Source organism: Ixodes scapularis, unplaced genomic scaffold (assembly GCF_016920785.2).
Source record: "Ixodes scapularis isolate PalLabHiFi unplaced genomic scaffold, ASM1692078v2 PGA_scaffold1__304_contigs__length_218370807, whole genome shotgun sequence".
In the NCBI taxonomy this organism is placed as follows: domain Eukaryota; kingdom Metazoa; phylum Arthropoda; class Arachnida; order Ixodida; family Ixodidae; genus Ixodes; species Ixodes scapularis.
Window position 1 is genome coordinate 138,877,804 of NW_024609846.1, and position 72,089 is coordinate 138,949,892.

The 72,089-nt window shown below is 48.7% G+C and overlaps 2 pseudogenes; one reads left to right on the forward strand and one right to left on the reverse strand.

Moving 5' to 3' along the window:
* The first annotated feature begins 24,661 nt into the window (after nucleotides 1-24,661).
* LOC115316173 lies at nucleotides 24,662-51,860 on the forward strand (annotated as a pseudogene).
* A 4,986-nt stretch (nucleotides 51,861-56,846) lies between these two features.
* LOC120848323 lies at nucleotides 56,847-58,208 on the reverse strand (annotated as a pseudogene).
* Nucleotides 58,209-72,089: the final 13,881 nt, after the last annotated feature.

The following is a 72,089-nucleotide window of genomic DNA, read 5'->3' on the forward strand; positions in this document are numbered from 1 at the left end:
AAACCGCATAGAAGAACCTGGGACATGGTGCGCACGTGCACACGGGGACTGCTGAAATAAGAGTCTCCGCCGCTCGCCTGTTCCCGACAGGCAGACTGGCCGCCCCTTTATCAGACCCGCCTCTGCTTATGGCGCTGAATGCCCTCTGCTTATGGCCCTATGGTGGCGACGCTTGGCCACTGCCAGGCGTCGCCACTCTACGCTTCCTGCCCAAGTATAATGTCCACCGACAATGTTACTTGATGAAGGTTTGAAATGAGCCTGTTGAAGCTATGCGGAGCGCCATTTCGTCTGGTTCTTTGGCAGGGGATGTGGGGATGTCGAAACGCCGAGCTTTGATTGGCTCTGATTGAAGGATAGTCAATAGAACTCAGGGCAGCTTGCTTTGAGGTTTACCCACTATCCGTCCGATCAGAGCCAATCTAAGATCGGTGTTCTAACGTCACCAGAACCCCTACAAAGGAAGAGGACGAAATTGCGCTCCGCGTAGCTTGTTTTGTCTCTAATACATGCATATCACTAGCTAAACCAGAGTCTCTATGTATGGTCTCTATCTGAGATGAAAAAAAGCCCAGTGCACGCCACGAGACATCGGGTCCAATCCAGCAACGAGAGAGTGTCGCGTGATATCACGGTTGGCGTTCTAAGTCACACATGGTATACCCTCCCAGCGCTGGGTTGTCCGGAATGACTCGTAGCTTCCGTTGTGGTTCACCTTGGGATGAGATGTCGCATAAGGTTCCCGGCCCAGAGTCAAACAACGCACTTGCCTATAGAATTGCGCTAATATGCCTAACATTGACTGGTCTATACCTACGCCATAACCATATAAAAACCCAGCGTTTTGCTAAAAAAATAGCAAAGACCTGCATTTGCTTTCTTTGCCCAGAAAGACACCAGTAAATGAAACGCAGTATCCACGTTTTTTTTTTCGACAGTTTTAAAGAACGCGTCTATTTTATCTACCTGGTATGCTTCTCCTTGTATTTTTTTTTTTTACTGTGAAATTTTTGAAACATTGCAGTTAGGTGATTGTTTACGCGAATGAAACTACAAAAATCGGTTAGAAATCGGGAAGATTCGTGATATTCTTAAGATTTGATGTCAGTGAAGGCACTGAAGTATCTGTCTGCACTGTTTGTATCCGTAAAGTACGAGGCTCCCGTCGTGCGCATTCATTTTAAGTAGTAACTCGAACTAAACCGCGTCCTCCCTCACTCGCGCGCTTTGATGCAGCACGTTAAACATTTATCCTAAAGCACGCGAAGTAGTAATTGTGGTCTTTGTCGCAATGTTTTCCCTGCGTGTAAAGGCTACGCCACGTACCAGAAAACAAATAATTAAGCAGTCCAAGAAATCAGACGGAAATCGTAACCTCAAATATCCGTTCCTTACAATAAACAAAAAACACAAAAAGACATCAACGAAACACGAACCACACAAGGATATGTATTGCTTAGAAAGCGCCAACACCATTTCGTTGCAAACTTATTTCTAATTTTTGTGTATAGCTAATTCCCTCGTGTAAGAATCGTATCTCAATTTTTGTACAGTACATTCACTTAAAATATGGTCTGGAACGAGGATTGTGTTTTCCTATTTTCGTCCGATTCTCAACTCGCTTATGCGGGCATGAGTTCCAGCCCTCATGGAACTATAAGAAGCAGTCTATAGAGTAACTTACAGTCTAAGACTCGTAGAAGGGCGTGGCAAGCCCCGACCATTTTATTACTGCGCTCTGCAGCATTGTAACATTTGCCAGTGTAAAAGCTGTAGAACGAGTCATGAAGCAGGATGCCTGAACGTAATTAGCCGACACTTGCCTTTCCCGAGACGTCAGTGACTGGGAAAGGGTAGAGAATAAAATCAATATGATTTAAATCATGATTTAAGTGAGACCAATATTCACTATGATTTAAATCAGTATTTCCCGCAAACAATGAATCCGTAAGTGTTAGGTATTTAACGTTTGTCGCCATAATTTAATTCTTTCTGCCTGCAGTCTTTTTTGTTGAAATGAAAGAATAATCGAGCAAAAAAAATATTTATGTAAGTCTGAATACAACCAAAAACAATTGCTTTTCAGAGCAAATCGGATAGTAAAGCTTCATTTCTTCCTTTCACTTCATTCGTCCGCTACTGCGAGGAAATCAGAACGCAACAGACAGGAGCAAAAACAAAAAATGCAATGTCTTATTGCAACAAGTCAGAGTGCGAAAAAAATGAAGTTTTTAGCTAACTAAAAATATCGAGATGTTTTTTGTTTCTATCTAGTATAGTGGGGATTACACCAATAAATAGTTGGTAATTAAACTATACTTTGAATTTGCAGTGTATTCTTTTATCTCGGATAGGTACATATCAGTAATCGGACAAATTGATCAGTCTATCTGCTATATGGATAAATACATTAATGGCCAAAAATGCTATATTTTTAGCTACAATGATATAAATTTACATAATCTGATTTCAATAAAATAAGTTTGAAATTAAATCTATCTAGTTTAATTGATTTAATTTTTTTTCCATTCTGGTGACGGCACTGCTGAGCCGATTTGCTCTGAAAAGCTATTATCATACAGAATGTGAGGTTCAAACAGCCGGATGTTGATGCCTTGTCAACTTTGCAGCCAGAGCTTCACAATTTTACAAACCCTTGAGGATGGTGCGTTTGCCGCCCTCGGCAGCACGCTCATATGACCTTATTTAATAAATCTCGGCCATGCCTTAAACGTTTCGGTGTCTACCAGTCTTTTTACGCATGCACCTACATCGCGTTCTTATAAATACATATTCAGTCGCATGTAGATAACAGCTTGAGAACACCCAATCATAAAATCTCCTTTTGAACGTATATTTAGTAAGCGCTCATATAGTTATATTACTTACATTGAAATTTCTCGGGGACGTTCATTGCTCGTTAGCAGCTGCCGAGCGTATCCCCAGGTGGAGATGATTGCTCGCGTCATAACTAATTGAGCAAAAGAGAACAAGTTTAAAAAGTCACTAAAGATTCTTCGCAACAAGAAAATTCGGCAATATGATCTCGCTGCTTCTAATACCAGTCTTTAACTTCTCTTTCTTGTCTGATAAAATACTTATTGGGGCAAGAATCGATGCATACGTAAAAACTGAGGTAAATAAATTTGTCACAACATTGACAAACACATTGTTTTTAATTTTATTTCGCCTTCTATCTGTGTGAGGTTGAATGAGTTGTACCAAAAAAAAAAAGGAGATTCGTTGTAGACACTTGATCAAGCCATGACCGGTCTCGAGCATAAAAAGCCTGGCGAGCTTCAAATCGGTTAGAAGGAAAGGTTCCATGTTCCAAATAGTTAGTCATCCAAGCCAGTTCTTGGTTTCGCCTTTACTGTTTGTCCAATTTACCAGCATGACGCAGGGCCGTCAGATTCAACTCTTGTGTGGGACCCGCTTCTTTAAAATGTATTTAGCGTTAAGGCGGTGGGACATCAACTGAAAATCACTGCCCTGTCTATTTCGTTGGCTAAAGTGATCAAGCTGCAAACTTTGGCACTACAAGTCTACTCAAGGCGTTTGCAAGGTTATCTGCTCTTCGTCGATATTTCACAATACAGTTGAAAACCCGCTGTCTCACAACTAACTGCATACCTGGCTCAATGTTTCTTTTGTTTGGAACATTCACTTTAAGAAGGCATGTTGTGTGCGGATCTCACACTGGGTGCGTTCCAGGTACGCCCTAATTTTGTCGATAGCCCAAACAACTGGCATTCTTGTGCGGCGTACTGCCGCTCTGCTTCATTTAGAGGAATTATCGCAAATAAAACAGGTGTTGGGTGATATCTTGGTCATACAGAACCATTGCAACCAAAACCATTGCACCTACATTGGTCTCGGCCGCAAATAATCTGTTCAGGCTAACCTCTGCTGCGCTGTCATCGCGCGACGCAGCAGAGACAGGTTGCACTATACTCCGTTTCACCTTCAGTCCGAGCGCAGCGGACGCTAGGAGTAATCCCAGCCAATCCAGCGTGGAGAGAGTGTCATGTGACCTTGAGCTCCCTGTGTCCCTCTGCCCAACCGGCACGTCACGCGATTTTCTCCCGGCGCTGGATCCGCTGGGATGGCCTGTGGCGTCCACTGCGCTCATACTGAAGGTGGAACGGAGTATATCTCTCCTCGGGGCGCGGTGCCGCCGGGGCCGAGGTGCGCTCCGATAGCAAACCGAAACTTAAAAACCCATCGAATTTGTGCCGTTTTTCAGAAATACGTAAAATGCCTTCGCATTCCTTCTATCGTTCTGAAGTTTGTTGATTTAGTGTTTTTCGACAATGCTGAGCAATTCTCTAATTGGAACCATGCCCTTAAACACAACATTTTTTAATTACGGAAAAATATTTAACAGCTAAATTATCCCGGACTTTAATAATTTTCCTAAATGGGCTCCTGGCCCAGGACCAAAACAGCACAAGCCTTTTTTTGTTGCGATCAGTAGTTTCCGCAGGAGCGATTTGGCCTGAGTTCTCTGAAACACCCTGTATATATGCCCTTATCGTCTTCGGCGGTTGTGTTTGCTTACACATTTGGTAACTCAGAATAATTGTTTATACAATTAGATTTTTGGTGGGACAACTGATCATTTGATCCCTGTTGTGATTACTTGGAGTTACTAGTCCCACTATTGACAAGCCTTAGTTGATATGTTGATTACTCTTCTTGTAATATTGAGTTATTGTGGAGCACTCGAATTTATTTTAGCTGAATGGACGTTTTGTTTAACCCTTCTTATTACTCGACTTAACATTGCTACAGTTCAGATGATACAGGTACAATTGCAATTATGATTACTCTTTTGATTACTTCGTCTTATTATTGCTCCAACTGATTTATCATTGAACTCAGCTGACATTATTACTCCTATTTTGGTTACTTTGAGCTTATCTTCATACAAACTTATTTATTATGAACCTAATGTATATTGCCGCGCGCGCAGCTGGTATAACGTGTCGTCGATGCGGGGGAGTGGGTAGACGTCTTTCTTCGTCACCGCGTTCAGCTGCCGGTAGTCCACGCAGAACCGAAGCGTTCCGTGCTTCTTCTTAACCAGTACGACTGGAGAGGCCCAAGGACTGCTTGAGGGCTGGATTATGTCGTCGTTCAGCATCTCTTGGACTTGCTCCTGAATCACCTCCCTTTCTTTAACGGAGACTCTGTACGGCGATCGATGCACAGGGCGCGCGTCGTCCTCGGTAACGATTCGGTGCTTCGCAACGGCAGTTTGGCGCACCTTCGACGACGTCGCAAAGCAGTCCCGGTAATCGGTGAGGAGATCACTCAGCTGCTGTCGTTTTAGGTCCGGAAGCTTAGGGTCAATGTCGAGCTGCGCTGGCGACGTAAAGTCTTGCTGAGCGTGCGATGATTCTTCAGCAATCGCGGCGACTTCGGCGGAGTTTCGGAGCTCCTCGACATGGCCCACAGCTGCACCTTGTGGGATTCGCCCTTTTGGGGGGGTTACTACTTAGCAACACAAAGGTTCCATGGGTCCGGATAAAGACGTGTTTATTGACTGCAATGCCAACACGCTTCGCTCTTGATAACGAAAAGTCTGGGCGCTGGCTCAATTGCCAGTATCACCCGGTCGGTTTCCCGCGCTGCCGCATTAGACAGAATCACGGGAAGTCGGAGGCCCACAAAGAAAAACCGAGCTCCGTAGAGCGAGGGCCTCCGCCGACGAGAGCCACTGGCCCACCTTCGGGACCAGCTTATGTAGCCTCGGAGCATGGACGCGCCCGGGGAGGCCACTAGCAGTCGCGTCCATTATAACTCTCAAGGGTGTGCCGAAGGCGCTTTCACCCAAAATGGGCAAGGGAGAGCCGGCCCCTTCGGGGAATTTGGCCTCGTGGTTCTTGTATCCGGGAGGCCGACGCCATTTGTGACGACGGCTCCCACGGCCTGCTCGAAGCTAGGCCTGGATAGGGATAGAGGGAACCCCATGGTTCCCACACTCCCCCCTTCTCAAGGCTAAGGTAGGTCAAAAAAATAAAACGGCCTACCGGCTCTCACAAACAAAATATAAAAAAAAAAAACGAAACCGAAAAAAAACTATTGCGTCCGGTATCGACCCCCACATGCTAGGGTTGACAAATGAAAAAATCTTTGGGGACGCTCCCGGTGCTGAAGTCCGAGGCTCACCATGGCGCAGGGACAGGACGATGTCTTGGCCGAAGTCCAGGAATGACGACGCCGGAGCGTACCCTGACGACGCGCCCCGTCGTTGGCGTCGGCACGAGCGCCCACCCGCAGTGCATGTGGCTTGCAAGCGGGCTCCAGGCATCGGGACTGGAATCCGCAGATTGGGGCAGCAGCAGGGTCGCCGTGACGGCGAAGTGTGTCGGGGAATGACACTCAAAGCCCAATGAATGGCAGCGAAGCCCCAGCTCCAGGTTCCCATGGTTGGAGACGGAACCAGGCAGCAGGAGGACACATGACGCCATCTTGATCACAGCGGAAGTGACCAAGTCTTTCGGGCCGGCAGGGGGACAGGCATCCTCGGCGATGATGACGTTGCCCCGGCGAATGATGACGCTGCCCCGGCATTGTTGTTCCCCTCGTGGGCCGCGCCATGACTCACACCCGCCTGGTACTGGAATGCAACCTGCGCTCTGCCCCCTCTCCCGTTTCTTTCCCCAAGAAACCTCGGAAATTCCGAGCAAGGTCGAGCCGTCCAAGTGAGGACACTCGACCAATCACTGGGTGCTCAAGGACCCAGAGATAAAAAGAGGCAGAGACAAAAGTGTCTTTTCTGCCGTGAGTCACGTGCATCGCACTGGCTCGGCTTGCGTAGTTATTGTGAAAATAGTTCCACGACTCCGCTTAATGCGAACACGGATGTCCACATACCAAGCTGACTCGCGTCACCCCGGACAATGGATTTGTTGGTGACTATTCGAAGAGGCAAAGTTCTTTGTAGCTGCTTTTGCTAACGATGCCTAATCGCTTCGATTTGCGGGCGCAATGAAATGTCAAATGCACCACCCTGTCCTTTCTTGTGATATTGAAACGATGCAGGGATGCAATCGGGCAGGCTCGCCAACATTGTTATTTTTCAAACATGTTAGCTTTTACCTTCCCTATTGGAAAAACGTACAAGAAACAAACCTGCTGCTTGTACAGTGCTGGTATGACACCAACGTAATTTATTGTTATTATACATGCAGCTAGTTTGGTTTTGCGTTCTCCATAACTGGAGATACCGGCACCGCTATGGCTCCGGGTCTGTCTATACTGGCAGCCGGTTTGCTCGCCGATATGACTCGGTACGGCTGGTATGATTTTGCGTCCGATGACGTAGGCGACCGCCATCTTTCCAACGAAACGCCTATACCACAAGACCACCGGTATAACTAAACCATACATGCAGAAAGACGACCGCCATCTTCCAACAAAAACGTCCATCGTTTACCACCGGTATCGTTACATACATCATACATGTCGAAAAATAACACAAGCCGCGTTTACATGAATGCGACTTAGTCGCATTGAATCCAGTTGCCGCATTCAATATGCGGTCATGTAAACGGCATAATGCGCAAAGCGCATCGCATTAAAGTCGCTAGACAGAGGTGGATCGAGATGGCGAGTGCGCATTCATTCAGCCCATGTAAACGAAGATCGCATCGCATTTTGGAACGGGGAGGATTATCGGAAGGCGCTCGCTGCGGGAGCGAGTGAACAGCTGAGAACATGGTGGCGGCCAACCTCGTCGGCGGCGCGGAGAGCGGTCCCGCAATTGTTTTCCCGAGAACAAACGCAAGCTTTTATTGCGATCATAAGTAAGCGGAATTTAGCGGAGCTGCTCGGTGACGGCGGCCCCGTCCAAACCTCTGCGAAGTACGACTTGCGCGTCCGAAGGGGTCACAACGGCTTCGGTGCAAGCACGCATGACACCGAGAGCTCCGATCACTGTAGAGCACTGCATGGTTGCGCAGAACGAGCAGCTCCTACCTCGCTGCCGTTCCTGGCTGCGCAAGAGCCTCTCGGACTCGGGGTCTGGTCGCGATCGGCGAGGTCTGGCGCGGCGAAACGTGGAGGCTTCCTCAAAGCGTGCACACACACGTCGCCTCTCGTTCAGAGTGGACCGGCGGCCCGGACTGGAGTCCCAAACGCCTTGGTTTTGATGCTTCTTCCGTCTCCCAACTTCTTCCACAGCACCGAAGACAGCGGGCGCGATCTTTACGTTCACTGAATGCGTCGAAAGGCCTCCACGTGCGATGCACCGGAAAACGTGGTGCGGCTGGTGCCGGAACGGAACTGACGGAACTGCATAACTTCGAGCTTTGAGTCAACGTGCACGGCAACAAACCGATCGTGACACTAAGCCGCGGATACCGCATCGCCGGTCGACAGGGGCAAATGGCCCGTTGCTCGTATCGTGGGCCGTGACTCGTACTCGGCCAACTCGGCGTCTTTTCATGGTCCCTCGCGTCGTCGCAACCAGCCGCAAACATACCAGCCCGCGACCGTGGCCGATGTCGGAGAAAAGCGAAACCGAAACGTGAAGCTTCCGCCCAGTGGCTTCCGCTGCCGCGCCTTTTCTAACTTCCCGGCCAGTCCCGGTTTACACACTTCCGGTCGTCGCGGAGATGGCGACGCAGCCAGACGTAGCGCTTTTGGCGCTGGCTCGTTCTGCGTTTTACGGGACAGATGTTTTACGGTCCGTTTCTACTGCGTCTCTGGCTCTCAACTCGACGACGCCTCTCATGGTTCAACCAGGCGTGGTCAGCCGGGGTCAGCACAGCGCGGCCGGCTCAACTCGTCCGATCGCCGGACCGCAGGCGACTTCCGATTTCGGCCGTTAGGCCTAGGATCCGAAGGACTCTGTTTCCGTGAAGCGGTAAGCGAATCTCGTCCCGTTTTCGTTCTACTTTTAAATTACGTTAGGTGCGCTACAGTGTAAGCATGCGTGCCAAGTGTTCGTGACAATTTTGAACTAGAATAATTGTGCTTCATTGCGGTTTGTCATTTACGAAAAAGTAAATCGAGCAATGAACGAGGAGCCATGCTTGAAAACGATGTATGTACGATGTTAACTTCTACCTGGGCGGCTTAAAAAAAAGTCAAGACTGGTTACGGTTGGATGCGAGGCTGGTCCCAATGCAATGGTAACCACTTAGAGCACCTTTCTGAACAGCATGTAAGCAATATAGCGATCAACGAGACGAGCGACGACGAGAAGCTACAAGTGCCGGCGCCGAGCGACGAAGATTTCTCACACTCGCTGCTTGCGCCGCTCGGTTCCTGGGCTTCTAGAAAACGTCGCTCATCACCTTGATCGCTCGCACCAATCGCTTTCATAATGTGTGTCTCGTCGCGCAGCTGACTACCGTGTTTATTCAAATATATGTCGACCTTTTTTTTTTTCTTTTATTTATTTTTTTTTTCGGAAATCGCGACTAAAGAATTTCGACCTACATTCGCGACCAAATTTTGCGACCGTACCGGAGGCATGAAGCTATCGAGTCACCGAGCCGGCGTTGCCGTAGAGCTGCGCCGCTTCTTGTTTCCAAAGGCTTTTGTTAAACAACCGAAAACAACAGCGGTGGCCGATGCCGCTATCGCGCGCACCTCTTGGGGCATTGGATTTCGCCATCGCACCTCTAGCGTTCCGCTTGCTGGGCATTGGGGAAGGAGAGGAACGCGATGCGCCATGCACTTTGTCCTCCATCCTCGCAAACGCGCACAAAAAAAAAAAAAAGATGTTACTTTTGTTAGTTGCTTGAGGCGGCTCGGCTCGCGTGTTGCTCATGGCGACACGGCGGCTTTGTTTGCGTCTTTGTAGTTTGTCTTTCGTCGCTTCGCACCTTCTTTCGTTTCTTGTCGTCATTTTACAACGGTGTCAGTGAAGTATTGTGGCGGATTTGCGAGGATGTCTACCAAGCTGTGAAGTGATGTAAATAAAGGTTTTTTGCCCAAAATTTCCCCTGTTCTTAAAAATAAAAAAAAAGTCGACCTATATTTGAATTTTTTTTTTTTTTATTCTCGGTGGGTCCAACAAACAGAGTTCGACCTATTTTCGAGTAAATACGGTAACTTTAATTTTTATTTTGGGTTACGTCGGACGTAACTCGAATGCTTGACAGTTACGTTGGGCGTAACTTTAATTTTTATTTCGGGTTCCGTCGGACGTAACGTTAGACACTGCGTTACACTTAAGAAAAATAGGGGCTGATGGTTCATCATATAAACCAACCATTTGTGTTTAATTAAAGCGAATCACTGGCCTAAAAAAAATACTGCTGTCCTATAGGAATGTAGCGCTTCAGATAAATTTGTTAATTTTTGCTTTTAGTCTCTGCCCCACCAGATACAACATCTGGCCTAAAGCAGTGTTCCGGATCTCCTTCCAAGACCTCAGGCGGGTCGTCATTCAATCCAGGAGGCGGCGGCGTCTCATGGGCGTGTTGCTGGTGCTTCTTACTGGATGGTGCTACCGAGGGAAAAGTGGTCGTGCTTGGGAAAGGCAAGTATGGCCGCCGTAAGTATAGATATTGTTTTTACCTTTGCTCGAACCCACCTTTAAGAAATGCACAGTTCGCATGTGTGCATCTCTCAATGCTTCTACAGTCGGCTGTTAATATTTGGAGTGCTCCAACTCTGTCAGCGCTAGTTTCTCTAGATTATGCAAATGGGATGCAACACTAAACCACATATGCTCTCGCAACAAACAGTGCTCTGCTGAAGCACGCACTGTGGAATCTACTCTGGCTTTATAATGCAGCACAAAATAGTTGACGCCAAATGTAGCTACTTTTGTGACTCCGTTTTACCAAAAGCTCTGCCGAAATAAACTTGCCACCTTATAGGTAGTGCAAAAGAACCTCGCGTGCCTAACCTGGAGAAGGGCATTTTTTTCATAGGTCAATTTTTTCTTAAACCAATACCTTCAGCCTCCTTGAAATGTTAACATCATGTGACACTCAGAAGAACAGTAAACCCCTTAATGTTGGCGAACCTTTAATTTTCGCGACCTTTAATTTTGCGGAATTCAGTGACTGCGATTATGTCCTCTGTGACCGATTCGAGAAGAAATAGGGGCCACCAAGATAAGGGGGTTTTACTGTCCATCAGAGGAGAGAGGAAGTCACCTTTGTTTGTATGCAAGAGTAAAACCAACAACAACAATCATGGTGCCGACACTTTGTGAGCCTATCTGTGTCTATTGAATGATATCAATTTTGTTTTTGTTCGTTAAAAATTGTTGCCTGTCCACTGTGGGATGTCGTCTTCAACACGAGCAGTGGTTTTCCTCTGAAGCAGGCAGCATGGACGCGTGCCGCAGCACAACATAGTTTATTTGCAGGTGGTACCGCAGTTTGAAGGATGGTTCGCACAATATGGGGGAATCGCAATTCAATGTTCTACCTCGGGCGTAGACAAGATTTGCTCATTCTAAATCATTTTGTCTACAAATCGGGAACTTGCAACGAATGTACCCGCATGGTTGGAAGGGCCAGACAAGCCTTGCGAGCGCTTCGTTTTCTAGCCTCTCAGTCCTGAACCTACTCACGCACCACATGTGTAGATGTTCCGGTACGTGGGAGCACTTATTTGGAAAATGGTGAATGGCAACTGTTGTTATCTTTAAGGTGGACTGCATATTTGCAGTACTTTTCCTCACTTAAAAATATGTCTTACTAAAAATATGTAGTATAGCCGATGACAAAAAGAGAATGGCTGGGCGTCCTCCAGCACATGCTTGTGCTTTTCACCCCGCTTTAGACAGATGTGCTCGCTCCAGGCTCATCAGGCGCTGAAACGTCATCGAAGGTAGCAGACGGGCTGGAGGTCGAACAACGGAGACTTCTCCCTGCCTTTCAGATGGTGTCAGTGAGCGTGTACTTCTATACTCTAACTTAGCTTAACCTGCACAGAGCTGAGTAGAATAGGCTTGGCAAGTGCCCTTATTGCAAATGCATTTGTACAGCTGAGGCACTTTCTAAATCAAGAACATTGTGTACCTTACCTTCAAAAACACATCATTTTGGGGGTGCAAAAGGAATTCTAAGGCATATTTTTGTTTGTATTGTCCTATTACGCATCGACTCCTTCAACTTAATGCGGAGTCGACCCAGCCTCTTGAAAAATTTAATGCTTGCCAGGTAATTGTTTTGCATTTAGTTGATATATCAGTATTCAGTTAGGTATCCCAAGTCATTAGTCGTTGAGGTGGAGTCTCTCTGTAAGTCAGTCATGTTTAACAGTCATAGAAATGCTTGTCAAATAATGGCACTGTCGAGGACATGTATTCAGCTCGAACAATCGCTGGGCACAAGCTGGTCGTGTGGTTACAGGCAGCAAACATCCCGGTTGGAACGTCCTATTTCGCAATGTAGCTGCAGACTAAATGAGGGCCCCACTCATAAACGTCTATACTTTTAGTCTCTTTAAGCTGGACCACTTTTGAAACTACAAGCCTTTGCAGCAAAAACAGCATGACGCATGATTATAAGCTCGACGTACCATGGCGTCCAACTAGAAGGTCACATGGCTTGCTTTGTGCACTGAATTTGCAAGGATGGCTTGAGGCTTCTGTCGTGGTTAACTTTAAGCTGAGATAGTTTAAAATAATGCTCTCAGTTTTTAGTGTTGCCCGGCATGGTTAACAAGTTGGTGATATAGCGCTGCATTGAAAAGTCTGTGCACTCATGACTGTATCACGTTATGAATGCAAGCTACCTATTAAACTCTTCGTTTTTCAGAGAAATGAAATGCACTTTGCTTCCAATTGCACCCGCTTCTGTAACTTCATGGTATGAAGCACCTTATGGCTGCAAGCTCTGACCGATCTTGTTCTGTGGTCTGCGCAGGCCCATATGAGGGAGTCGCTCCGAGAGCCTCACCAGAATTTCCTGCCCGTGGTCGTTCTAAATGTTTTTGTTGTAGGTATGCATCCTTTCTGTCTTTCCCTTAATTGTACTCAAACGTCTTCTTTTCATTGTCGCCGATTTGCCTCAAAATTGGTTAAGCACACAAATGCACGCTGTACAACTATAATGTACATATTTTTTCCAAGGTAACTTTTCTTTGCCAAAGTTAGATTTTTTTATGAAGGTTAGTCTTTTTTTTTTTTATTTTCAAATTTATGTGAGTTTCCATGGGCAACACTAAAACGTTATGCCAGAAGCAAAGACAAGTTCACTGCTCTAATTTGTTCTCAACTGATTGCAAGAAATTTCGTTAATGTCGTGAAACCTCCTTCGAGCGCTTGCTTTGCAGCATAAAAAAAAATTATACATAGGACATACTCTTAAATGAATGAGCAAGCAGTTTCTTAAACTGCTTGCTCATTCTGCAGGTCTGCCTGCCATAGATGTCGTGCTACTGGAGAGCAGGCGAATTCGAATGCTGGTTTTGCCATTGCTTTTTTTTTTTTTAGACATTGTCTTAGTAGTTCTTGTAAATTTGGAGATTTTCCTAAAAAGCAAGCCGGGAAGAATATTTAGTTTAGTTAGGAAGCTGAAAATAATGATTTAGTACCCCTTTGTCACTAAAATAGATACTGTGTGCCGCTGTTAGTGTCAAGCCGAGATCCACGCTTTTTTGGCATTTTGCTCAGAGTGGTACCCATTCTTATTCGTTAGCCTCTTGGTGTGCCAACTAAACTCTTTGTATACAGACACCTGCCCTCTGCTGGTACACTCTACCCTCATGTTCAGCGAGTGTATGAACCGGAGTTGTATCCGCTGTCGACACTCGCTGAGCACGAGGGTAGGAAAATCTTTCCATTGCAGCAGAGCCATATATGGGGAGAGTCTGGCAGTCTATGATTTCGCTGCCGTAACGTCTCCCTTCTGAGTGAGCTGATCAGCCCGCGGCACAGAGCAAGAGGCGTGAGCGCATGCGCGTGAACTCTAGGCTGCTCCCAGCTGAGCGGGGAGGGCCGCCATTTTCATTCATTCGCCCGGCATGGGATCGATATTCAAATTTCGGTTCTTTCCTTTTATTTGGCAGGCTCTGGCAATAAAATGATATAGTGTTATTCCTCGGTGGCTTAACAACCTAAAGAAAGAAGTTCCTCCATGTTTGAACGCACTTTTATTTAGGCAAAAAAAATAAATAAGCCCGTAGCAGACGACACGTAGCCTCAACAGTGCTCCGTGCAGACAGCTTTGCGTCAAAATGGTGGTCGTCTCCTCTTTGTTTCTCTGCTGCCTTCTCTCTCCCTCCTTCGGCGTTCTCCTCCCTTTCCTCCTCTCCGGCGCCTTCGTTGCCACACCCGCTGGCTAAACTCTCCCACTATACGGCTTTGCATTGCAGTAGTAGTTTTATTTGTAGTCTTTACAGTTGAATGTGAATATTTGACAGAAGTCTCAGGTTGGGGCGAAAGGGGGTTAAATGAATGCATTTGATCATTCACCTAAATTCGGTACCCATCATTTTAACGCCTACGTAGCTTTGTCCTGGGGGGTGACTATGACTAAAATAAGAGGATCTATGTGCTGATCACGAAAGAATATGCTAGCCATTCTAATGTAGCTCTGCCAAGTACTTGATTGTGATTTGTTTTTATTTTCAGCTACTTGGGTGCCTCAAGATCTGGAGATCCTAGTGGCCACAAGCTTGGACTCAATCTTTTTCTGTGGTCTGGGCAGGACCATGGGGGAGGTAATCCCAGCAACAAGAGCATCGCAGTATCTCCCTGGCTGTGACTTTCGGTCTGCGTCACGACAGGGGAGTCCTCGTGCCACCAGGTGTTAGGTATGCCACTTGAAATAAGCATTTTTCTTACCTATTAATAGAACAGCAAAAGCACTACTAAGCCTAAAATGAAAAAAAACATATTCAAATCTTGGGTTGGATGAAATTCCAATTACAAAAAGGAGTCTGCAGACATGATTAACATGTGAACTTAAAGCCCGCGGATGTAGGTTCGACGGTGTCACAGAAATAACTTCCCGCAGATCGCCTTGCTCGTGCTATACCCAAACAAATTCTTAAAATAATCATTGTGTTTCGTTGGTGTCATCAATCTTATGTCCCTACCACACTCACCAGTCGGGACATGTGAAATATAAAAAAAACAGGAACTTGCACATTGTCAGCTCTGCAAAGATTTATATAGTAAACAGAGCATAGCACGTTCAGCTTAAGAAAAATATTCAGTGCAGGCCTATATTCATGGTTCACATATGTGTAATTGCTCTTTATAATGAAGTGAAAACTGCTTAAGTTGTGGCCCACTACAGGCTTTCTATTAGTGTTAAAAAGTGCGGTAGAAAATATGATTGCGCTTGGAAGACGGGGACATAGGAAGGACAGACACAACAGAGCGCTAACTTTCAACTGATTTAATTCAAGAACCTCAGCGTAGAAACGGACTGTGTCACCGCACCACATCTCAACCAATCCGTGGCCCTGCCATGGACCGCAAGTACGCCAAATCCTTATCCGCCAAGTCAATTGACGCCACACTGACACAACTTGTGCCGGAACCATTTATAGTGTCAGCCTCCATAATCTCGCTAACAGTCCTATCTTTGTGCCTCTCAAGAACAATAGATGAAACAAATAATGGTTTGCACCCGCAGTCAGACAGTGACACGACAGATCATGACTGCGAGTGCAAACCATTATTTGCTCAGTCTACTGTTCTTGCTAGGCACAAAGATATGACTCTTAGAGAGATTATGGAGGCTGATGCTATAAATAGTTCCGGCACGTGTTGTGTCAGTGTGGCGTCAATTGACTTGGCGGATAAGGAGTTGGCGTACTTGCGGTCCGTGGCAGGGCCACGGATTGGTTGAGATGTGGTGCGGTGACGCAGTGTGTTTCTACGCCGAGGTTCTTGAATTAAATCAGTTGAAAGTTAGCACTCTGTGGTGTCTGTCCTTCCTATGTCCCCGTCTTCAAAGCACAATCATGTTTTCTAACGTACCGTACCAACTTGCCCAACAATCAGCACTTGCTAAAAAGTGCTATTGTGTTTTAAGCAGCTCGCACCAAATATTTTCTTGAAATACATAGGCTCATGGAAATTATTATGTAGATGTTGGCAGACAGTCATGGTGAGGCCAATCTTTAATGCCAAGTGGTCCACTTATTCAGAGTTAATTCAGTTTGTAAATATTGTAGGTCGCAAAATAAATTTTTATGGTACGCAATGGGCACAATCATCCGTAATGACTAGCTCTACCTAGGGGAACTTCATATGTTTACTACGGCAAGATGGTTTCGAAAAACAAAGTATTTAGTTTATTCAACTCCTGCACTAACCTTGTCTTTAGAAACTTTTTATATTCTTTGCGATGCTGAGATAAGATTCTGGAAATAGTTTTTCTAGAACTACTCTAGATATTTCCAGTTCATCATTTTTCTCGCAAAGCATTCGAGAGAGCCAAACCCTGTAATGTACGGAGGGAACTCACAGAATGATGCGACTGACAGTTTGGAACATTCGGCACTGTAACAGTAATAATGACATGTCACTTATGTAATGTTCATTATCGCAGATCAAACTGCTTTTTCCGTCTACACTCATTTTCAGTAGACTCATTCAGCGAACTCCCACCTGAGACTGCAGCGCTGGGTTCTGCAAAGTAATTTGAATGAATATAGATGCAACAGGTTTCTTTGAGCGTGCGTCTAACACATATTCTTCATATTGAATCTGCTAACTGTATTCATGTCCATGTCCATAATTCCACATTCCAGCTTATTTTTATTTTGACATTTGAGTTTTCTTCAGTACTTTTCTCAACATCTGTGCTTGCTGAGCCGTACTCAAGTCCATACATCTTGTCTTTCGCTATTACATTAATATATAAAACTGTTGATGCCGAGTGAGAATTCAAGGTACCGAATCTGTCGTGCGAGCTAAATAAGAACCAATAAAAAGCTCTACAAAGGAAATTTTGTTAAAGGATGCTGTATGGGCATTAGAATAGCACATGCCATGCTAAAAAAAAATACAAATTCTTGTTAGGTATGCGAGGATGACAGTGCTGTGCTGTTTCTGATGTGTCACCAAAAAAAAATCAGTGCCATACAGTGTTCCTTATGGAAGTACAAACTGTTGAATTCGAAGCCCAGAAGTTTTATTCAAGAATGTTCCTCAATACAAATGTATTTAGAGATCTGAGCCACTGACTCATACATGACTATGTGGCAAACATTAATTTTCATGTGGATTATAGTTTACAAGGTCTAGTCTGCATTGATTTATTGCATTCATGCTGAAACTGGGAGGGTTTCTCTGCGTATGAATAAAGAGATAAACATTTCTTGAAATCAAAACATTTGAGAACGGACAAAAGGAAGGATCTGAGAACGGTATCTTAGATTCTCTTCTTTTTCTTACAGTATCTCTAATGTTCACTTTATTTCACCTGATGCATTTAGTTTTTAGCGCAGCTCTTAGCACCCGTTTCCGCGTTTCGCGGCGTCGCTGTCGGCGTAACCACCCAACTAAACTTGGCAGGAAATTGAATTAATGTTGTGGTCATGTGACGTTAATATTTCCGCTAAGTCTAGCTGAGAAACTGAATTTTTTTATGGCTGACGTGACACGGTCATGCGACGTCATTTTCCCTGCTACTTTTAGCGGAAAAACTGCATTTGTGTTGAGGTCATGTGACATCAATTTCTGCGCTAAATTTAGTGGGAAACTTAACCAGCTAAATTTAGTGGGGAAATTTTCCCGCTAAATTCAGGGAAGTTTCCTGCTAAATGGGAGGGAGCAGAAGAGGAGGAGGGGAGGGGGAGGAGGGGCACACCTTCCCATCCTCCTCTTCAAGATCTGTGCTCTAATTTCACGTTACATAGAATTGTAAACGTCTCATATTTCATCTCATGTTTATTCAACTTTTATATTGCAGGTGCGCTCGCAGCACAAATCTGGGTTGTGCTGATCCTCTACACACAAGTTAGGAACTCCTGAGTGGCAAGAGTGGGAGTTTGGTCTGACAGCTCATGGGACACCATTGTTCAGTATTGAATTTTTAATAATCTTCTTTTAAGCAAAGTTAAGCTTTGCTGCATGCAGTTCTTGTAAAAATAAATACCTGCAACCAAATTTACCAGGTCACGACATTTCGCCTCTGCTCTTAGTGGTCCTGGTGAGCCTCGGATAAGAGCTTACTGGTGTGCAAACATCATGCTTGTTTGAAACCACTCACTGATGTAGAGACTCGCTGACATCCAGCATTCCAATGAGAAAGACTTGTGGACATCCAGCGTTAATGCTGGATGTCCACAAGTCTTTCTTGAACAATGCAAGCGGGGAAGGAACCATACAATCGTATCGTATTGGGGGACATTCTACAGAGTTTTTTTTCTATGTTTTACAGATTTTTTTTAAAAAAAGCCGTAAAAGCTACATTTACGCGGTCTGTGCACGTGAGTTATATGGCCAGGGCGGCATAGTATAAAAGGCTAATTTGTAATGATCCGTCGGCTTATTACAGAGATGTGCCAGACTTCTTTCAGAAAACTAGATGGAGGTTCATTCTAGCGTAGTTTTATCCCGCAAATCTGAATATCCCGTTCGTTTTCCTCAAAGATATAACTAAACGTGAGAAAACACAAAAAACATCCTACCAACAGTGACATCGTAAGAAGACCTTTCGGCCGCCAAGCGTGTGTCGCTTAAGGGCCGCGCGTCCAATCGCAAGTTTTCTAGGTATATTCTTCGGCACTGGCACCAGTCGTGACACATTTTTCTGCCCTTTTAAAAAATAGCATGTGCGTGCATAGCTTTGATAGGCGGTGAAGATGCGTGAACAAAGATTTTGAAAGCTGCTGTTGTGACGTCGCTCTCTAGGGAGGTGCTTTCACAGCGCTTTAAAAATGACTATGCAGCCTTGATTAATTAAATTAGCAAATAATTTTGATATTTGAGATTCTGGAGGTCGAATGAAGAAGATTTAAAAGTGTTTTCTCAAATACAAAACTGCTTCAGCCTCTCTCTAAGTATAGTATGTTCGTGAAATTTTAATCAGTGAAAATAGACCCATGGTTCCAATTAGAAACCTGCTAAGCATCATCAAAACACACTAAATCAATTTTCTTTGTAAAGATATAAGACGAGTAGCATTTTATGGCGTTATAAAAAAATGGTCAATTTGGACGCATTTCCAGACTTCGGTTTCTTACCAGAGCGCATCTTTGCACCTGCGGTCCAGCTGCCCGGTGACCGCAGTGCGAAGCCGCCCCCTCGCCTCCCTTGTAGGATGAAGGGAAGCAAGGCGCATGTGTGTTGCGTGTCTATGCCCCTGGGGAACAGGACCGTGGGCGCAGAGATGAGCTCTGATAAGAAACTGAAACCTAGAAACTCGTCCAAATAAAGCTTTTTACAGAATGCATAAAACGCTACCCCTGAATTATATCCTTCTAAAAAAAACTTGGTTTTGTGGTTTTCAATGACTCAGCAAGTTTCTAATTGAAACCATATTTTCATTTTCACTAATTAAAAAGTTGATTAACAAATTGTATTTAATTATCTGACTGATCGTTACGACTAGGTCCCTATACTACGTACGCCTGGCCGTATAACTCGCCTGCACAAACCGCATTAATATAGCTTTCACGACCTTTCTAAACATATATGTAAAGCTTAAAACTAAATCGCCCTGTACAACAGTGAAAAGGCGAAACCAACACGCTGGAGCCATATGGCTCCACCATGCTGGTATCGCCTTTTCGCTGGTATAGGATGTCCCATATTACGTTATGCATGTATGGTTCCGTCCGCCTACATGGTTCCGCCTATATCCACTACGCTGGTATAGGATGTCCCATAATACGACACGCTTGTATGGTTCCGCCCACCTGTATCATTCCGCCTTATTCCACTATACTGGAGCCGCCTTTTTCGCTTGTATAGGATGTCCCATATTACGGTTACGCTTGTATGAGCCTTTTCCGTCATCTTTCCATCATCGAGATTTTCCAACAGGGTTAGGCTAAAACACAAGTGCCCGTGGCCAGGTATAGCACAGCGACCTAACTTCGAAAAGTCTTGGAGCCGCGTGCTGCCCTGGCCAACGCGAACAAAGGAGAGCACCGAATTCCCAGCCGCGCGGGACAGCCCCCTTGAACTGCAATGTTCGTAGAGGCCAAGCGCCGTAGCACGAGTTTATCCGCATCAGCAAGAACAGAAACCGATCCCAAATAAAAAGAAACGCGTGCCAATAGCAATACCAGACTATTACGGCACCGATCGGCAACAACACGAGTTGCTCGACCCGGCGAGTACGCTGCCCGGCTGCCAAAGCCCGTCTGCAACAATACGAGTTGCTTAGCGACGTTAGTGGCGAGCGTACCGCCCGGCGGACGCACCGCCCGACTCCGCAGAGTCCGCGAAAATATTTACAACTATTCACATATTTACACCCCGGACCGTTCTGCTGAGCATCAAAAACTCATCGGTGCTACCATCGATTCCCAACGAACACTTCCGAGTGCCGTGGTTCACGATCTCGTCTAGTGACCGCGTGGCGGTCACCTTAAGGGGTGTCCAAACAGGACACTACAAAACCCGCGACTCCGGCAAATCGTGCCGCGCTCTGCCGCGATCCGCTTCCGGCCGTCGGAGGGAAATTTCCCTCCGTCAATTCTTCCCGGGGGGAAACTTCCCTCCGTCAAATCTCCCCCTCGCTTCCTCCACGGCGGCCTTGCTCTGCTTATCACGTGGGTCCGGAGAGCCACTCACACGCTCTGTTGGCTGTCGGTCAATTGCTCAAGGCCTCCGCTCACAATACGGAACCGCATCGGACGCCATCACGACGAAAGTGAATCTCGACAAAGAAAGCAGATCCGAGGCGGGCGAAACGCACCCTTCGATGCAGGAATGTCCCAAATCCACCCAAAGCCGGACCTCCTTGGCCTTCGAGCCGAGGCGACGGCGGTACGCGAGGGCGTTGGCGAGGTGAGACAGACGCAGGTGGCGTGTGACGTCAATCTGAAGAGGAGAGCAGTCGTGATCGCAAAAATTTTCACGACTCCTGCAAACATTTTCACGACTCCGACAGACCGTAAAAATAGAAGCGTCCGCTTCAATTTTCACGATTTGTCGGAGTCGCGGGTTTTGTAGTGTCCTGTTTGGACACCCCTTTAGTCGGACACGCAATCATCCCGGAACGCTGTTCAACCTGTTGCACTGTCCGGTAGCACGATTGAACCGCTCCCGGACCCCGCGGCGTTTTCATCATTAACGTCGCTCTTACGGGGTTGCAACTCGATAGGTGGCCCTGAAAGGTTCCTAACGTTATTGTTGCGTGCGACGCTCACTGAATTTTGGCCGGAGTCAATCGCGGGTAAACGGAACATACTAAATTCTAGTAGCCGAAAACCATGCTCACGCCAGTCCTCTGTCCCTTGATAGCGGGAGGGAAAGACGGAGTAAAAAGGAAATCATTTTGACTCACTCAGTTTTCCTGGGGGCCTTTGTTCCGGGGTCGCTTGGTCAACCTGATGGCCACTGGTCCGTCGACGCGGCGACGAAGGGCACCATAATTATAATGCAAATAAATGCGGTTGCGGAGACCATCGGCGGTCTCCGCAACCTCGCTAGACTGGGACCGGTGTTGCAGGCACAGCGTATTTTCTCGCTCCGAGATACGCTTTTAGTTTGTGCGCTGACGGGGTGTCCACTCTGGGTGGGCCCCGGGAGCCGTCTCGAAGGCGAAAAGCTGCACTTGCTTCCTGTTGCGTCACCGTGCTTTGTTCGAGAACGGGCTTGACCTCGAAAAGCGCAGGTGCGCCTCCCCAGCGAAGTAGGCTGGCGTCGTCCCGAAAGGGAATGCCTCGGACGTATTCCGGGCGTTTAGTCACCTCCATTTGGAAGCGAGCTCGGCTGAAAAGACACTGCATTGTGTCCGTGCGTGGCTGACGTGGCCACTAAGCCGTTGAGTGGCGTTGGGTGTCGGGCGTTCGCCTCTCCCTTTGTCCACCTGTTTGATCCTTGGCCGGAAATTGACCTGGTTCGCTATCTTAGTGAAAGGAGATGGATGCTGCTGTCATTGCAGTCCACGGTAAGCCGCACGTTGGGGCGCCAGATGTGGGATTTGCCCTTTTTGGGGGGGGGGGGGGGGGGTTACCACTTAGAAACACAAAGAGTTCTTTGGGTTCGGATAATGACGTGTTTATTGACTGCAATGCCAACACGCTTCGCTCTTAAACAAGAAAAGTCTGGGTGCTGGCTCAATTGCCAGTATCACCCGGTCGGTTTCCCGCGCTGCCGCATTAGACAGATTCACGGGAAGTCGGAGGCCCACAATGAAAAACCGAGCTCCGTAGAGCGAGGGCCTCCGCCGACGAGAGCCACTGGCCCACCTTCGGGACCAGCTTATGTAGCCTCGGAGCATGGACGCGCCCGGGGAGGCCACTAGCAGTCGCGTCCATTATAACTCTCAAGGGTGTGCCGAAGGCGCTTTCACCCGAAATGGGCAAGGGAGAGCCGGCCCCTTCGGGGAATTCGGCCTCGTGGTTCCTTGTATCCGGGAGGCCGACGCCATTTGTGACGACGGCTCCCACGGCCTGCTCGAAGCTAGGCCTGGATAGGGATAGAGGGAACCCCATGGTTCCCACAACCTTTAGTCAGGTGTTGCGTTTCTTGTCGGAAATTCGTCACGAGGACCACAGTGCGCCCATCCTGAAGTTCAGCTACTCCTCTTGCGACGCTTATTCCTCTTCCCAGGAGAAACTGAAGGTTGCCTTCCAGAAGAACTTCGCCACGGGTAGCTGCATCGGTCACGACGGGTACGACAACACTTGATCGCGGCGGCAGATTCACGTGGTCAGCAGCGACTTGGACGGCGGCTGACGCAGTTTGGAGTTTCTCTGAAGGCGGAACAGGTGTCCGCAGCGTCAATCTGTTTTCTCCAAGGTCGATGACGGCGCCATATTCACACAAAAAGTCCATGCCGAGAATGACGTCTCTGCAACAGTGTTGTAGAATGACGAATTTCACAGGATACGTCTCGCCGTAAACTTCGACGCGAGCGGTGCACCTTCCGACAGGCGTAATGAGGTGTGCTCCGGCGGTTCGTATCTGTGGTCCATCCCACGGCGTCGTGACTTTTCGAAGGTGGCGAGAGAGCCTCCCACTCAATACTGAGTAGTCTGCCCCGGTGTCCACAAGTGCCGATGCCTCGAGGCCGTCGATAACAACGTTTAGGTTGTTGGACACAGTTAGGTACAGGCATATTATTCATTCTTTTTTTTTTCGGTTTCGGTCAAAGCGCTGCTGCGGCGTCGGAAGGATCACCCCGGGCGGCAAGGAGACGGCGGCTTGGCCAGGAATGGGGGAGTGTCGCGGGAGTGTCGCTTTCAGGGGTGCGTTGAGGGGGCGCCTGCCTAATTGGGGAGCCGGGACAATGGGACGCATTCTCACGGGTGACTGCCGGATGGGGCTTCTCGGGTAGTAAACGGTGCCGAACATGTCGGCTTTGCTTTCATTGTATGAGCGGGCCGGTTTCGTGGGTGCGCCCATCTTCACGGCGCCTTCTTGTAATGACCGCCGAAGAAAACATGGGGTCTCTGTGTGTTTATTTTGGTTATCCGTTTGAGACGACAGCAGGTTGTTGTTCTGCTTATGTGCTTTTAGGACCAACCGTCGACCAGAAAGAAAATCGCGTGGGAAACAGCGTTTGGTTCGGACAATTGGGAAAGGGAACCTGACTTTGACTCTAAAGCGGAGGGGCCAGGGAGGCGACGGGGCTTTTTGAGGCGGATCGAGCTGGGTGGTGGTCGGGTTCCTCGTCGGGATTTGGAAGGACGGAAAGTGCCGGGCGGCGACGTCTGGTCGCGCCCACCAACGTACTATGTTAAATAAATCTATCTAAGTCAAAGTCTAATACCACCTGACTGAACTTCACTTCGCAACGTGTTCGCCATCAGGCCTCTTGTTACAAGTGGCCGAAAATCATCATCATCAACGACCTCTTCTTCGTAACTGGCGCAGTCGGGAAAGGATGGTGGCGACTTTCTGCGAAGTAAGGACAACCAGCCCAGAGCAAGTGGAACGAGTCCATATCTAAGTGAGAAGGCTCGTGGGTTCCGACCTAAGGATACGAAGCGGCACCTCAGCGGGAGGCTTCGGCGGCTGAGGCCCAACGTGGGAGAAAACAAGTCGACATCTCAGCGAGAGGGCTTGTGGGTTTTGACCCAAAGGTACGAAGTGGCACCTCAGCGGGAGGCTTCGGAGGCTCAGGCCTAACGGGAAAGAAAGCAAGTCGACACCTCAGCGGGAGGACTTGTGAGTTACGACCAAAAGTTCGAAGCGGCACCTCAGCGGGAGGCTTCGGGGGCTGAGGCCCAGCGTGGAAAGCAACAAGTCGACACCTCGGCGGGAGGACTTGGAAGTTCCAACTTCAACGCCACGTCGTGGAGGCAAGGCAACGGGCAAGGTCGAGCCCCAGGTGAAGACGACGGGAGTTGCGAGACCTCGTCGATAACGTCGGACTTGGTGCCCGTGCAGTGGTGCGACGTCAGCCAACTGATTCGGAAGGATATCACAGAAACCTTTGCGGACGGCAGAGGACACTGACGGTCACGAGTGACATCACTTCAACGCGACAAGCCCGGGAGAGCATTATATCAAAACAGGTGGAACCCTTTCCTGTTTCCTCCGAGGTCTTGCATGTCGGTGACGAGGTCAATGAGCAAAAGAAATAGAGAAACAATGGCTGATTCAGGCGATGAGGGCGTGGGAGAAAATCAAGCATCCGCGGTGGAGAACGCTGAAAGCGCACGCAACCTGAAAGAGAGGGAAATGGAAATTAAGAGCTTAAAACTTCAAGTAGAGCTGGAAAAGCTGAAGTTGGCGCAGATGCAGATGAGATCAAGCAGTGGAGACCGGGATCAGAGGGAGCAGAACAGGATGGGAGACTACGCGAAGGATCTGAGAGCGGTGCTAACCAAAATGCCAGACACCGAGTCCTTAGTGCCTGCTTGGTTTAAGAACGTCGATACGTTGTTGGCATCTCTCAAAATTCCCGAGGAGGTTCAGGGCGCCGCTATCCTGCCCTTTTTGAACGAAAAGATGAGAACGTTCAGTGCGAGCCAGTCGTCTGGACAAATAATGCCCTACGCGGAACTGAAGACTAAAATTCTGAGAGAGCTAAAAATGACAGCAAATGAATATCGAAGATTATTCTATGCAGCACGTAGGGAAGAGGGAGAGTCGTGGGCTCAGCTTACCACGAAGCTATACTTCGTTTCACCTTCAGTCCGAGCGCAGCGGACGCTACGAGCCATCCTAGCCAATCCAGCGCCGGGAGAGTATCACGTGACCTTGAGGTTGGGCGGAGCGACACACGGAGCTCGAGATCACGCGATACTCCCCCTGCGCTGGAATGGCTGGGACGGCGCGTAGCATCCACTGCGCTCGGACTGAAGGTGAAACTAAGTATAGAGACGTTCTCGTTATACTACTTAAGTAGTCGAGAGATTAAAACGATTGATGAGCTGAAAGAGCTGATAATAGCAGACAGAGTGAAACAGGTGATCCCCGATGACATGAGAACGCATGTGCTTCAAAATGAAACGAACGGGTGGCTCAGGCCAAAAGAGATAGCGGAGCTTGCCGAAAATTTCGAGGAAAGCTGCCGGGGCAAGAAGGCTTCTGCCAAGGATAAGCCATTTGCAAAACCGCCCAACAGGGGTAGGTACGAGAACCCGAAGGAGACTAGATGGTCCGCGTCCGGTAGCACAGGACGTGATGAGGAGCGGATAAACCAACCGAGGTGTTTTAACTGTGGCGTTGTGGGCCACTTTCAGCGAGAGTGCACGCAGGCGCGACGGCAGAGGGATCAAAGTCAGAAGGACCGCAAAAGGTCCGAGCAGGGCAAAGTGGTGGCTAACGTGACGTTGCTTCCGGAGCAGGAAGTTGAGCCAGAGGAGATACATGAGAGCCATGTAAGAGAAGCTGGTGCAGCACTTAAGTGGGTGAAGTTACTGGCAGCGAACCAGCCCGTTACGGCATGCTTAGATTCGGGATCGGAGATCACAGTACTGAGATCAGAGGTCGTGCCCGCGTCGTGCTTAGAGCAGAGTTGTGGAAAGATAAAGTTAAAGGGAGCGTTTGGACAAATGCACCCGAATTCACCAGGCACGACTAACTAGCGCTGTTTTAACGTTAGTAGCACGACTAAGTAGTCGCGGGCTAAACGAGAAATCCACGACTAACGAGCAATTATGTTCTGCGGTATTCACGAGCGCGAAGCGAGCGGGTGACTATCTAATCAGAACTAAGAAGCGGAAGTGACACAAAAAGATAGGCCACAGGCACGCGAACTTCAACGCCGCTGCGTAAATGGGTATTTTATCCTATAAAAACTAATATTTAAATGTTTATCAGGAAAAAAAAGTTACAATGAGAGACATTTTGTCTTAGACAGAGTTTTACAAAGAAAAATTTCAAAACAACGCCAGGGAGAAACACGGAAGCCGCATTGCCAGCGACATAAACGAATATGGAAGCGCCCGTAAATGCGATTCTTCGCGCCGTCCACCACCCTGCCGATATCGCTTTAGCAATGTCTCTGGGCGTTGAACATGGCTATTTACTCAATATTCGCTCCTCCGATTCTTTCTATATAAGTCCCCCAGCGTTCCGAGACAGTAAGTGCTTTGTTATAGCGCTGGCGGTCAGCGGTGATACGAGTCGGCCATGGCGCTAAGCCGCTAGTCGCCCGCTAAACACCGGCCAAACTAGCCCTACCCCATGTCTAAGATTTGTTAGTCGACTCCTTAGTCGCACGGGGCGACTAGGCCCTAAACACGACCGGTGAATACCAAGCGCTCACTTAGCGGCGACTATCGCTTGCCACGTGATCCTTTTAGTCGATGACGTCGCTAGTCAGTGGTTAAACAGGCGCAACTCGCGCCTGGTGAATACGGGTGATGGTGTCTGCAGACTTGGTCTATGTTCCTCTTAGCCTATCGGAGGAGGGCGGCAGCGTCAGCCAGCAGGTGCCGACATTGTGTGCGGTGACAAAGGAGCTGTCGAGTGCCCTTAATGTGTTGCTTAGTACGGAAGCATACGAGGAGCTGAAACGAGTTAGGCGTGTGTTGGAAGATGAGGCGAGAGAAATAGACACCACGGAAAAGCAAATTCAGAAGGATAACTCACTGACGACTGAGGTTTTAGAAAACGATGGTATGTGCCAACCTGAAATCGAGGAGGGGGAAGTCGATGAGGCTGCCGTTGGAGCCGTGGAGGTAGAAGAAATGCAGGTAGACGGTAGCGTAAGTGACCCCAACTTTACGCGAGAGCAGAGAGAAGACCCAACCTTAACGGATGCATGGGTGCAGGTTAAAGAGGGAACTCATGGAATGTTAGTCGAAAACGGACTGTTGTTCCACAAAGAGGAATGCGAGGGGAAGGTTTCCAGGCAGTTGGTACTTCCGGCCACTCGTCGTCGCGTGGTGCTGGAACTCGCTCATGATATGCCATGTGGGGGTAATTTTTCTCAGCGTAAGACAAAGCAGAGGATTAGAAGTGCGTTTTTTTGGCCCGCCATGGCAGCGGATGTTAAGAGACATTGCCAAACGTGCCATACCTTTCAGACGTTCGCACGGAAAAAGACGACTGATCGGGTTCCAATAACGCCACTCACTAGGCCCGAGCAACCATTCCATGTGGTGTATATGGATTGTATCGGTCCCCTGGAACCGGCATCGGCACGCGGATACCGATATGCTCTCAGCGTGGTGGATTTATGCACGCGCTGGGCGGAAGTGGTACCGCTGAGAGCACTAACGGCAAAGGCTACATGTCAGGCACTATTGAAGGTGTTCACAAGGTATGGGACGCCTGAGGTAATTTGTTGCGACCAGGGCACAAACTTCGCATCGAGACTGACAGGCGAACTAGCGGAGCGATTGGGAATCGGAATTCGGTTCTCAACGCCTGAACACCCACAGAGCAACGGAATTGTGGAAAGATGGAATGGAACCTTCAAGGCAATGTTGCGACATGTCATCGCCGACCATAATCGCGACTGGGATAAATACATCACGTGCATGCTTTGGGCATACCGCGAAGTACCGCATGACACTACAGGGGTTTCCCCGTTCGAGATGATGTACGGGCGATCGCCGCACGGTCCACTCAGTATTCTAAAAAAGTCATGGACGGGCGAGTGGACACCCCCAGCTGGACTGAACAAGCCGGCCGCCGAGTACCTAAAGCAACTCCGAGAGGCGATGGCCGAGGCCGCACTAGTGGTGGATAGTCGAACCAAAGTCGTACAGAGAGCTTACGCTGACAGGTACAACCTTAGGGCGAAACCGAAGGAGTTCTGCCCGGGAGATCAGGTACTAATTCTTGAAACTGGGCAGGTCGGAAAGCTGCAGCCGAAGTGGATTGGCCCAGCAAAGATAAAAGAAAGAAAACGGGAGAACAGTTACATTGTTGAAACGGCAGACAATGTGGAAAGATGGATTCACGCTAGCCGTCTGAGATCCTATCTGGCCCGAATTGGTAACGTGGGGGTAATCTTCGAAACTGACCAAGAGTTTGGGGAAGTGGAAAGCACCCCACTTGGAATAAAGAAAGATAGAAACGCGAGGAGCGAAAGTAAATCGGCCCCGGAGCTAAGTGAGCAGCGAAGGCGGGATTTAGATCAACTGCTAGGTGAATCTTCGGAAGTGTTTTCGGACACCCCAGGAAGGTGCAAAATCGGGTCTCACACTGTCACGCTCCTTCCTGACGCCAAGCTGGCAAAGAGTTATTCATACAAAGTGCCGATCGCATTGTGGAGTGAAGTGGAGCGGCAGGTGACCCAATTATTGGAGTGCGATTTCATTTACCCAATTGACAGTCCCTTCGCGCACCCTATTGTGTGTGTGGCAAAAAAGGACGGGTCGGTTCGAATGTGTATTGACTATCGAAAGCTGAATACCGTGACCGAACCAAACAGTTTTCTTATGGGAAACATGACTGAGCTGTTGTTCGATGTGGAGAAGGCAAATTTTATCTCTGTGCTGGACATGACGCGGGGGTATTGGCAGATCGCTCTGGACGATGACTCGCAGAAACTGTGCGCGTTCGCCACAACCAGGGGGCTCTACGCATGGAAGGTTATGCCTTATGGACTTCGAAATTCGGCGGCAACGTTCCAGAGAGTCATGAACGAGGTGTTAAGAAAACACAGGGGATACGCCTGCGCGTATATCGATGATGTAGCCGTCTACTCGGAATCGTGGGAGGACCACGTGAACCATTTGCGTGCAGTACATCAGACGCTCAAAAATGTGGGGCTCACCGCCAACCCCACGAAGTGCAAGTTCGCTCAATCTAGAGTTAAGTACCTCGGACATGTGGTGGGGTCGGGAACCCACTCGCCAGACCCTGAGCGGGTTAAGGCGATCGCTGAGCTAAAGCCACCAAGGACGAAGAGGGATGTGCGAAGCCTACTAGGGCTGCTTAATTATTACCGTGACTATATCCCCAGATACTCGGAAATTGTCCTTCCCTTAACAGAGCTCACGCACCGAAGGGTTCCCAATGTAGTTCCGTGGAACAAGGCTGCCGATGACGCCTTTCGTGGGGTGAAGGCTGAACTGGTGGCACTGCCTGCGCTAACAGGCACCCGATCCTGATCGCGAGTATGTTGTGACGACGGACGCCTCGGAATTTGCGGTTGGCGCGTGCCTCTCCCAAGAGGTGGTCGTAACACAAAGACCGATCGCGTTTCTGAGCAAGAAACTCAGTGAGAGCCAGGCGAAGTGGTCGGCAATTGAAAGGGAGGCGTATGCCATCGTGTGGGCGCTCGGAAAACTTGATACCTGGCTTTTTGGACCGAAAATAAAGGTCGCCACGGATCACAATCCTTTGACGTATCCCACCCGGTCGGCTTCCTCCAGTGCAGGGTTGACACGTTGGTCTCTGGCATTGCAGAGATATGACATTGAACTCATTCATATTCGGGGATCTCTTAACAAGTGTGCCGACGCTTTGTCGAGACTGGACAGGCACAACTAAGGTGTGAGGTGTGTATATAGGTAACGCTTAAATGGGTAATTTTTTGGGGGGATTGATAGGAATCTTTTGTAACGTGAACGCTGTGCATCAGCCATATTCACTGCGAATAACAAAGCAGGACGTAAATGTTTAATCACATGACCTCCGAATGTGCACGACCTTGGAATGTACAGGACTGGGTTCTACACGTGTGTGCTTATTCGGGAGAGGTCTGGACATTCTGACTTCTGAGTGGCATTGTTTTTTTAGTTTTATTGACGCGTGTCATTGTGAAGAATGTGATCAGTGCAATACGTACAGACGTATTCTAAGTGCATTGTGTATTCGGAGTCGATGCCTGGTACCTTTCGTCGCGTTTGTTGTTTTTCGTTTGAGTGTTTTACAGGAAATGTTACTACTACATCAAGTGTCTCCGCAACATTCTTGGTGGGGAGGAGTTAGGTACAGGCATATTATTCATTCTTTTTTTTTTTCAGTTTGGGTCAAAACGCAGCTGCGGCGTCGGAAGGATCACCCCGGGCAGCGGGGGAGACGGCGGCTTGGCCAGGAATGGGGGAGTGTCGCGGGAGTGTCGCTTTCAAGGGTGCGTTGAGCGGGCGCCTGCCTAACTGGGGAGCCGGGACAATGGGACGCATTCCCACGGGTGGCTGCCGGATGGGGCTTCTCAGGTAGTAAACGGTGCCGAACATGTCGGCTTTGCTTTCATTGTATGAGCGGGCCGGTTTCGTGGGCGCGCCCATCTTCACGGCGCCTTCTTGTAATGACCGCCGAAGAAAACGTGGGGTCTTTGTGTGTTTATTTTGGTTATCCGTTTGAGACGACAGCATGTTGTTGTTCTGCTTGTGTGTTTTTAGGACCAACCGTCGACCAGAAAGAAAATCGCGTGGGAAACAGCGTTTGGTTCGGACAATAGGGAGAGGGAACCTGACTTTGACTCTAAAGCGGAGGGGCCAGTGAGGCGACGGGGCTTTTTGAGGCGGATCGAGCTGGGTGGTGGTCGGGTTCCTCGTCGGGATTTGGAAGGACGGAAAGTGCCGGGCGGCGACGTCCGGTCGCGCCCACCAACGTACTATGCTAAATAAATCTATCTAAGTCAAAGTCTAATACCACCTGACTGAACTTCACTTCGCAACATGTTCGCCATCAGGCCTCTTGTTACAAGTGGCCGAAAATCATCATCATCAACGACCTCTTCTTCGTAACTGACACCGTTGCAGGGGCGTCGGTACGATGCGGGGCGTCGGGAGAGTGGGAGCGCTTCGGCGTTCTTGGAGGCTGTTTGCTTCCGTCATTTTCGGCAACATCACCTCCAGGCGTTGCCGCACTCAGTTTTCCCGGCGACGCAGGGGAGACAGGCTCTCTCGGCGGGGTCGTGGCGCTGGGGACGCTGGACGTCGTGGCGATGGGGAGCGGGCCTCACGGTGGAGAGACGACACTGGGGAGGGCGAGCGTCGGAGGTACTCCTCGATGTCGCGAGGGCGTTCGTCGTACCTTGGGGGCGGGTCGTTCGGGTGGAACCCGCGCAGCCCCAGTTGTCTGTAGGGGCATCGACGGTAAATGTGGCCGGCTTCCCCGCAGTGCTAGCACAGCGGGCGTCGGTTGGCCGTCCTCCAAACATCTGTCGTCTTCGGCGTCGGTTGCTCTGGGCTAACGTGCACCAGATCTTCCTGTCGTCGGGGGTACTGCGGCACTGGGGCGTCTTTTCGGGGTGGCGCCGTGGCTTGGCGGGGAGCTTGCGGCGGGCGTCGGACCATGGCGGCGTAGCTCAACGTCGGTTCGTCCGGTGCCACCGTGGTGACAGGAACCTCTGGTTGAAGTACCCAATGCACTTCCTCTCGGACAGCCTCCGCGATGGCAAGGGTTGGCGGACGACTGGCGGTTGGCAGCAACCTTCGCAGTTCTTCCCGGACGACCTCCCGGATAATTTCCCCGATGTCCGGCGTACCCGGAGTGTTTTCGCCGTTAAGCAGCTTGGGTGCAGCGACGCCTGGATGCCGCTGGTAGTGGGAAGCGCGCGCCTGAAGCGCGCGCTCGATATTGGTCGCCTCCGTGACGAACGCTTCGACGGTGGTCGGCGGGTTGCGGACGAGGCTTCCGAAGATGTCGTCCTTCACGCCACGCATCAAAATGCGCAGTTTCTTTCCCTCGGTGGCCTGAGGGTCGGCGCGGGAGCTCAGGCGAAGCACGTCTTCCACAAAGCTCGTGACGCCTTCGTTGGGGCCCTGGGTCCTTGATTGCAGCAGGTCTTCAGCCCTCTCCCTTCGGTGTTGATTGGCGAATGTTCGGGTGAGCTCGTTCTTGCAAAGGTCCCACGAGGTCAACAATGCTTCATGGTTTTCGAACCAGCGCCTTGCGGTTCCTTCAAGCGAGAATAGGGGTTTTGCAGGCGCTGTTCGTCACTCCACCCGTTGTGGCGAGCCACGCGTTCCTACTGCTTGATCCAGTCTTCGACGTCTTCATAGATCTCGCCGAGGAAGCGAGCAGGTGTCCGCGGAGCGACGGGCAGGACGACGACTGGCGGGGTGGTCATGGTCGTGGTCTTGTTCTTCCGTTGCTCGGGCAAGAGACCAAGTTCGGGGGACTGACCTCTGGTACGACGGCTCCTTCGGGCTTCGGCGTCTTCGACGAAGGGTGGCCTTCCAGGGCTGAGCTCGTCGCTTGGCCGGGATGTCTTCGGCGGGGTACGCCTAAGGGGCATAGAATGCACTACCCCGCACCTCCACCAAAATGACACGTATGACACGTGACGAGGCGGCGAAGGACTGAGTAAACTGAACGTTTAATGGGGCGAACTTGTGCCCAAAAATGAAAGGAGAAAGAAAGATAACAACAGAGCGTCGCGGGTGTCGAATGCGGCGAAGCAGCACGATCGAACGCTGAGGCCTTGTTGACACTTAGAGCTAATCCGCTGCCGCCGAAGCGGAATCGGCCGTGGCAATGCACAGTGGACGCTACGCCCGGCGGCCAAATTCTCGCAGATTCGCCCGCCGACTCACAAGTGTGAACCAGGCCTGAGGCGAAACTGACTTCGCTCGCCTGGCGGAATCCCATGCACCCTCGTGGGTTTTTGGATCGTTCGGCGTAGAAGGTTCGGCGCGTAGAACATTCTAACCTCGAATCAGCCCCCAACACGGTTCTCGAATTCACCAGAACATCACATTACAGTGTCAACAAAAATGCGCAGCCGCGGCCAGGATTCGAACCCTGGCCTTCTGCGTGGAAGGCAACTCGATAACCTTTGGGCCACGCGCTCGCTGCCTGCTTGACCAGCTGCGCGCGGCAATATTATGGTTAATCTTCTGATTACTTTCAGTTACCTTGACCCAATGGATTTGTCCTATTTCACGATTTGGTATTCTGATGACTTTGAGGTAACATTCAACCAATTTTTCTTTTGAGAGCTTGATTCCCACTTTGATTACTATTTTGTCCCAATTAATCCTAACGCTGCTTAATTGACATTGTAATGAGACTTGATTTTTTTCTGCTAATTTTCAACCAATCGATTTATTGTGGGCATAATTGACACGAGGACTACTTTTTTATTTACTATTAACTCAATGGGCTTTAAATCCGCCCAATTAACATTTTGGCCACAATTTTAAGTACTTGGAGTTTTTGCACCACCAATTTATCTATCATAAGCTCAATTTTCATTGTAATTACTCTTGATTATTTATTTCGAGTTACTATTGACCCTAAGGAACATTAATTCGCTTAATTGACAGTTTGATGATTCTTGATTACTTTGAGCTAATATCGAACCAATTTCGTTCTTATAAGCTAGATTTGCAGTATGATCACACCTTTAAAATGGTTTGAGCTGCTATTGACCCAGTATTTTGATTACTTTGGGTCATTATACAGCCAATTTAATCATTATTAGCTATATTGATGATTTGACTACTTTCTCGATTACTTCTAGTTACTTTTGAGTTACTTTATACTTCCCTTCATTTACCCCGGACACCAAAGGGCAGCGTCGGACCAGGTGTCTTTCCAGTGAGCCCTTCTCCTCGTCCGATGGCTCCCTTTGGTGTCCGCGATACTTCCGAGGTAAACGATCTTTGATTCCGATATTAATGGAAAAAATGTAGAGCCCTTTCACTTCACGTGAAGATGGAGGACCAGCGAAGCTATTATAACAACGTCTTAGGGCAATGCCTAGAAGACGACGTCTAGGACGATCCCAAGGACGACGTCTAGGGCGACCTCAGGGATTACTTTTAAAACAACCTGAAGGACGACGCCTAAAGGACGACGTCTAAGACGACGTCAAGAACGACCTCGAGGACGACGCCTATGACGATCTCAAGGACAACGTCTAGGACGACCTTAAGGACAACCTCGAGGACGATACCCAGGACGATTTGAAAAACGACGTCTAGGACGACCTTAAGAACAACCTTGAGGACGACGTTTAGGACAACCTCAGGGACGACGTCTAGGACGACCTCACGAACAACCTCGAGGACGACGCCTAGGACGACGTCTAAGACGACGTCTAGGACAATTTTAAGGTCGACCTCAAGGACGACGCCTAGGACAACTTCACGGAAGACGTCTAGGACGACCTCAAGGACAACGTGTAAGACGACCTCAGGAACGACCTCGAGGACGACGCCTAGGACGACATATAGGACAACCTCTAGGACGACGTCTAAGACGACCTCACGGTCAACGTCTAGGACGACGTCAATAACGACCTCGAAGACAACGCCTAGGACGAGCTCAGTGACGACGTCTAGGACGACCTCAAGAACGTCTAGGACAACTTTCAAAACAACCTTGAGGACAACACCTAGGACAACCTTAAGGACAACCTTGAGGACAACCTTAAGGACAACCTTGAGGACAATACCTCTAGGTGTCGTCCTCGAGGTTGCTTCAGAAATTGCCCTTAAAATCGTCCCAGACGTCGTCCCTGAGGTCGTACTAAAAGTCGTCCCCTAGAAGTTGTCTTTGAGGTCTTCCTGGAAGTCATTCTTGAGGTCGTCCTAGACCGTCCTAAAATCCGTCCTTTAGACGTCGTCCACGAGGTCTTTCTAGAAGTCGTCCTTGAGGTCGTCCTAAACGTCGTCCTTGAGGTCGTCCTCTAAACGTCGTTTTCGAGGTCTTCTTGGAAGTTGTCCCTGAGGTCGTCCTAGGAGTCGTTCTTAAAGCTGTTCTCTAGACGTCGTCCTCGAGGTCTTCCTAGAAGTCTTCCTTGAGGTCGCCCTAGACGTCGTCCTTGAGGTCGTCCTAAAAGTCGTTTTCTAGACGTCGTCCTCGAGGTCTTCCTTGAAGTTGTCCATAAGGTCGTCCTAGAAGTAGTTTTTGAGGTCGTCCTAAAAGTCGTCCTCTTGACGTTGTCCTCGAGGTCTTCCTTGAAGTCGTCCATGAGGTCGTCCTAAAAGTCGTCCTCTAGACATCGTCCTTGAGATCTTCCTAGAAGTCGCCCTTGAGGTCGTCCTAGACGTCGTCCTTAAGGTCGTCATAGACGTCGTCCTCCATGCGTCATCCTTGAGGTCGTTCCAGAAGACAACAAGTGCATATACATATTGTTGATTAAATTGACTGACCCTGGGATTAAATTGGGTAGCGCAAGAATTATATGATGTGGCGCTTGGATTAATTTGGGTGGCACTCGGATTTAATTTTCCGTCGCTTGGATTAAAATGAGCGGGAAAACCTGTAGTAACGCGATACTAGCCAAGAGTGTCAAAGACTCACTCTAGTTAATTAAAAAAGCGATATTTTGTTTGCTGCCGAAACCGAAAGATCGTTCTCTCTGGTTTTTTCCCCAATTTTCCCCGTCACACAAGTGTGACGTCACAGGTGGGCAGCGAGGCGCGCGGCCGGCAATCGGGTACGCTCGCGCCCGCCTTTCTCGCGTCTAACAGCGAGAAAACCTGGGCGTTTGTGGTATTTGAAGTTGATAATTATTGATATTTGCACAAAGTATGACCTTGCCCCACGTGCTAAACTATGAGAAAGTACAAAAAAAAAAAAAACACGAAGGGAAAACGAGAACAATTGGAATTACGATAAAACCGTTTTTGTAACTCGGTACGCTCAAGCCGCGGCTCGCTAGTTTCGTCATATTGCTGATAAATTCGTTTTTATTAGCAGATGGCTGGCGAAGAAAGGTCGAAGAGTCACGCGATAGATTTTTTTACAAATTGCCGAAGTACCACGGTAAATGCTCGGAATGTGGGTACCGTACAGATGCCCCACACGCTCGTATAACCTGAAAAAACGTGCCAGATTTTCTTTAGAAAAGTTACTGCTGCAGGTGCCAGCACGTGTAGTTACTATTGCGGCATGAATATCCTCCTTCGTGCTTGAGTAATTTAACAAAAGATCTATAGACCATTTCTGAAAAGCGCTTCTGGTCAATGCCATTTTCAGCGTTCGTGCGTTTGGCGCGTATATTGCTCGCCTTTCAAAGCGACAAACATGTGCGTGCTGGGCTGGAACCTGACACATCTAGACTGTAATTCTCGTAAATAAGTAAATGTCTGAAACAATAAAAGTTTCAAAAATCTTCACTGGAGAGCTTGACATTTACTGGAACGTGTTCAAATGGTTGTATCTTGAGAACGAAGAGCACTCTCCAATAATGCCGCGTGTTTTGGTGGTGCTCGGACCTCACGCTATTTGGCGGTCCCGAACTGCGTATCTAGAGTGCTACATCTGTGCCAAGCGATCGTGGTGGTATTTTGTGGCTAAGTCGAGGTGGAATCTCAATGTTGCTGCGAAAAGATTTCCTGAGGACAAGGAGCAGTGAGACTTCATTGAAAGGCGTCCCCAGAAATGGTGTATGTGAACAGTCAGCGTGTAATGATATAACAAGCAGGCTGCTCGTAGTCTAAAAGAAAAACAGCCGGTGTGTCGGCTGTCTGCTTTTGTTCGGAAGAACCTCCCAAAGGCTCAATAAACCCTCTGTTAAGAAAAAAAAAAAAAGTCTGCTGTACTTGAGAGGTAAGTGTAATCATGTCCTCGCGTGTCGAAAGTTCTGGGTTCAAATCGCATAATTGTTTTATCTGAATTTATATTTTGCGCGTGTGTCCTTTCAAATTCTCATTTTTACGAATCATTATAAATCATCTACTCACACGGCTGCGCCTTACACGTTTTCTTTTTTTGTTATTTGCTGAACCGACACACCGGAAGGAAAAAACGATTAAGCCAAGCTAATGCGCAAATACAATGGTTTCATAATGTTCATTAAAAGGAAACCAAGATGACAGCATCGCTATGTAATAGGAGGCGCCTAATTAGTACTACTACACACTGAAGTTGTGTCGATTAAAGGAATGCATTACCGGAAGTCAATTTTTGACCAGTTTCTCTCTGCTTCAGTTTTTGACAGCATACTAGCGCCAGTTGTATCTTTAGCGTACATTATAATAATTCGATGGTAAAGCCCAAGCGTGCCGCATTTCCTGTACCTATCACCCCTTTCAGGCAAACACCCAGCGATTCGGTTGCGTTGCGTCCCAACACATTGTAGAGTCAAAACAAACTCATAAAAAAAACTGAATAACACCTGCTTTGCGTTCATAATTCCGCATAAGAAATCAAATACGACAGAGTTCTTCTAGAAATCGTAACGCCTCATTGGCTGGATAATACTTACTTGAAGGTGTCGTTGTTTACAGACACTGAGTTCAAGAAGACATGTTGAACGAATATATACGTCCTGTGAATCCCGCGTATCCAGCATCGAAATGCCGTACGATTGCGTGTGTCTCAATCTACTTCTGAATGACCTTTAAAACAGCGAACAATAGCAACAGTTGCTCCGTATTTTTTCAGGCGTGGATTCCTTCCACATAATCTGTTAAACTCGGTCTAAAGATTTTCCAGTTTCCATTCTTTAATACATGGTTTGTACGTTTCGTCAGACTGCCCCTCCTATTTTCAGGAAGCGCCTCGAGAACGCAGAGGAAGCAAGCTATGTATAGGGAGGTGGGTTCTTGGAGGAATTCGTTTCTCTGATAAATATAAAGGCGTTTTCAAGAAAGCCGCGGAAGCAGCGAAATAAAGTATTGCGATAATAACTAGATTAAATTTCTTAAATTTCGATTATCAACCAAAGCGGCAATGTATGCCGGTCAAAGACATAGGATCCTAATTCAAGCAGTTTCACGATATTTTTTTTACAAAACTAGACATTTTATGTTCTTGACAAAAATGTTATTTAATATTTCGCTGATTTCTTCATATTAAAACTTTAATTTGATGCATTCAAAAACCCTACCAAACTTTCAAAATCGTCTGGAAGAGGGGAGCGAGATCTAGCACACGCTCATTGGTTTGAGACATGCGTTTTTAGAGGAGGAGGAGGACACAACTTTATTTATTGTATTCGATTTGAAGGCTCAAGCCAATGGGTGGAGAAACGGACACGTGCTGTCTAGGGCTCACCCCATATCCGCTTCTGGGATGACGCAGAAGCGAAAGCACTCACGTTTCAAAGCAGCGATCTAGCCTTCACTTCCTAGTATCTAAATGTCCGCTTGTGGCCCCAATCAACACCTAAATTAAGGCCGTAGTGCTCCGAGTGGTTACGTCACAATGCCGGAGAAGGAAGGTCATGGTGCAACTACGTGAGAAAATATCTGCTATCCACATAGTAAACGTTTCTACGATGGTCCTCGGCGTCTTCCGTTGGTGACGTCAGATCCAGGAGAAGTTAGAAGTTGACGTTTTTAAGGTGTTTATTAGTCTGAATAATTACTGACTCTGTACGTTCGTTACAAAGGCGGACTGACGCCTCGGCGTCAACGACAGATGTCACGCGGCGAACCGCGGGAGAGAACTATAGTACACTGGGTCACCCGGGTCCGTACAAACTCCCCTGCTCACACGCTCGGTCAGGGCTTAAAGGGATACTGAACCCAAATTTGGATTTCGCAAAGTAAGGCTGCATAAGTGTTGAACCGGACGCTACGAACTCCAAAACATCACTCGTTCATTGATATCTCAAACAGATAGCCGTACTTTTGGAAAAGAAGGGTGCGATCAAGCGAGTTTTTTGACGTAACTGTCCTCCGGAAGAATTTGAGAATGAGGAGAAGCGGCCTCGCTTCTGTCCTCCGCTTCGGTTCACCAGCTTGAACGGACGTAGCGAGGAGGAGAGAGAATGGGAATCGTGACGTGCCTTGACTTGTCAACCTCGTCGGCCGGGTTCAATCGCGCACTTCCTCTCCAAAAAATACGGCGATCCGTTAGATACATGGTCACGGGTGGTGACCAATAAACAAGAAATAAAGAGTAATAAATAAACGTTTAATGTGGCGAACATGTGCCAAAAATAAAAGAGTACAAAAGATAATAACAGAGTGTCGCGGGCGTCGAAGTCGGCGTAGCAGCAGAGTCGAACGCTGGGGCGAAACTGACTCCGCTCGCCTTGCGGAATCCCTTATGAACCCTCGTGGGTTTCTGGATGGTTCGGCGTAGAAGGTTCGGCGCGTAGAACATTCTAACCTCGAATCAGCAAGACTGCTCTCGAATTCACCAGAACATCAAATCACACTGCCAACAAAACTGTGTTGCCACGGCCAGGAATCGAACCCTGGCCTTCTGCGTGGGAGGCAAGCACGATAACCGTTAGGCCACGCGCGCGCTGCCTACTTGGCCAACTGCGCGCGCGGCATTACTCCCCCTTTTAAAAAGTGCATCGTCCCGATAAAACCCAAAAACAAAACGAGTCAAATAAAACAGAACGGTAAACTAAAGAGTCATTTGGAACACATAAGGTTCACAGTCCTATCGAGCGTAGTACGGCTTCAGTCGCACGACGTGGACGACTTCCGGTCGTGGAGGGCGGCGTGACGAAGTCCGTGTTCCGTCGGGCATTACCTCGTAGTTCAAATCCCCGAGTCGACGAAGCACTTTTTAAGGTCCAAAGTAACGTTTCAGGAGTTTCTCGCTGAGACCGCGGCGGCGAATCGGTGTCCACACCCACACCCTGTCTCCGGGCTGGAAGTGGACGTCCCGACGACGAAGGTTGTAGCGGCCAGTGTCGACACGTTGTTGAGCCTTAATCCGGAGTCTGGCTAGCTGACGGACTTCTTCTTCCCTTTGGGCAACCACCTGGGCGTCGTCGCTTGCGTCGACAGCCGGTTCGTGGGGTAACATAGCGTCCAGCATTATCGTTACCTTGCGCCCATGCACCAGTTGAAAGGGTGTCACTCCGGTGGTCTCTTGTACGGCCGTGTTGTAGGCAAATGTGACGTACGGCAGCACCTCGTCCCATGTCTTGTGCTCCACGTCGACGTACATGGAGATCATGTCGGCGATGGTCTTGTTGAGTCTCTCCGTTAGTCCGTTGGTCTGCGGGTGGTACGCCGTGGTGCGGCGATGGCTGGTGTGGCTGAGACGAAGGACTTCTTGCGTCAGCTGGGCCATGAATGATGATCCACGGTCTGAGATCAGGACTTCGGGAGCGCCGTGCCGGAGCACGATGGACTCGATGAAAAACTTGGCGACTTCAACAGCCGTTCCCGGTGGAAGGGATTTTGTCTCGGCGTACCGCGTGAGATAATCGGTTGCGACGATGATCCATCGGTTTCCTTGCGTCGACGGTGAGAGAGGTCCGAGTAAATCCATATTGATTTGCTGGAATGGGGCAGATGGCGGCGCAATAGGCTGAAGAAGTCCTGCCGGTCTCGTCGGTGGCTTCTTCCGTCGTTGACACTCGTGGCAAGATCGGGTGTAGTGGTGCACTGTCTTCGCCAGCTTGGGCCAGTAGTACTTTTAGCGTATTCTGGCAAGAGTCCTGCTGCAACCAAGGTGTCCCGCCGTCGGGTCATCGTGGCAGGCTTGAAAAAGTTTTTCTTGAAGAGTGGAAGGGACCACCAACAGCCACGCCGTGCTGTTGTCGCTGAAGTTCTCCTTGTAGAGCACACCTTGTCGGATGGAGAAGGTTGGCAGTGTTCGTACAAAACCGCGGGGAACGGCGCTTCCTTGTCCCTCTAGGTGCTCGATGAGTGCTCGCAGCTCAGGGTCGTCTCGTTGGAGTGCTGCCATGTCGCTGACATCGAGAGCGCCGAGGAAACACTCATCGTCGTCCTCTTTGGTGCAGGAAGGACCGGCCTCGACTGGGGCCCTCGACAGGCAGTCGCCGTCATTGTGCTTCCGGCCGGACTTGTACACCACGGTCATGTCGAACTCCTGCAGTCGTAGGCTCCACCGGGCGAGGCGTCCGGAGGGGTCTTTCAGATTCGCCAGCCAACAGAGCGAGTGGTGGTCTGTGACCACGCGAAAAGGACTTCCGTACAAATATGGGCGAAACTTTGTTATTGCCCAGACGACAGCGAGGCACTCCTTTTCAGTAGTTGAATAGTTGCTCTCCGCGTTAGACAGCGTCCGACTTGCGTGTGCGATGACTCGCTCTGCGCCGTCCTGCATTTGGACTAGTACCGCACCCAGTCCGGTGTTACTGGCGTCGGTGTGGATCTCGGTTTCAGCAAACTGGTCGAAGTGGCCAAGAATCGGGGGCGTCTGGAGTCTTCTTTTGAGCTCGTCGAATGACCTCTGGTGCTCTTCTGTCCACTCAAATTTTACGGCGTCCTTCGTGAGGTGTGTCAGCGGTGCGGATAGTTTGGCGAAGTCTCGAACAAAGCGCCTGTAGTAGGCACAGAGTCCGAGAAATCTTCTCACTGCCTTCTTGTCAGACGGCGGCGCAAATGCAGCTACGGCGCGGGTCTTCTCGGGGTCAGGTAGAACACCTTTGTTGTTCACGACGGGGCCGAGGAACTTTAGTTCCCCATAGGCGAACCGACACTTTGTTGGCTTGAGTGACAGGCCGGCGGTCTTCATGGCTTGAAGCACGACTCGAAGTCGTCTGAGGTGTTCATCGAAATCTCGTGAGAATACCACGACATCGTCTAGGTAGACGAGGCAGCTCTGCCATTTCAGACCTGCCAGCAAGGTGTCCATGACGCGCTGGAAGGTGGGTGGTGCTGTACAAAGACCGAACGGCATCACTTTGAATTTGTACAGTCCGTTGGGAGTGACGAAGGCAGTTTTCTCCCAGTCACGTTCGTCAACTTCAATCGGCCAGTAACCACTCTTCAGGTCCATCGACGAAAAATATCGGGAGTGGCGCAGTCGGTCTAACGTATCGTCGATGCGGGGGAGCGGATAGACGTCCTTTTTCGTCACAGCGTTCAGTCGACGATAGTCCACGTAGAATCGCAGGGTTCCGTCCTTCTTTACAAGCACGACTGGGGACGCCCATGGACTTCTTGAGGGTTGAATGATGTCGTCGTCGAGCATCTCCTGAACTTGATCTTGAATTACTTTCCTTTCCTTTAAGGAGACTCAATACGGCGACTGGTGGACAGGGTGTGCGTCGTCGTCGGTAATAATGCCATGTTTCGCCATTGGTGTTTGGCGAACTTTCGATGTCGTGGCAAAGCTGTCACTGTATTCGGCGAAGAGATCAACTAGTTGCCGGCGCTTCGAAGCTGGGAGCTCGGGGTCGATGTCGCGCGGCGGCGGCGTCGTACTCTTCTGCTGTGGCGACGAGGTTTCCTCGTAGACTGCAGTGACCACGGCTGGCACCTGAAGCTCCTCGACGCAGCCCACGGTGGTACCCTTCGTTAGGTGCTGCGGTTCCTCTCGAACGTTTGTCACGAGAACAGTTGTCCGTCCTTGTTGAAGATCCGTTACGCCTCGTGCGACGCCAATTCCTTTTTCAAGGAGGAGTTGGACGCTGCCATCCAGAAGAGCTTCACCGTGCATGGCTGCGTCGGTTATGACGGTGACGAAAACACTCGACCGCGGAGGCAGATTCACATGGTCGGCTATAACTCGGATCGCGGATGACGTCGTGTTGGCCTCCACCGGCGGCAGAACAGGCTTTCGCAGCGTCAACTGGTTTGCCCCGAGGTCGATGATGGCGCCATACTCCCAGAGAAAGTCCATTCCGAGAATAACGTTCCTTGAACAGTCTTGAAGAACGACGAACTTGACAGGGCACGTCTCACCATTGATCTCGACGCGAGCAGTGCATATCCCGACTGGTGTAATGAGGTGTCCTCCGGCGGTTCTTATTTTTGGTCCATCTCACGGCGTCATGACTTTTCGAAGGCGGCGGGTGAGCCTCCCACTCAAGACTGAGTAGTCTGCTGCGGTGTCCAGGAGTGCCGATGCGTCGAGGCCGTCGATCACAACGTTCAGGTTGTTGGACACCGATGCAGCAGCGTCGTTGGGATGCGTGGCGTCGGGAGAGTGGGAGCGCTCCGTCGTTCTTGGTGGCTCTTTACGTCGGTCGTCTTCGGCAACTCCACCTCCAGGGGTTGCCGCGCCTAGTTCCCCGGCGAGGAGCGAGGGGCGACAGGCTTTCACGTCGGGGTCGGTGCATCGGTGAAGCTGGACGTCGCGGCGATGGCGACCGGAACTCTCGGCGGGACGCAGGCTCGGGGGACTGGGGTCGTCGCAGGTACTCGTCGATCTCCCGAGGGCGTTCACCATACCGGGTGCGCGGGTCGTTTGAGTGGAATCCGCGCAGCCCGAGTCGTCGGTATGGGCATCGGCGGTACACATGGTCGGCTTCCCCGCAGTGGTAGCAGAGCGGGCGTCGGTCGGCCGTTCGCCACACGTCGGTCTTCCTCGACGAGGGTTGCTCCGGGCGAACGTCCTGGACGTGTCCTTCCTGGCGTCGAGGATACTGTGGCATCGGAGGGTCTCGTCGGGGTGGCGCCGTGGTCTGGCGCTTAGTTTGCGGCGGTCGTCGGGCCGTTGCTGCGTAGCTCAAAGTCGGCTCCTCTGGCGTCGCCGTGTTGATCGGAACCTCAGGTTGGAAGGCTCGGTGGACTTCCTCTCGGACGACCTCGGCGAGCGACAGGGAGGACGGGCGATCCGCAGCGGGGAGCATCTTGCAGATTTCTTCCCAGACGACTTCACGGATGATGTCACGGATGCCTGGGAGGTCGGTACCAAGGTCGTATCCGGATGTCGCCAGAGTAGTCACGCCAGGGTGTCGCTCGTAGTGTCTGGCGCGTGCTAGTAGGGCACTCTCCATATTCGTCACCTCCGTGACAAACCGGTCAACAGTTGTCGGAGCATTGCGAATGAGACCTCCAAATATCTCACTTTTTACACCCCTCATCAGGTGTCGCAGCTTCTTCTCTTCTGTAGCCTGAGTATCGGCGCGGGCGCTCAGGCGAAGGACATCCTCGACGAAGCTGGTGATGCTTTCATTCGGACCTTGGGTCCTTGTTCGAAGGATGTCTTCGGCCCTCTCGCGTCGGTGTTGGCTGGTAAACGTCTTCTGCAGTTCTTGCTTGCACAGTTCCCATGACGTCAAAGAAGCCTCGTGGTTTTCCAGCCAGTGCCTCGCAGTTCCTTCCAGCGAAAAGTAAAGGTTCTGCAAGCAGTGCTCAGCTGACCACCCGTAATGTCGGGCCACACGTTCATAATGTTGCAGCCAGTCCTCGATGTCCTCGTGGGCGTCTCCGTGGAAAAGCGTCGGAGTTTTGGGTGCGACGGGCAGGTATACGACGCTGGCGGTGGACGGGTTCTGCGACGACTGGCTGTCCATCGTTGGCCTCGTTTGCTGCTTAGTCTTGGGCGGCAGAGGTCCGAATTCCGGGTGTAGGCCTTGGGTGCGACGACTGAACCGGATCTCGGAAGTGCTTTCGTTGGTTCTTCGTGGGCTAGGCGTCGGACTTGCACTGCGGGCCCTCGGAGGGGTACGCGGCAGGGGCATGCGGTACCCCGCACCTCCACCAAAATGTAACGGCTGGTGACCAATAAACAAGAAATAAACAGTAATAAATAAACGTTTAATGTGGCGAACTTGTGCCAAAAATAAAAGAGTACAAAAGATAATAAGAGAGCGTCGCGGGCGTCGAAGTCGGCGTAGCAGCAGAGTCGAACGCTGGGGCGAAACTGACTCCGCTCGCCTTGCGGAATCCCTTAAGTACCCTCGTAGGTTTCTGGATGGTTCGGCGTAGAAGGTTCGGCGCGGAGAACATTCTAACCTCGAATCAGCAAGACGGTTCTCGAATTCACCAGAGCATCAAATTACACTGTCAACAAAAATGTGTAGCCACGGCCAGGAATCGAACCCTGGCCTTCTGCGTGGGAGGCAAGCGCGATAACCGTAAGGCCACGCGCGCGCTTTTTTTTTTTTTCTTTATTGCCTGTTTTGACAAGAACAACTAAAAGCACAAAGGTACAAACACACATTGACAAATGTTAAAAGCGCGCTGGCCCGTAATCGGACCTCGCGGCAACATTAAAATCTTTCTAGGCAGACCAACCTGTCCAACATTAACGTCCAGTCCGGTGGATCAGACAGTGCATGGTATACTTCACGTATATAAGCGGCACTTTCAATGAGGTACTCTCGTGCAGGCCGAACCAGTGCGTCCGCGTGGTTAACACCCGTCCTCGTCCTCCAAAGACTGTGGAGGCCAAGGAGCATAAACATATTGTAAGGAACACCGCCTTCATTATCTACAGGTAGAAACCGTATGCCATGCGCGGTGAGGGGGAAATCTTTCTTGAGCGTTCGCTGCAGGATGTCCCATAGGAAAACCGCATCCCAACATTCTAAAAATACATGTTCTATAGTTTCGTTCCTTTTACAAAGGAAACAATTTATCGACCATGGCGCAAAAGTTCCTTTCCCTTCAAGCCACGGTTTGACCGGTAGCACGCCGCAATGCAATTGAAAAAAAAACGACTTAAGAGAAGATTTTACCGGCACTCTTTTAACCCTGTTTAAAACATCCTGCCCTGCGCCCTCACAGTACAAAGATCGGTAAAGTGGTATGGGTAAAAGAACATCGACTAAATCTCTATACAGCCTTTTGCGACTGAGTGAACTCAGGTATTCGAAGGAGAACCGAACTTTAAGCATCCGAAATGCCATCACAACTTCCCGCGTGAACCCCTGAACGCTCGCGCTTATTTGGTCGCTAGAAGATACTAGAAATTCAGGCAGGAAGCTTTGCAAATGCACATTAATAAAAGTTCTCAAGAATACATCTCTCTGATCGCGTAAAAACAAAAACCTGGAAACTATTTGACGTATAAACAGATGAGACAGTCCAAGGCCTCCACTACGAACTGATCGAAACAAGTTGGTACGGGAACAACGCTCCCAACCTGAATTCCAAATAAAAACAGCGAAAACCCTGTGCAGCCTCTGCACATTGAGGCGTGACATAGACAAAACTTGCAAAGTATACCATATTTTCGCGATTAAAAATAAATTGCAGACTGTTGCGCGCGCAAACATTGAAAACTCGCGACCTTTCCAACCCTCCGCTTTCGCCTTTACCCTATTAGTCTCCTCATTCCACACTTGCTTAGTGTCTCGGTAGTGCTGAAGTGGCACACCGAGATACTTCACGGGCAAGGTTGTCCACCGTACGTTCAGAAAAACTTTAGGCGTGGTGGCCCAGTTACCATGCCAGAAATCCGCGCATTTTCCCCAGTTGATTCTACTCGCTGTTTTCTTACAAAAGGAAGATGCTAGGCCACGCGCGTGCTGCCTACTTGGCCAGTTTTGCGCGCGGCAATATCGCCGTATGAGTAATAATTTCGGTTTTTGCAGCTTCCCGCCTATCCGTTCGGCCTTGTTTAGTGAGCTCAAAATTTCGGTTCAGTATCCCTTTAAGACAGGGTGCCGGAACCCGCCCTGTCCAATGATGATTTAATTCGAATCCCATTGAACATGGGCCCCGACACCCTCTCGATCGATCGCACCAGAGGCCATTGCTGTGGCCGAGGGGTCCATTAAGATCGGGTTCTGCGGTTGAGAGTCTTAGCCCTGACCTGTTTATATTAAGAAAAAATATATATATATCCTCTGGTTCTCAGCCTCAGCGAGAACCGCCGACCCGGGCCTACCCGGAATACGTTCCCTCGTCACGGAGCGTGGGCAGAAGCCTTCAAGGACACAGAAGGCGTGCCGGGCACACCCGTGCGACTGGGGCAGCCGCTCCACGGAGAATCCTATGACCCCCAACCTACGCCGGCGCGTTCACACAAACTGCGCCAGAACCCCCCCCCCCCCCCCCTCCCCCAGCCAACGCCACGAATCGCCGGGACCCGAGGCAAGGACTTTGACAAAGTCGCCCGAGCCCGGGACGCGGCCAAGGCTTTTGAAATGGCGCAACAACCTCTGACAGCAACCCCTCGGTGCCTCAAGCGGCCGCGTTGATTTGTGTGCCGACGGTGTGCAGTCATATATCTTTCTTGCAAGAATTGACCGTGCTCTTGCTTTAGCTATTGAGTCCACGCCAGCCTTCAACGTGTTCTGATATGTAGATTTTTTTTTTACTATACTAAAAGACTGCGGATCAAGATGTAGTTAGTAAGATTATGGAAATTTTTCATGCGTGCGGTTTCGGCCTTGCTTTTGTTTTTGAAAAGCCTTAGAAAGGGTTTTTTCAATACTTAGACCTTTTCCTCTCCTTACACGCCAATTACTTGTGCTGGTTATTCTCATCCCGTTCTAAAAAAGGTATTTTTAACTACGCATCCTCTCACTTTGAGGTAGTTAAGAGAGGCATAGCTATCTCCTGCCTCACTTCAGCCCTAAAAAGTCTTGCTTCCATGCCATCAATACAAATTTCTTGAGACAACTCGATAGACTAAAAATATCAGGGGCACCGAATTAGGTCTTAATGGAAGTGATAGGAACGCTGGTAAAGAAGGTAAAAGGTGATAAAAAAATTAGGCACCCTGTTGACAAAACACGGGTGGTGATTATACCATACCTAGACAAAATATCGCGTAATCTTAAAAGGTGATAAGTTGGTAAGGTGTGCCCGTAGTACTCTCAGCCCCTAAAACATGCGACAAATGTGTTCAAGTGTTCGCGCCAAAGCGGAAAAATGATCAAAAACACGTGCGACAAAACACCTTCACGACCTTTTTTCCCTGTTCGTCGGGTACGGTATATAGCACTCTACTTTCCCGTAGACGATAGTACGTCGGACAGACTGGACGGTGTCTGAATGACCGGCTGAGAAAGCACAATCTTTCTTTAACGTCAACTGTAGGAGGTCACCTTTCGGTTTATTGTAAGACCTGTACATGTTCACCATATTTAGAAAACACTTCAATCATTGGGCGCTAAAGGAGTAAAACATTTACACGAGGTGCTCGAGGTGTTTACCACCTTGGATTCGGCCGATCGCTCCGTTAGTGAAACGTCGGTTGCTTCAAGGGAAAACTAAGTTGCCAATTTGCGATTATTTGACTGTGACTGAACCACAGTTGGGCAGAAATGCTCAAAAATGTATTTGGAAATACAAATACCGGGATACATTAAAATACTAGCTAAAATAATGATACTAAAATACATCTGTAAAACTGCATCGCGATACGTATCAAAAATACATTTTTTTTAAAAGAGGCAAAAGTCTTTGGAAATACAAATAGAGGGATACATTTTAGGGAGGGCAGAAATACAAATACAGAAGTACTGATACTGCAATAAATTTTTTTCAAATTTGCTCGAGAAGCCAAGTGAGAAGAAGTTTGAAGTTTGTAGGGGAAATTTTTTATACCGAAATTACTTTCTCGTAGGCTTGGCACTTTGCCTTGGAGGTAGTGGTTCCGGACGGCAAAAAGTCCTCAATGGGTTCAAAAAAACAAAGTTCCATCAAGGACTGACCGAAGTCCCTTCCCTGATATCCTGTCTTTCTGACGAGGCATACGAAAAAACTTGGATCTCTAAATAAATTTTATCTCACCCTAAATCCAATCAAAACGTCAATACGCCCCTGTCCAATGAGGACGCGACTGTCAACATTGATCACATGACGTAACGGTGGAATGAACTGCTATTTTTGTCTGTACCTACCTTGAACAAGAAACTTTACCACGCTGCTGTATGAAAGGACAATACATACTTTCGTTGTAGGTTACCTAGTTGAAGATCGTACAGGTAGTGTCATTTGGAATTTTTCAGAATAGAGGACCATTTGAAGCATCCTGGAACAGATGTCTTATGTTACGGTTGAAAATAGCGATACGGTGGCATCCCTGTTCTGAAGGTTTTTCCTGCCGACCCTCCGCCACCAACGCACGAATTGCAGTCCTCAAGTTTCGCCTGGCACCATCCAAACAGAGACTTAATGGATTGCGACGTGATATTGGCGGCACATGTGCAAGCTCTCCGAGAAACAGCGCGTTCGGGACGAGCCGCAGATGTACGAAGTATGGGTCGGCACCGCGAGGCCACGTCTGGCCTCCTTCCTGGGTTTCAAATCACCAGAGCAGCGGGTCACGTTCATGTCAGCTGATGACGTACCCCTGAGCCATGCAATTTTACGGGCGCAGCCACAGACGCATTCGAATATGTGTTGAACTTTACTGCCGGAGTCATCGTACAATCCACGTTTTGCGAAATATGTGCTGCCACCTCTCGGCGAAAATTGGAAGTTTCCTAGAAATCTGTGTTCGAGGCTTTTCCGAATTACCACACGCAGACCCGGCAGGCGTGTTTCTCACGTTACGGCACGCTGGTTTTCTTCCCCTTATTCGGTTTATTTTGTTCCGCGGCTATCTAAACGGTAGCGATGACTGAAGACGAGAATGTCCCGTTCTCATGTCTTCCGGACGCTTGGGTCGAAAGGCCTCCGTCGTGCGTGAACTTCTCGCAAGACGAAGTGTGGCGGTACATGCAAGGCCAAGCCTGACACCCTGCTTCAGGCCCATCGCGGTTGGGCTTTCAAGGAGGAAGGCTATACGTACGATATGTTCGATGGAACCTGTCGGACGATTCTCGGACGTGCCTCGTCCGATGCGTGTGCCTGCCTTCCATGAAGAAGGCAGCGTATACTGTCTCCGCTTGGTTTACCAGGGACACCGGCACCGTCATAGGCGGCATTTGCAGTTGTGTTGCTGGGTGAGTAATACCCCGTTATGTTTCTGGATAGTTATCTATATCTATGTAGTCCCGCACCACGTGAGGGAGCACGAACGCTTCGGTTGAGTGCCCCATAGCCCGCATAAAACGTGCGCCACAGCACTAAATAAAGTTCTTACCGAATGTTTTATTGTGTGATCGAGTCACCTATTTCCAGATTAGTTACTCGTTTTCGTAAACATCTGCACACAGCTTGTAGAAGTCTGTTTGCTTTCACTTCTCGTGCACGCTGTTCGCACGCTAGCGCCCCGCTAGTATAGCAACCTATCTAGTCACTAGAGGCTCATTTTGTATTTCGTCGTTTTCTAGAAAAAGCGGGTGCCGCCGGCACGTCGTAGCGCTACTTCTCTGTGCAGAGGAGAGCTGCGACACGACCACGACAACCTGTTGCACCGACGTTCCCTGTTCTTGGATTGTTCCAGCTCAAGGTGTGTATGGAAGAAATGCTTCCTTGAAATGTGTTGCACTTGCACATTACGTATGTCTGAGTACTACATCATTAATGGTGTACCATACGAAAAGTGGAAGATTGTTCATCTCACTGTCTCATTCAAGATATGCCTTTCTACGTCATTAATTTTTAAGTCAACTCTGGTCATTTTTCAGTTAATAAAGAGTCTCTCTGCTTTAGATTGAGGGTCACTAGTTGCTTCAGAAGCCTGCAACTCCTCAAATTCAGGTGTTATTTTGTATTTCATAACATCAAGCCACAAAGAACTGCATTGACAAAGTGTTTGTCAACACAACTTTGAAACCACATGGTACATGAATAATAAAAATGAGGGAAACTGGTAGAATTATAAATAAGGATTGCCTCCCCCCCCCCCCCCTTCCTCCCAATCTCCTATTTCTCTTCCGTTGCAGCCAAGAAGCCCGCAGCTCCTGCACCGCTTGCAGATATTGCCTTCTGCAAGTTCCTCATCAACAAGCCGACTCATCAGAAGAAAAGGCGTTCATATGACCCTTGCGAAAGAGTGCCTGACCCGTCGCCCGAGGACATCACGAAGTTGTACGGGAGGCTGGCTGACATAAGACCCAATCTTCTTTGCCTGAGGTACGGCAACGTCATGCCAGTGAAACAAACGGGGCACACAGGAGCGATCCCTCAAATCGACGATGAACAGGATCTGTGGAGCCAGGAGGCCCGGATTGTTGTACAGCCCCACATGCATACACTGCCACAACTGACTGCCGAGGAGAGGGCTGACATTGTAACCTCAACGATCGGTCAAGCCTGCAACCAAACGTGGCACAATGAGCGACTTGGGAGGATCACGGCATCACAGTTTCCTGCGATGATTCAGTGCAAAGAGCCCGACTATCTTGTGAAACGGATCATGTATCCTAGCCAAGAAGCAAAGAATGAGGCACTGCATTGTGGAAGGATAAAGAAGCCCGTTGCTGTTGCCGCCTGCGTCGCGCTCATGAACTGCAGGCACGACCCAGTACAGGTGTACGAGACTGGGCTACACGTACATCCCCGCTACAGCTTCCTCGGAGCGTCGCCTGACAAGATCATCATCAAGAACGGCGAAAAAGGGTTTCTTGAGGTGAAATGTCCCACCTCGAAGATTGGGTTAACGCCCGAGGAGGCCTGTGGTGACGAGAAGTTCTACTGTGCGTTGATCGACGGAACCGTGCAACTGAAGCGTGAGCGCGTGGTCTACTACCAGGTGCAAGAACAAATGATGGTGACCGGGTACAGGTGGTGCGACTTTGTTTTCTGGACAAACAACACCACTGACGCCAATTCGACGCACATTGAGACAGTCACGCAAGACAAGGAGTTTGTCCGTAAGGAGCTGCTGCCTGGCTGGCTGTATTTGCCGAGCATGCTCCGTTCCCGAGGTGGTCACTAAGCGCATCCAGCGACACAAAGACCTGGCCAGGGGAAAGTACGTCTCCTTCAAGAAGTTTCACAAGGGAACCTACAGGGCAGAGGACGGTGCTGCTTTGAGGGAAACGTTCAGGAAACTGAATGGAGGTGGAGACTCTGAATGACCAAAAACGCAAAACGGCTCTTGTGTGTGTCGGAATCTGCCATGTCTTGACGAATACGCAATAAAAGAAAACCAGGTCTCAAATCTAGCGCTCACATTTCATTGAAATCAACAGCCCCTAAAGTGCTGGCAAACAAGTATACAAGGTTGGTTGGGACAGGCTGTCAAGCATATTTACACTTCTTACAACTATTTATACAACAAAAATTTGCAATTGCTTGCTCAAGGCCAGAGTGTCCAAGTCAAATTTAGGAAACTTTCAACTCTAGCTATCAGTAACCTATTCCAACAAAGCACACATCTCCAGATAACTTCAGGCTTACATATAATCAACAATCACATGTTAATGAGAAATATATTTGTAACAATGAGAAACCTGTAATAGTGAGCAAACGTTTGGAGAGGATAAAGCGGTTTGAGGTATGCCACGCGAGTCGGCTACTTCTCCCGAGCACACAGATGCAAAGCGGTGAAGCTTTATGAGTGCGCCGAGCAGTGGTAGGAAGCTTGATGTGGCCAGACTGTCCGTTTATGTTTAATTAGTTTGTTTTTATCCTCAGATATTTCTTTTTCTTTAATACAAGGGTCGGCCTATATTAAAAAATTATGCATGTTGTAGAAAATATGATTGCTAAAATCAGGAAAGTGCCACAATGAGTCTAACATGGTTGAACAGTAGAGATGGAGTTATAATGTAAGCAGCCAATTGATTGCCTCATAACATGATTAAAAACAGATAAATACATGATACCGGATGGGCCTGGTTCACAGTTTTGAAAAAATCGAAGCACGGTAGTCGTAGATTAATGTTTAGAAAGTGGTTGGAATGGCTTTGTTATGGTGACACTGGTCCACACCGTAGAGGAATAGTTTAGTGATTGCACAATGACTACTAACACAAGGCCCTTAAACTGCTGCTGAACCGAAATTCGGATTTCACATAATAAGGCCGCAGAAGTATTCAGCAGGACGCTATGAACCCCAAAACATTACTCATACAGCAATATGTCGAACCGATGGCCGTGTTTTAGGACATAAAGGGCGGGACTGAACGAAGAATGCGACGTGGCCATTTTCCGGGAACGGTTGAGAACGAGAGAAAACGGCCGTCCTGCTCTGCTCCTCGGTTCGGTTCACCTCCTCGAGGGGACGAAGGGGCGAGGGAATGAGAATCTGAACGCGACAGGCCTCGCCTGCCTCGGTCGTTATATCGCTCCCTTCTTTCCAAAAAATACGGCCATCTGTTCGAAATGTCGCGGTACGAGTGATGTTATGGGGGTCTGAAGTGTCCCGCCTGTTGTATTTGGCTTGTTTTGTGAGATCCAAAATCTTGTTCCGCATACATTGAACATGCATCATTCAGCCTGCATGCTAAATAAGTCGTGCAAGTGATTTGTTCTTTCGAAGAACTTTTCATTGCTTTACAGCATTTACACAGGGAAGTTTACATGTGACTGTGACACTACTCATCCCTCTCAGTGGCTCCCGGAAATCGCTTAAGAAGCAACAAACTTGAAAGACCTGGTTAGCAATGTCGATCACTGTGATGGGGAACGGACAATCCAAAATGTGAAACTGTTTCACCCTCCCAATTACACGCTCAACAAATTACTCTGGCACTGGCCACCCGGCGGGAGTTCGCCACGTCCTCCTCTGGCATTTGCGGCTCTTGCGGCTTTCTGAAAGCAGGAATGTGCACCTGAACCCCTGGTGGCATGTTATTAAGCTTGGAACCCTTATCCCCCATAATGGCGTCACCTGACTCCAATAACCCCAACAACCCACTCTCCTCTACCATCAGCCTGGCTGAAGCTGACCCTCCCCACAACTTGGAAACGTATGAAATGCAGCCATCAGTGGTACAGCCAATGACCGCCTTATAAGTATTAAAATGCTTGTAAGGTGAGAGAGTCTGCCTCCGGGTAGCCAGGGAAGAGGGCCTCTGATTGCGCACCTCCGTTCCGTCGAGAACTATTCTTGTGTTCAACAAGTGGCGAAAGGTATGAGGCAGATACATCTGAATTTTCTGCAGAGATGGAAACCGTGTCAGTGTCCTAACTCTCGTTGCAGGAAGTTTAACCAGGTTGTAAACAGCCTGCTCACCGTCGCTTTATGCACTCCAAAATAGCAGGCCATTTCCCTGCCATCCATTTCCGTCCTCAGTATAGTAAGTACCATTAAGAATTCCTCGATGAGCCCAAACTCCCGGGGGCGGCCTTTCATCCCGTTACACTTTTGACTGCTGGACCAGTATTGCATCTGGAATGCCCGAGGTGCAAAAAAATCGTACACTGCTTCAAACACAGCAGACTCGGGCAGCCCAGTGTAATAGATGCACTGCTTGGGGTCATGTCTAATGAAGTCGACCGATAGCCGTCGTGTCTCGTGGTGCTGTGTTGTCAGCTTACAAACTCAAGATTCGCTGCTGCATCTGTGCAATCTTGAGCCTGCACCCGTCATGCGTCCCAGACATCACGGACTGACCAAGATTGTCCTCCTGCTCGATCGCTGTAAAATAGAAGTACGCATAAATGAATTCATAATTTTACAGTTTTGTCTCTGTTTTTTATCCTGAATAAATATATATGTGTTATTCCTGCAGCTTTCTGAAATAAGCCCCTTGCACTTAAGCGCCGAGGAATTTTGGCTCCAATTACTGGCAATTTTCCGCTTGCCAGCATATTATATTATACCCATCCAAATGTCGGAAGAATAAATGCATGTAGATAAATAAAATAGTGAAGTTGTAGATAAATAAAACTTGCGTACCATTTTGCTCAGCTTTACTTTAACCACTTATTGATGAAAGTTCTGAAAATATTGTATACCTTGCGTAACAGCCCATTTGTATGCTGTCTAGACACCATACAGCAGGTTCCTTCGTTCAGAACTACAAACCATGCAGGTATGTATATTAGCCGTTCTGCCGAACGTCTTAGCGACATGAACTGTGACAGCTGCCTGCTGCACAAATAACAGCAAGCAAGAGCACCTTCGATGGTTTGCTGGACACATGGGGTGCTTGTCTGGGCTCCATGCCCATTATCCAGGAGGGGCGGGCAATGTTCCGGGATGTTGGTCTCTCACGTAAGGGGACCAACGAGCAAAGAAGTTCTTGCTTGTGCCACAAGTGGGATTGCTGCTCTGGAAGGCCCAGCTGCTGTTGCTGTCAAAGGCGCGGCTGTAGCCGTGAAGGGCCAAGCTGCACGTGTGGAAGGTCGAGCCTCAACCGCAGAAGGTCTACCCTTAGTGAAAACTAACACGTTTGAAATAGACCACATTCTAATTTGAGTGTATTGGAAATACAGTTCATATTTGTAAGTGCACGAAAAATAGACTGAAAATATACTTTTTTTTTACTTAGTACTAAAACATACTTCTAAATTTTGTTTTAAAGATACCTTTATTTAATTTACATTTGAAGTTCCCTTCATGCGTTCTGAAATATGTAAATATTTATGTAAATATATAGGCACAAAATACCTTTCACATAGATTTCTTAAAATATTTACTTATTTTATGCAAAATATACTCCAACCCTAATAAAAATGCAGCGATCAAAAATACATGCAGAATACACTTAAAATACCTGGAAATCATAAATACTGTTGTGTTATACTCTAAGTACCTTTTGGCTGCAATACTTTGGCAGTTTGACTTAGACTACCAAAGTATTGAAAAGTTCGCCTTCTAGAAGTACATTTCAAGCAGATGTGGAGTACACTGAAGGGCCTAAATACATTTGATTAGTTTGTCAATTGAGTTGTGCAGCGTCGCACTGATAATTTAACCCAGTTTATGTTATTGTTTCCTTTTTTTCTATCAAGAACAGACCTGATGAGTTTTCTTGCACACCAATCACAAACGGGGTTCAGGAAATACAACCACACTTGCTGAGGCTGGAAAGCTTTAGCAAGTGCTGTGAGCAGATATGTTTGGCGTGGTTGTGTTAGCACAATGTTAGTTCGCTGAATGTGTATACTCACCATTGTACGTGATGTGAGTAGTGACTTTAATATAGTGACAATAACGACCATGTTAAATAGTCAACTAGTAAAGAAAAGCAAAATAACTACTGTAAAATTTTTATAGGTCAAAGTTATAATATTATTAGCTCAAATGTCAAAATATTTATAGAAGTCAAAGTTAGAGTTTTGGAATAATTCGCGAAATCTAATTTTCGCGACGCGCTGGGATCGCAATATAGATTTTAATGTGTTTACATTATACCGGAATTGTTCGCGGGACCTATTTTTCGGAATCGTATGCGATTCGCGAAATTCGCAAAATTCGCGAAGATTAGGTCCTCGGGAAATTTAAGTCGTTTACAGTATTTTAAAGTGAAGAAACTGCCTTGACTCGCTTCGTCCTGAGTGGTGCTATGCAGATAAGCAATAACATTTATTCTAGGAGCCGTTTGTGCGGAAATAGTTTTAGCGACTGCGCCAAATTATTGTTAGTAGTACCAATGCGTTTAGTAAGAGATGTCCTCCACGAACTTCGAAACACTGTTTCCCCTTTGACAGACTCCCGAGGAGAAGGTCGATTACTTGGGACCTTAATGAGTGCAGAGGTGGTCACCGGGCAAATAATTACCTTCAATATGTAGGCTATATAATGCCCTAGAGCAGACAACAGGACTGTGAATCAGGTGTTCAGTGCGTCATGGTGTTTGTGTTTGTGTTCGTTTCTAATGTGTAGTTGTGGGATGTATTTATTACTGCCTTCAAATACCACAGGGACACCATTTACTAACAAAATCCAAAATAAAATAAATAGTTTAAAAAATGTGTAGCCGATTGGCATCTTGAGTGGGAAGGAATTATATTTTTGGTATACCTAAAATATTTTTGGATTCACATTTATGATATATTTTGAATACCTCACTCGCGTAATTCGAGTGCGGACAAAATATTACAGAATTAATACAAAAGAAGTATTCATATTCAATATATTTCAACTTCGTTTTAAGTACAGCCTCTGTTTGTTAAGGGATAGTTGCAGCTGCGGAAGGTCTGGCTGCAGCTGCGGAAGGTCCGGCTGCAGACTCGGAAGGTCCGGCTGCAGCTGTGGAAGGTCGGGCTGCAGCTGCGGAAGGTCGGGCTGCAGCTGGAGAAGAAGCGGCTGCTGGCTGAGGTGCCCCATGTTGAGCGCTGGCAGGAACTGGAGCGGTGGTTTGGGCCACGGTCCTCTTTTTCACAGAAGCTGCAGGGTCACAATCACAACACAAAATGTCGGTGCTGCATAATCAATGCATACTATTATTGAAACCTGCAAAATGTAAATCTCTGGGTTGTAGATGCCAAACCAACGTAGGGCATCTGGCACGTCTCAGCGGTGGACGGGGAATATTTTTCACTACTTAGAGATCTTCGGACGTGCACTAAAAATCTCCACCTAGCTATGACTATTTATAAATGGGACGACTCTACACAATGTCATGATTTTTCCTTCCTTTAGTCATAATGCTTAGACATCACACATTTGAAAGAGGGAAGGCAATGGCAAACTGGTCTGGATGAGCTACTTCTCTATTTCAGTGAAAAAAATGCATAGGAAACAAGAAACCTGGGGAAGCACCAGCAGGCTCAGATACATGCGCATCAACTGTATCGCGCTCGAAACTTGACGGCGATCTGACATGGTCGTCACGTAGCGTGGTGATAAGCGGAGCTTATGATGGACTGCCGCCGGCGTGGACGCTGGCAGCTACCACCGCCGTCCCCATCAACAGCGGATGTTACGAAACCAGTACCCGTAGCCCGGTAAACAAGTCAAATCGTGCGAGCATGCTGAAGAGGCAGCACGAGATTAATAAATACGTCGTGGTACGTGCCCCCCATCGACAGACGATCTTTCCACCGTTCTTAGCGGCCGAGGGCCGACGGCCGATTCTTCACGTAAGTGAATACAGTCGGCACGTAGTCAGGGTGGCTGTTGTCCAGTGATGGTTCTCCTCTTTAATAAAGTGGCCGTATTACCGTTCCGGTGCTTCTCTAAAGTACGATGAACGTGACTTATGTTTTATGAAGTTATCCTCGCATATTCTCGACTCCTTACTTGGCTCCCTAGCCTTGTTTGGGTCTGACGGGAGCACTCGCTTCACTGCTCGGATCCAGGCCGCTCTTCGATGAGGGAACAGTCTCTTCGAAGGGAATCGAAAATAGCGTTTCTTGTTTCCGTGGCCGGTGCCAACTCCGGCAGCCAAAGGCCATGCAGCTCGTCGCCATCCCGCGGAACGCGACAGCTAAATCGTGGCGTAGTCGCGTAGTCTCACGCTTCGCTAGTTTGTCGCCTCTCCTGACATACTCTCGAACCCGGACGCCCGGCGTGCAGAGATACCGCGCATGCGCACTCCGTATTTTCGCAAAACGTGGATTTCAAGTCAACCACCACCAGGCTCGTGCCGCAACGAACTGCTACTCAGCTTTGCCGTTTGGGTGTACTGTACACGCTAAGGCAAGAGAGACGGTTAGCAGCGGGCGTTGGATACGAGCAAACAGCCGCTCAAGAAATCCCTACTTAAGGAGCAGCGGCAGAAGATGCTCTGACTCCACTCCTGGCACGCCACCTGGTTCGGGTCACCGACTACGCGACACTTCTCAGAAGAGAGAAGACGACGCATAGAAAAATAGTTTGTAGAATCGGAGGGAACATTGATCTGCATAGTAACAATGCCCCAGCGTCTCCTTGAGCCTAATTCCCCCAGAAGAAGGAAAAAAAGCGTTCGGATTTGTTTTTTCGTTTTTTGTGTTCTTTTTTTTAAGAGGGGGGTATTTTTCACGAAATATAACGAAATATATTTATCCTGATTGTTTCGCGATATAACGAAACATTTCAAATGTATATCGATACAGGAATACAGACACAAGTGAAAAAAATGTTTCTCGATACAGGAATAGAGATACAAGTGAAAAAAATGTATCGCGATACAGAAATACAGTTACGAATTATTTCTGAAATACTACCGTGATACATTTGTATCGCGATACTGCCCAACCCTGGATTGAACTTTCTTCCCCTGGTGCCGGTGTCCCCTGTCATGAATGAATGTTGCTTCATCCTTCCTTTCTTCACCTAATATACCACCAGAGTTGTGAGTACGCGCATGTCTGTGTTCTGTGATCCTTCCTCTATAGTCCTTGTTTCTTTGTGCGCGATTTTTCATCATGAGAGTTTTCTACGCGAAACAGCTTTTAGGGGCGAAGCTCCTTAGGGTCTAGACTTGTCCGTCCGTCCGGCCGGCCGGCCGGCCGGCGTCCGTGCTCACATAAAAAGAAAATAATGTTTGCGCAGTCGATAGGATTCAAACCTGTGCGGGGAGACCTTAATGGATTTCTAGTCCATCGCCTTAACAACTCGGTCACGACTGCGGGACGTGTAGGGGGCACTGAGATGTGGTAGTAACTCAGGAGCTGGGGTTTCTGTCATGGATGAAACGTTGCATGTGGCCGCTCAACGTCGATACAGGAGAGGGCGCTGCGGTCAAATGCGTACATAATCGCGTTAAACTTTGCATGCATTGGCTCAACGTTTATAGACGAGAGGGCGCTGCGGTCAAATGCTCAAATGCGTATATAACCACGTTCCATACCACACATTCTCTTTCTGACATGGACCGTTGACTTAAACGGCGGAGATGCGTTCCCACGACTTCTAGCGGATCCAAGCTGATCCGATAGAAAAACCACTGGCTCTGCATTTCACCGACCATAAAGCAGTATTAATGAAGTAGAAACGCAACCCGGAACTCAGCATTACCTATGAGCTATTAAAAAAAAATCAGCACCATCAGCACTATTTATGAATAATAAAATCAGTATCATCAGCACCACCAGAGCTTCGATCGCCTCAAACAACATCATTCACCACGTGGAGATGCGGTCATTTTTTTATTATTTTTTTTTGAAGGGCAGCTTTGTTTCACAAGAACTATCGTCGTGGATAAAAACAGAAGCTGCATCCTAAAGGGCCACGACAAACTTTACAGGCAGCTGTTACAGGCTGCCGCCTCAGTGACTTGTGTTGAGAGAATGCTGAAAGAAGCAGATATGTTGAACATCTGCGCGTAAGTAATCTCGAGTGCAATGAACTGAATAAACATTACAAAATGTTCATCACAAAACTTCCAATGTCTTTTTTTGTTGTTCTTCTAAGTAGCTTGTGTGTGCTTATTGTCTGCGCAAGCGGATGCAACTTTGGTGAAGGAAGACTTCCGGGCCGACCTATCAAAGGTCGGCTCGGAAAAAGATAAACTGCTTTGAGATAGGAGAAATATTTCTGCTAAAGAATTTTGAGTTGTAAATAGTACGAAATAAAGGATTTCAGAATGTTTAAGACTGGATATTTTGAGCATGCTTCTCAGTACCAGTAGCGTTGTCTGCCCCCTCCAATTAGCCTTCAGAAATAAGGCATTGGGTCCAAGCATTTCCTCTTCCAGAATTGGGTCGATATATAGCAGTTAAGATTGAGCTGTCGGATTTATTTACTGGGCAAGTTCACTTTATTTCTGCTTACCCGACACCCAGTATCATACCGCAGTTTTGGGGGCCAAGCGCTACAGCACCAAACGAGCGCATATTAATGCCCTGTGTCCCGTGCCAATGCAGAATAGAAAAAAAAAAATTTAGCTAAGCCGCGTTCTACCTTCCTCAATTATGACAGATTTTTTCTTTTTATTGAAATCCTACGTAGCTAAATTGCTGTGTCCAGTAAAGAGGGAAGCGAACTGCAATGGAAGGCTTGAAACGAAAGGGCGTTTTAATAGCAGACGACGCAGGAAAAATCTAGAAAAACTCGCCTGCAGCGCTGCCCGCTGAGGCCCCGCCGGCGAGGCAGTGAGTGCAGGAAGCCGCGAAACTGACCTAGTATAAGAACGTTGTCCCTGATAATTTACAAGGCCTATGTGAGAGGCTAACGGTCTGTGAAAACATAAAATTGTGTTCCATGTGGAGCGTTTCAAAATGACACAAGGGTACACCCCAAGAGCCGCAGTACGAAAAACCTGTTAAATTAAAATATATTTTGGTTAATCTTAGGTTAGCTTTATGTTGTTTTATGAAGACGTAAAAGTTTCGAGCCCCAAGGGCCATCGTTTCTTCCTCCAAAAACCAAATCTCGTAGTACCTACTTCGCGCGGTGCATGAGTAAATTGCAAAAGTTGTTGTTGTTTTTCTTTTTCATGTTCCAACGAGAATAGTTGCTCCCATCCAAAAGTGCTAAACATTTCTGTTGCTACAAGGAAGAGAAAAACCGCCTGTTGCGGATGCCGTGACAGCGGCAGCGGTCGCAAGCCCGCGGCAGTCGGTTCGAATCAAACCACACCATCGAGTAGACGTCTCGTCTCTTACTCCGCCAAACATCGTAACATGATTTGGTGGAGGGGCGGTCGTTCCAGAGCATTTCCAGAGCAGAGACGCTTTTTTGCAGCAACCGCCAACTACCACAGGCCAAAATGCCAGAAGGTGAGCAGGAAGTCCCTTCAATTCGTACCGGTTCCATCGTATACACCAACTCAACTTCGTTACGTCCCTCCGCGATGGTGGCTCTTCGGGCGTACTTGGGGGAAGGGGGAAGGGGGGAGGGGGGGGGGTAAGGGCGGGGGTGCATGCGGGTGGAAATTTTTCATGCGGAAAGGGAATTCCTGTGTTGTTCTGGAAGAAACCAGACTAAGTCTGCCTTCTCGTCCAAACGCCGCAACTGGGAATTTACCAAAAGAGACGGGAAAGAGTAAAGATCAGTTTTCATGTGTTTTTTGCCTGCTCGGTTCGTCCGAGAACAATAGGTTCCGTAAAACAAAACCAGACACCGTCGATTGCTGATGCCGTAAGCACTGCGGGTTGAATTCACGGATACTTATGGTCGTCATATTTTATTGTTTTGTTCCAACATGAACGCAAAAACACCGCCAAGTTCTCCGGACCACCCGCGGACCACGTTCAGTGCATCTTCACATTCGAACGGCCGTCTGATCGTTTAAACAGTCGTCTGTTCTTTCACACTTGTTCGAGCTGTTGTCTGCTCGTTCAAACGGCAGCCTTGCGGTAGCGGCCAGTAGACCAGACGCTGGGATAAGAAAAGCACGAGCCTCAAAAGACGTTTTACATTTTACGGTTGTTTGAGGTAAGTAGGCTTGATGTTAACAGTACATACGAGCAGCGGCGTAGACTTTCCATTTTCCCGGGGGGAGGGGGCAGGTTGAGAAATTCTCCGGGGGGGGATTTTCTGCGCATTTTTTTTAACACCGGCAATTATCAGTAGTTTATTTTAGGGGGTACATTTTACAGCCTATGTATATCTTCTTCAGCTATCATCGTAACAGCAGTGCTCTTGGTCCATTACTTTTTACAATTTTTATAAACGACTAGCCGACTAATATTTTCTCACGCATGCGGCCCTTCGCGGACGACTAAATCATCTATCGCTTCATTGGGCGCGTTAAGTTGTGACTCCACGACTCCGGTTCGGGTAACTCTGTTGCAGTCGCTACTAAACGGACTTTTGGAACAGCTCCGGAAGGAGTAGGCGCCCTCTATATGAACTTCCGGTTGTTTATTTATCTTTTTTTTGTTTTTTTTTTGTTTTTTTTTTCTGGTGGGACATCGCAAAATGGCAGGCTGCTGTGGAAGCAGATCAAGCGGACGTAAAAGTGATCGATGCCGCATTACCTTCTCGCTAGAACTGGAGGTTGAAGATAACGAAAGCACGCTGGGATTCCATTTCCCATGTATTTTGTCAATAAAGGCAACGTGGGCGTTATTTTGTTTACATGCCACTACTAGAAGCTCCTTGCATGGCACGTGAACAGCGTCGGGCGGGAGGGGGCACAAGCCCCGATGCTTCCCCCCCCCCCCCCCCCACGTAGTCTACGCCTGTGGATACAAGGGATGTACTATGGGGAAAAATAAGATGCGAATAGAGGAGCGCGTGACTCGCGGTACAGGCTGCGACGCCTGGAAGTGGGCCTAGGGCCGAGGGTGCGTGGCCTACTTCGATGTGTTCACACCCCTCGATTGGCGCTCCCCCAGCTTCAGCAGTGAGCCTCTCCGTGCGCTGAAAGCTGTCACCGCTATATTTGGCTGCTCGGCGAGTGCGGCGAGCTTCTTTGCACCGCACGCGCTGAGCCAGCAAAGATAGCGGTGATAGCTTTCAGCGCACTAAGAGGCGCGCTGCTGAAGCTTGGGGAGCGCAGAGGGAGGGGCGTGAACACGTCGGAGTAGGCCACGCACCCTCGCTCCTAGGCTCACTTCCAGGCGGCGCAGCCTGTACCGCGAGCCACGCACTCCTCTGTTCGCATTTCATTTTTCCCCGATAGTACAGTGAACTCAACTGTTAACTACGCGGGACTGGTGGCCGAAACTGATATCAAAGGCTGTCTAGCGATTAAGGTGAAACCGCACCCTCACTTAGTGTGATTCTAGAACAAGAGATGGCGCTCGTATCGTCATCCAGACCTAGACATGAGCAGATAAATTCGTATATGATGGCGCCTCGATGAAGTGAGCATTTTGCCTTCTCTTTGAGTTTGTCATCCCTGGTCATTGTTTAGTTTCTCCAAACTTGACGTTTCTACGAAGTGCGATCCGGTTTGTTTGTGGTGTGATGCAGATGGAGGATTAAATAACCGACGGCACAGTGCGCCCAAGAGCGTCGCTTTTCGTTTTTCATACTTTTTTTGTGTTCTTGTATTTACTGCCCTTTTTAATGCTTCGATCATCATCTTAAAAGCCTCCATAAAAAAGCAGTATTTTTGCCAATGACGCGTCGCGCTTTCTTTTTCTCGGCGAATTAGCTTGGAAATAAATTACGTGCCCCAGCGAGGAGCGTTGCTTTGTCGAACGTCGATAGACTACACCGGCTCTCATGCAGCGGAAGCATCCGTCCGATTTCGATAGGAAGAAAATTACAATAAAAGCGTCAGGAAGTCGTCAAAAAGTGCGAAACGCCGCACTGCCCTATTTTTGGTGGTGTGGAAGTAAAGAAAAAATAATTTTACAATACATCTGTTGTAGTTCTTTTTTTTATTATTGCGGTCCTGGTTTATGTTTACTATTACGCTTCATTATTATACCGCCAGTTGTTTAAACTTTCAAATGACAGACTCCCAATTTTCTTTTTGATCTATAATACCCAAATAATTAGCACAAAAACATTAATTTTTATTGTTTTGTCAGGAGCCTGGTTCCAGGCTTCTTAGCTGTTTATTTTTACAAAACATGGAAGATGGGGAACAGCTATCGACATGGAGGTTTTATAGTACCATTTTGTATTGTTCAGCCGCATCAGTGGTGAATAACCGCCCCCCTCTCTTTGAGCAAATATCCGTTCTTCGGGAAGCATAGCCTCAATGAAAGCTTCCGGCCTCATCCGGGTCACTAAGAGAGGGCCTTTTCTGCGCCCTATTCAGTTGGCCCCCAAATCTGGCACTGAGTCCAGATTCGTTCTCTACGCCAGTCACCTCACGCTACATTTGCAGGCGCCCTCGTTCCGCCTTGACCCTCTTCTCAAAGTCCTCCTCCAGGCCCCCCTTCCACCCAATGCATACTTCGTGAAGGTGGACCTGGTGGAGGCCTTTTATCACATTTCCCTGCATCCGCAGGCTCAGAGATTAACCACTTTTAGACTCGACGAGGTCTATTACTCCTTCACCAGACTCCCGTTCGGAGTCAGACATGCGTCCTTCTTAATGCAGCCCCTCGCCACAGCCATCGCCAGAACATTACGTTCCCAAGGCTTGTGGGCTTGGGCCTACATTGACAACTTTCTTATTCCACATAGTGACCCCGCGTACTTGTCCCAGGCCACGGCCGACATTCTTGAACAAATCCAGGAGTGCGGGTTCCGCATTAACCCCCCCGACACCTTAACCGTCCCCACGCGGGAAATCCGCTTCCTTGGCTTTACCCTGAGCACTCTCACCGACACGCTCACTCACACCCCACAGCGCGTCCGGTCCCTCAGGGACACCCTTCGACTCCTCGAAACTCCCCAGCCCCTGGCCCGCTACCAGAAGTTAGCTGGACTTTGGTATTTTAATTTTTCGTTGTATCGGGCTGGGTACCACGCACTGCGCCCTCTCTTTGACGCCGCCCAGACTGGACGTCCTCCACCCCGCCAGTGGTGTATTGTGTTTAAGATAACATGGGACACCCTTCCCCACGTAGTCCCACTCGTCCCCACCCCTCCTGTGCACACCATGTTTGCTGACGCATCATCATATTCAGGACTTGGTATGGTGACCTCAGTTGCAGCTGTTGCCATCATCACGAATCCCAGCCGCAAGATCTTCCTCCGTGAAGCCCTGGCCTGGCTTCTTGCGGCACTCCTTGCAGCACCATCAACGCTGATCCACACGGACAATCTCGCCCTCTGAAAGGGCATCACAGCGGGGCGCATACGTTCCTTGCCTTGGGAGTTGTGTGTCACCTTTTCTTTCCTAACAATAAAGGACAATCTGCGTGCCAGATGGATCCCGACAGTCCTCAACCCCGCCGACATGCCCTCACGCCTTCCTCACACTTTCCGCCCATTCGCTTCTGCGATTGGCTGAGGGCACGCCGGCGGGGGAGAGGGGGCATCTCAATATAAAAACGAGGGCCCTCCTCTCGGGCTCAGTCGGGTTTTGGCAGTTGCAAAGGGAGCACGTCTACAGTCCAAGGGTTCCAAAATCCTTGGACTGTAGGTTTGGACTACAAACCTACTCTCTGGAGTAGCTTTGTGGTCTATAACTACTCCAGAGTAGCTCTCAGTACCCCTTTTTAGCGAGAAAAACGGTACGTTCACTGCTATATTTTTTTTCTGTTTCTGCAATGTTCAGTTTGGTAAATGCATTAAAAGGCTCGAGGAGCTGTCGCGTACTATACACATAGCAAATAAAACGAAACAATCACAAAATAACTTAGGACACTATTTTATTTGTCGTGATTTGATTACCTGTACGCGGGTCGTCAAAGATAAAAAAAATAACGTTGGATTATAAATTTGTGTTTTGCGGTCAAATATTGAGCGTGTATTTGGCAGTGTAGCTGTTGTGGTTGTTTGTATTTTTATAAACTTACTAGTGGGGGGGGGGGGGGGGGGGGGTTCGCACATAACAAATAGCACATAAAATTGAATGGCGACGTTAGAAAGATTAGTTTACACATTTCGCGCAACCGCTGTCGAGGTGCGCGGCATCAGTTCTTCGTTTTACGCTAGCTTTGAGCGCGGCTAAGCTCAAGGACACGAAGTCAAAGCTGTGGAAGGTATTGCCAGAATATGTGGTGTGTAATCTCGATTTCCACTTCTCAGGAGTCAGAGCGAAAAGGTTAATAAAAGTTACACCATGCATCTACCCGAGGGGAACCATGGGGTGATGCGGAGCATCGCGGATCGTTATTAACGGTGTTATTAACGGTGTTAGTAACGTTGTTGAACTTCACGGTCCCGAACCTCAGGTTCTGCTGCTCGACGTTCACGAACCAACGCGGCTTCCCGTTCTTGAAGGTCGGGTTCTGCCGCTCGCTTCGTACGTTTACGTTGAACTTCACGCTCCCGAACCTCAGGTTCTGCTGCTGGACGTTCTCGAACCGCCGCTGCTTCACGTTGTCGTAGTTCAGCATCCGCCGCTCGACGTTGACGAAAGGACGCCGCTTCTCGTTGCCGTAGTTCAGGGTCTGCCGCTCGCGCTCAGCGACGCGTGCCCTTCGCTGCGCAGCTTTGTCTTCAGTGAACGTAGCGTTGGCGCGCGCAGCGCGCTTCCGCTGCTTATATTTATACTTGAAGGAGAGGAGACTACAGGAGGAGAGTTACGCATGCGCGCGCGGTGTGAGTAGAAGCGAACGCACGCGAAGTGCACGCACCTGGTAGAGAGAGAGAGCGGAGAGAGTAACGCGCAGCTGTTGGAGAGAGGGAAGGAGGAGAGTTGCGCATGCGTAGTGTGAGTGCGGACTACGACGCCGCGGGACATAGACCCGAGCAAGAGATGCTCCGCATCTAAAATCCGCAGACAACATCTAAAGGCAGGCGCCGCCGACCCCTTACCTTGGCGACACAGGCGACCCAAATGAAGCAGGAGAGAACTCATAAGTATCGGGCATGTGCATACCCTCTGTAGCACTTTAATAACCATGTAATACGTATGCTCGGCCGTATCCTGCGATGTTCTAAACCCCAAGCTGCAACCTGTCGAGTGCCATCATGAGCCAATTCAAAATACACGTGTTATATTGTTTCGTGATTACGCAGGTGGTTTCTAACGGGCTCGTGGTTGGACCAGGCGGGCCGCACGTAGTGCTGAGGTCCGGGTTGCGTTTCGCCTTCATTATTACTGCTTTATGGTCGGTGAAATGCAGAGCCAGTGGTTCTTCTAGCGGATCAGCTTGGATACGCTAGAAGCAGTGGGAACGCATCTCCACCGTTTAAATCAACGGTCCATGTCAGAAAGAGAATGTGTGGTAAGGAACGTTGTTATATACGCATTTGAGCATTTGACCGCAGAGCCATCTCGTCTATAAACGTTGAGCCAATGCATGCAAAGTTTAACGCGATTATATATGCATTTGACCGCAGCGCCCTCTGTAGTATAGACGTTGAGCGGCTACACGCAACGTTTCATCCATGACAGAAACCCCAGCTCTTGAGTTACTACCACATCTCAGAGCCCCCTTCTCGTCTCGTAGTCGAGGCCCAGTTGTTAAGGCGATGGACTAGAAATTCATTGGGGTGTCCTCGCACAGGTTCGAATCCTGTCGACTGCACAAACTTTTTTTTTCTTTTTATGTGAGCACGAATAGACGGACGGACGGACGGACGGACGGACGGACAAGGCTAGGCCCTAAGGAGCTTCGCCCCTAATTTGCTAAAGCCTCAGATGCCGACGTTCAGTCGGCCTCGTCTTTCCATGCGAACGTCACAATCTTGATAGCGTTTGTTATACGTCACGCGCGGCACTTGAGAAATCGCCATAGGCAACAATCTCGCTGATCAGCTAGCCCAGTGGCTTTCAAAGCGGGGTCCGCGAAGGCATTCTAGGGGCCCGCGAAGCCCTGCCTCATCAGTGAAGCCCGACAATAAAAGTTGTAGTTTTTCATGTCGAGATGAAATGTTCCCGCTTTCTGTCGAGATTTTTTTTTTTTTTTTTTTTGGGGGGGGGGGGGGGGGGGGGGGAGGGGGGGATGTCAATAAGAGAGGTATACTTCTTACTAGCCCTTAGTTATATCCATTTATTCAATAATTATATTATTTAACATATACATTTGCCCTTCCCTCACCATGAACGGGGTCCACCATCATCTCCGCCGATCCACAAGGGGTCCGCGAAGCATCGATGGTTGAGAACCACTGAGCTAGCCGATGGAGGTGTTAGCCCCAGATGCCTATTGAACCGCAGTAACTAACGTAAAACGCGGATAGTTATATATTCGCATCAACAGCAAAAAAGACACTGCCACAAGCTGGCCGCTTCAGCAGCGAAATCAATCTCTACAGATCTGAGGAGGCAAGATGTGCTGCAATATTGGAAAGTATGTGCGTCTTCCTCGAACGAAGGCAACGTAATAATTTGAAAGAACTTATGGTGGGAGAACGTAGAGTAGAGCACTGCACGGGCCCGGCCTGCCCGAAAGCTCAAGCCCCGATAGACCCGCGGGCCGGGTCCGGGTCGCGAAGCGTATGTATCTCTCTCAAGCCCGGGCCGGGCTCGGGATTGTTACAAAAATATTTCGGGCCAAGCGGACCCGCAAAGCCGGGGTCAGCCAAGCCAACCAATCCCCGTCGCTCGCGGAAACGTTTTAAAATATTCAAAACACGACTCGACCCTCTTTTATATCGCCCCTGTCGGATTTGAGAGGAAAACTTAATCGGGATCACGTCTGCAAAACTGGCAATATGGGCCGGGCTCATAATCAGATTTTAAAAGCCTGTCCGGCCCGGGTCGGGCTCGGGCTCACATTATAAGAACATTTGTAGCCCAGGCTGGGCTCGGGTCGTGTACCCACCTGGCCGGTCAACCGAACCTGGGAATTCCAGCCCGTGCAGTGCTCTAGTTTAGAATTTGTCGCAAGCTGCTCATTTCAGCAGTTGTTTACCAGAACGGCCACCCGGGAATGCAACGGTTTCCGACCATTAGGAGGTTTTCAACACTCACAGAAAGGTATTCTTGTTCACTGACAACCAAACGATGATCAGAATGCGTTTTAATTCCCACAATCGTCGCTATATTTCGAATAGTTATAATTTTAGATTGTTTAAATTGAGCGTGTTCAAATTTTTTTAATACTATTTTGGCAAAAATGCCGCTTCCCGTGTATTTTGGGGCGCGCACCATACCTTAAAGCCGGTAAGGGGATTATTCGCACTGCGGAAAGCAGGGATCTCCGGCTCGATCTCTGCACGTGCCCCTTTCAATCTCGATGAGCATCGTACCGTCCTATGGCCTTGTAACACTACTAGGTGATGCTTGTAGATATTACAGGCTAGGTTTCACAGTGTACCGGCTAAATATTTCACCTACAGCGCTAACCATGCCGCAATAAATGGAGAGCCCAGCCTCACGACTATGGTGTAGTGCCTAATTTGCTTTTGGTTTGTTTTTTAAGCTAGTCTAGGTAAAAAAAAGAAAGACCATGTATCTTTCAATGAGACGAAAAATACTTTATCCGTAGTTTTTATTTATTTAATATAGCATGATTTTTTTATTTCACAGATAAACACGGCGTGAGATCGCGTCCAAGTCCGAATAATAAGACAATACACGCTTTTTTTGTTTTTTTTTTTGATTCCTCCATGTGACGATGCTAAAATTTATATTAACATATTTTGCTAATGTTTCGTTTCCAATTTACAGCTCAGTGTGAAATCAAACAATTTGTTCTGAACCGGGGCCAACGGGATCTTCAAGCTCATCAACGTCGTGTCTACTCAATCTGCCCAGCATCCATCGCCAAAAATACAAACTACGGAAACTCCACCCGTATTTCAAATAATAAGCTACCATACACAGTTCAGGTTTTCACTCTTCCACTCAAATCGAATGTAGAAGAATAATTTCAGTTGGGTATTTCATTACCAAAATCTGTAAACTTGAACGCCATGATTGTCCGAAGGATACACGTGGCACATTTCAATTTGTACATGAGCTAAGGCAGGCCTTATGCTCTTGGTTTACGTTTGTGTGCAGGCACTGCAATGAAGAACGGGTCATATCAACTGTGGGAATAAAACGAGGGAGGATTACGCACCTTTACGTCCGGGACCTGTCCGGTCGAAGGGAAAATCCGATGCCCGTCCCACCGCGCGACCGACGGCTATCAGCGAGGGCGGTTGCCGCGCCGGGTTCGGCCAACGCCATGCCAACAACGATGATCCCGGTATCCAACAGCGTTTGTTGAGTACCAGGGGTCCCCAACAAGACACTGCGGTCAAGCGAGCCGCGGACACAGTGTGCCCGCAGCGCCCGCCGACCTGAGAGCCAAAGGGGTAATTGCGAGCGGAGTCGTCGCCGGTCGGACGAGCTTACGCCGCTACCCGTCCTCGCAGGAGTTCGAGGCCAGGGCTCTCGGCAGACGGACGTCCACAGGTAGTGGGGACACCGACTGTCCGACTGTCAGAGCCAGCGGAATCACTAGCGTAAGTCATCGCCGGTCGGGCGAGTACGCGCCGCCACTCGATCCGTTCTCGGAGTCCAATCCAGGACTCCTCGACCACACGGCCGTCCACTCGGAGGGCAGGCCCGACTCTCTCTCGCGCGATGTCGCTGTTCCCCCGAAATCGGGGAGACGCGCGGAGGAGTGAGAGATGGTAGGTCAGCATGGTGACGTAGCCTCTCCGAAACGATACGGGACGGGACGAGCCAGCTCGAAGCCAGACAACCCCGGCCGGCACGTCCGCGGCATACGCCTTCTCGGGAGAGGGAAACCAGTGGCTCCCACAATCCCCCCCTCCTTAAAACATTTGACACCCCATTCAGAGAAAGGGGCGCCGACTCTCAAAACCAAGACCTGCACGCTGACGACTCGGGTGTCAGTCGCGCTTACAAGTACAAGATCCCGGGATCGGGGCCCCGGCGGCCCCCGGAACCGCCGCCGTAAACGTTCAACGTACCGGAGTTCACGACGCACTCGTGGGGCGAAGCACTGCGGTGCCGTCGAACGAAGCCAAGCAAAGTTCCTCAATGTCGGACGACAAACGGTCCGACGCGAAGTTCTTCCGCAACACAGATCGCCACTCACTGGGAACGCCGCTCGGCCCACGTTGCACGTCGTCGACTCGTTCGTTGCGGGCCGACCTCCGTTGAAACGGACACGGTGACGCGCACAGAGCCTGCCACGGCCACTCCGGACATGGGCGCAAGTGAGCGGAGTGAAGACTCTTGTCCAAATAGTTTCAGATGATTTATTCCATCCCGTCGTGTCGAGATACAACCTTCCGTCACCACGCCCGGATCCAACCTAGCAAAAAAAAAAATACTTTTTTTCGGCTTATTTATTAGCCTGTTCCATCCGCTATCAACATCACCTTCGTGACCGCTTGAGCTCGCTTCTGATAACCACTGATAGCACACCTACCAGTGGCAGTCATGCACGCCTAAGCGTGGCATGACATGTCTATCCTTCATCTGAAACCCTTTTTTGTACACAATATTAGGATAACAGAGGCCTACATACACCGCATGTACACAAATTACAATACATAGTAGAAGGCAGAGTGTCGAACCGAAATTTTTATCGGTTCGGTTCCGGTTCGGGTTCACGGCTTTCGGTCCGGTTCCGGTTCAGTTCCGGGGAACAAAAAATAACGGTTCAAACCGGTTCGAACCGGTTCGAACCGGTTTGAACCGCTAAATTGAAAATATATTTTTCCGCGTTGTTCTGGCAATATACACTATTTACGGCGTGAAAGGATTAACTATATAGTTTCTTCGATCGTCCGTGGAGTTTTCTTTTGTTTTTAGGTACCAAAAATATTAAATTGAGTTATTTCATTTCGACGCAAAAGTAGAAAAAATCTACATCAACATATATAACGTCGTGTTCATACGACTCCACATCCCTTTGTTTACCAGTAACATATATTTTACTTGAATCAAAAGGTTTAAGTACAAGAGTAAAGAGTTGAGCTGGTTGGTATATACCTGTAAATAGATCAGCTTCAAATATAGAACTATACTGTATTTTATTGTGCTTTCTTCGTGTTTAAGAAAAATTCTAAAGTTCAAGCCGATCTATTTACACGGTATAAAATGTTGTCGCAA